This window comes from Abramis brama (assembly GCF_963993115.1).
Source record: "Abramis brama genome assembly, chromosome: 8".
Lineage (NCBI taxonomy): Eukaryota > Metazoa > Chordata > Actinopteri > Cypriniformes > Leuciscidae > Abramis > Abramis brama.
The window spans coordinates 27,387,269-27,459,357 of record NC_139970.1 but is presented as its reverse complement, the minus strand read 5'-3'; the positions used below and the strand labels follow the sequence as shown (position 1 = coordinate 27,459,357).

Sequence of the window (72,089 nt, the reverse complement as noted above, 5' to 3'; positions counted from 1 at the left end):
ACTGTATCACTTATCTGCTGAATGTAAGTATTTTTGTATATTTATGCCTGTTGGTACACCATCTTTATTCTCCTCCCACACTCCTATTTCCTTGTATTATCTTTGACCTCATGCTGAAATAAGAGTTTCTCTTTTCAAGTTTTATGAAATTAATTTTATATATGATGGTTAATGGGAACAGGGAGGGAAGTTGTGTTTTGTAAGGTTTCTCTGAGAAGGCCTTGCGCAGGTGCCACACTACCATTTTTTCATTTCATGACACTGTCCTCCAGGCCCGTAGCTAGAGGATTCGGTGCCCCCTGAAAAAATATTGATGTGAGCACCCACCACCCTTCACCAATATCATATACTGTACAATAGATGAGCATGGAGGCCCACATATAACAGAAGATGGTGATGTTGTTGTAAAACCTTTATTTTAAAAGTTAAATGTTTATATAAAAATGACAACTAATAAAAACTAACAAAAAGCAAGAAATTGTTAATAATAACCCCCCCCCCCCCATAAGTCTGTTATAATTCATAAATCAACAAGTAAACATTTAGAAATTGACAAGAATGCAGTCAAATTTAAAAAATAAAATAATTTATTGTCTTATTTTTTAATTATGATAATATGGGACTGGTAATATTATTAAATAAAGCTAATAAATGTATTAATGCAAGTGCAGTGTGTTGTATTCATGTTTTCTTGATGTAATAAATACATCATCAGCCGGCAGGTCAGGTGCATAATGCAATGTGTCGTGACTCATGTCAATTTTTTAACTCTTTTTACAATAGTGTAATAAGACAGGAATTTTGACCACGTAATCATTCGGTCGATTGTGGTGCGCACCGATAATGAAAAGTGACAGTACCCGACAGGCTGTAGACGGTAGGCTAGTTTTCTTATTCCCAGCTAAATAACAATACAACCTGTCTTTAAGAACGTCTTGATCGACTGGGATACAACAACTCTCCTGGCCTCCCTCTCCTTCTTTTCATGGCGTTTCTGGTACCCTGATTTATGTTACATTTTTCAGTCAGTCAGTCTCCTGCTCTTCCACCAAGTTCATCGTTAACTTCAGGCACTGCCGCCTCAACTCTGATTGGTCATGTTCAAGAGCTGGGGTGTGACTTACAATTTTATTGGGTCCATCTGATGTTTGTCACTGATTGAATAATTAATAAATACTTTAGATCGGAGTAAACCATTTTTAGGGAGGTAAGAGAAGCAGATATTTGGGGGGAAAAAATATTTAACCAAATTGCATGTTTTTGTGGTTTTCATTTAAAATCTCAGGTATACATAAGTATTAGAACTATCCATACAACAGGGGCCTATAGTATAACTGCTGGATTTTCCTATAATTGTCACCACCTTTCAACCCACTAGCGACGGCCCTGCTGTCCTCACACATGGCGGTTTATTTAATGGGACAAATAGGAGCATCAATGTTGGTTACGGCGAAGCCATGATGTAAATGGACCGGCGCATCGGGGGGTGACGGCTGAGCAACAACAACAAAACGTGAACCACTATTTAAAAGGTGGCACCCACATAATGCATGACCACCACAGCACCTTCGAAATAAAAGGGGTTTATTTATATGCTGTCAGTACAGTTAGCTTTACATCTTTTCAATGGCAAGTTTGGCAGCACAACGGCTCCAGACAAAGACACGGTGAGAGGCAGCTATGTGAACGCAAAAAATATTGTTCGAGCTCACTACAGCTGCCTTGCACACTTTTGGTGACGGGTTTCTACAGTAGGTTTGGCCAGCGCAAGCGGCGCAGTGTGGGAGAGTGCCTCTCGACCTCGCAGACTGAAAGGGCTTCCCAGGGACAAGCCACAAAGAGGTCCGTCCGTCAGAGGGGCCCACGCACGCCACCTCAAAGATCCGCAGCAGCTGTCACGCTGGAGTTCTCGCCAAGCAACAACAGTTCGCTGCTTTGAATAATTTCAGAGAGATTTGAATAAGCACATTTTCAAAAGGGGTTTTTGCCAGCTTCGGGTGACTGCGAGCAGAGCGAAATGAAAATGGGGTGACTGGAGTGAGAAATTGAAGCTCGAAGTGAAGTGAGAAGTTTAGAGGTGTGAGGAAATCCATCTCCTGGGTGTTGATGGAGAGATTCAAAATGAAGTAGCTAAAGTAATATCACGCCGTTTTAAAACTATTCACTGTTTATTGTTATGGCGATTACATATATATTTTCAGTGTTTCCTAACCTGTTTTGTCTCATGCTGCCCCATCTAGTCTCTCTCGAATTTCACTGAAATGGATAGTTCACCCAAAAATGAATCAATTACTCACTCTTGTGTTTTTCCAAACCCATAAGACTTTCGTTCATCTCCAGAACACAAATGAAGATATTTTTTTAATGAAATTTTAATTTTAATTGAAAGTCTATTCACACAAAACTCTTCATGTTTCAAAAACAAGCAACGGTCAATTCTGCTGTGACTTTTTAAAAACTATTTTTGTTTGGCGGAGCAAAAGCGCAAAAGTACAGGTCTGTTCACATCAAGGGCCATAACTATATTGTTTTATTAATCATTCTAATGATTACAGGGAAGTCCACACCACAGCTATGATAACATCACAGAGGAACAATAATTTTGGAATCACTTTCAGAATGATTTTTTTTCCAGCTGATAAGTGAGACAGCCAATCAGAAACCATCCTGCTTTAAACAGCTCGAGCATTTAAAGTGGCAGTACTCAATATTAACATCTTGTTTATTTAACTCTCTTTAAAATGTTTTTTTTTTTTTCCTTTCTTTTTTTAATCTATTATTACATTTGTTTAAAGTTTTAAACCGTTATTTGATTCAGAGAAAATCTCCTGCCCTGCTGGAAACGGTGAACTTTTCGCTTAGTAACACGTAACTGATATATTGTATATAAATATTATGATGTGCATTAAAAAAATAAATATTGCTAATCATCTTCATCATACTATGCATGTTCAGTGCAATGAGAAAATGCAAGTGATATCTGGTAACAGAAGGTTCTGGTTGATCTGAAGGGTTTCTGTACATCTCAAAATACCCTTGAGTCATCCTCATAAACCATATATCATACCATATATCACCACATTTACTGCAGACAGCTTCAGCAGCCAGGAACACAGGCCCCAAGCTCAAGTTTCATTTGCATCTCTGATCAGGATTTTATCTACAAATGATGTGCAGACGCCATCTCGTCTCCTGGTCTGCGTGTTTGATCTCAAGCGCAGTGAGAATCTGATATCAGAGGCTCTTGTAAAAAGAGACAGGCATCAAAAAGCCTGCCACAGAATAAGTGTTTACCCATGACATAAGGAGCTGTCAGTGTGTCGTCTTTGCTGTCGGTCCCCTTGGGATAAAGAGCTGTGCAGATTTTAGGACTTTATCTCTCTAGAAGGGATTATATGTGGTTACAGGGCAGAACTGAATCATTAAAGGGGACTTCCGGGTTCAAGAGAAGTTAAGTTCTGGCTTAACATGCCATAATGTTGATTCACAAAAGGCAAAATTGTGGTTACAGTAAGAAACTCACAATGGAAATACAATGGTAAAGAAAATCAACCTAAAATGACACCCTCGCTTTAGGTTATAAGTTATAACATCAGATTTTATAACTTGCAGAGCTCATGAGAACAGGCCTTGATTTCACAGCATCTGCTCCAAGATTCTGTTGTAATTGTCAATGCCAATGTTTCATTGTCTGAAGAGCTTACAGCAAAGTGCTTGTTTTTCTGCCAAGAAACAAAGCAAAACACCAATAAATCTGACAATTGAAATTTTTTTCCCTTTTTCGGGTCTGGTAACTGACTTTGCATTGATGTCCTCTGGCAAATCACATTATTCATAACTGTTGACTCATTATTCAAAATCATTACCACGCAGACAAGCAATTAAAATGCACCCCAAAGTTGTTTCCAATGTGTCATTTTCAGGGACAACTGGGCAGGCATACAGCATATTTCACACAAAGATTTCTATTGTTTCAGATCTGTCAGTACAGTTCTTGTATTTTGCGTTTTTTTGAATGTAGTATAAAAAAAATCTCAAAATAGGGCTGATCTCTGATGAGCTTTTTGCATTTTTTTTATAATTCTGTTTATCAGGGGGAAAATGAGCAAATATTAATCCAGTATCACCATTCTAGGTTTTAATGCATTCTTTTTTCTTTTCTTTTTTTTGTTGTTTAGATTGAATATTTTTTGGAATAGCCTATACTTTTTCTTTTTACTGAATGCTCTAAACTTAGGTCAAGAAGAGAACATTTCATCTGGTCTCTCATACTATCATAAATATAAGAAGGGAGGAAAAAATATTTTCCATGCTTTTTTGTTCTCTCGTGAAAGTATTGTTCCTCAGATAAACTTTGCGTTTTCTTGGAAAACTATTGCCTTCCTATATGAGAAGCTTTATGTTAATTTACAAAAGCACTGAAATATAGTTTTTCCTCTCACCTCACAAAAGTTTTTTGGGAGAACGCACAAGTTTTACAAGATAATGCAAAAAGTATTGAAATAAAATTTCTCCTCCCATCTATTTGTCCCATTATGGGCTTCATACTCTCTGATAGCACTTTATACGAGAGGTCAGTTCTTTCAACAGCTCAACATATCCTAACCCATGGTAGCATTGCAGGATAACGTTTTAATCAATATGATTTTTATCATGTTGGTGTGTTTTTCCACAGTGAATTCTTTCATTTAAATAAAACAGGTGTGAATTTGAGAAAACAGGCTGTGGTGAACCACTACAGGGAATTGAAACCCATCTGGCATCCCTTCAGACTTGACAATATCACTTTTCCAGAATGTGGCCATGGCTGACAGCAACAACTTAAATGAATCAACACAGAGGAGGCATATGCGATTTTCTAAGCTCCTCTCTCTGACATCTTGAACAATATCTTTTTCAACCTATGGCTGAAATGGTTGAGGCCTGTCAACCCCACCAGTCCCCCTTGGCACTTGCTCTCACATGAAGCACTTTGATACATTCAGAATGATTTAGATCAACTACCTTGGACAAAACCACTTCGGCAGGAAGGTACGAGGAGGGGAGGGGAACAGCAGGAACTTGAGAAATGGCTCTTTTATCAGCACTAAAGTGCTGGTTGATCGATGGGCCGAGATTAAAGAGACTCTGATGCTGGCCACGCTTGAGAGAGACATCAGGAGAGCCTGCCAGGACAAGTTTCTCAGAAGTGTGTTTATGCGAGTAAGCGTATAGCCGATTTGGTAACTGGGTTCAGCTGAGGACAGGAGTAGCATGGGGATTCAGGCCAGAACATTCCGCTGGAGAGACACGATCAGGTTGGCCCGAGGGAAAAGAATCTCCGTTTTGAGGATACAGTCCCAAAGTGCACATTTGTGCACTGCTTGGCATCTACTCAGCACTATTGGTGAACCAACAGGTTTTCTTACAGTTTATTTTCTTAGCTATCATTTATAGTCTCCAACATTTGTGCCTTGTCGCCATGAAATATATTTTTTTGTTTTTTGGCATTTAGTATGAATATGTAATGAATATGTTAGCCTTACTGTTAACTTATCTACTATATAAGCTAGTGTGCTCCAAAACAATGACAAAATTCACATTAAGAAGATATAAGCGTTCAAATCGTTGCTCACTTCTGCCAATATGGATCAACGATTTTGATGACATCATGCTGCACTTCAATTTCTCATCAGATTTTCTGTCCAATCAAATTCTCTCTGGAATCTGAAGCGTCCCGCCCCCTACATTACAAATAGACACTGAAGCTGCGGCTGAAATCGGCCTCTTGTTCACACATTTACTATTTTCTGCATGGTGAATGGCACATATTGCACTATATAGGGGATAGGGAATGAGTCTGACAGTGTAAATATGCTTTCCATTGGGGCGAATGAAGTCACGAATGAATTTCATGTTAGTCTGGTCCAGAGACACGATAGCACAGAGTGGATCATATGCGCGAGTCGGCCCATATGCTATTGGCTATGCTATTTTAAAGTGGAGGAGCTGTTCAATATGTCTTGCCCTGTCTTCCTTTTTCAGTGGAAATTACGTCAACACATTGAATAATGCTGAGCATTTCAAGGCACTTCAGTGGGCCTTAAAATGATGTGTGCATGGCAATTTCTCGTGTGGCATCTCAAGAAGCATTCTGCACAGCAATGTCAATGAGTTGAGCAATCTCTTTTTGCCCTTCAAGAATTAGGCATTTTCCCGTAAGTATATGACTGGAAATTCAGCAAAGAATGAATTCATCACAGGAATTCACCTACAGTATTCATGCTATGGACATAAATGTATTAAAAATGAATATATCTTGGCTAGCCATTCTCATGACTTGTCAATATATTTATTCATTTAAGAAAACCATTTTTGACTTTGTTTTACTTGAAATATCCTTGCATTTTCCATTGCTTTAAACAAACATAGTCCACTAACTCTGATGAAGCCAACATGCCCTTATGGCAATTCATAACTATATTATGTTTTGGCAAATTATTGGCATCAAACATTTCCGTACGAATCACATCGTACAGATTAATACGAAATTGTGATCATGTAAATTAATTACATTTTGTCTTGAGATCACGTTGTTAATTTTGTGCCCAGTGTAAAATGTACAGACCCAAGAGGAAGAGCATTGAAGGACAGCCATTTCCCAGCCATTCAGAAAAGGTTCTGTCCTCACAACAGATTACAATAACTGAGGGAGATCAAATGAAGTGGTTTTTTAATTGCAAGAGAGAGGCTATTAGTGAAGTGCCCACGCAGAACCAGCTCTGCATGGCCATCGCTACCACATTTCACTGCAAATTAATCTATATAAATAATTAAAACAGAAAAGGCAAGAAAGACGATAAAAAAACAGCAGGGAGATTCACTCACAGACAGTAGATATGATAATTACAGAAAAGGGCAGGATGAACTTTGGGGACAAGACGTGGAATGGGGTCAGAAAACTAAACAAAGATCAAGGTGAAGGAGGATAAACAAAATGTTCCTGAAGAGTTTACTCTGGTGTCATCCGCTATATGTGTCAGCTCTGACATATGTGGCATTTTCGAAAGTTTCCCTTTGTTTACTCTTTAAAGTGTGATAACAAAAAGTCCAAGTCCTCAATGGCTCGCTAAGTTACTTTTTTACTAATGTATTCTTTCTTTCTAATGTATCTTTTTTTCTGATGTTTTATATCTAAATGTGTAGTGTACAGACTGCAGCAGTACTGTATTGGGGGATGTGCAGTACCATCTGTGCTGTGCTTTTGAAGGTCATTAGCAGGTCCACATGGAATCTGTGCGCACAAAACTCTGCAGAATTGGAACATCCGTCTTTTACAAAGTTCTACCGCATGTTTGTGTGTTGAAATGCTTTCAGCTACCAATAAGAGTGTAGTACTCTCATCTCCATTCAACACATTTTACCACATTCGACAGAACTATGTGCAGTTTCCAAAAGACAATGCAGAAAGTGCAAAAAAATAAAAATAAAAAAAATGCCTGAGCCTGGTTATTAGCCATCACATGCTGGAGAAAGTATGTAATAGGGATGTAAATATACGTCTAAAATAAAATCCTTGCCTTTCTAAAAATGTTATGTACGCCACCGAATCACAAGATATTCACTAAAGAAACCTTGATGACCACATTTGAATCACGAGGTGCCATGACACTTTTATAATCCATAATGCTAGTCATTAGTGCTCACTATGAAGTTTAAAAAAGAAAGCACCAGCAATAAATGTATGAATATAATAATCTCATACTGGTCTCTACTGCTAATGTTTTCAAGCAACAACTAACTTCACACTTGAACTCTACAGATGCTTACCTAGATATTAATATATTTTCCATTTCAATACATCCTGTTTGATACAGACACCACATCCTTTACAGACACCACATCCTTACCTGTTACTACTTTCATTTTGTGTAGCAAATGTATAGGGTTGTCAATTTGACGATTTAATTTGGTACAATTAATGATATAATTTAATAATAATAATAGTTAAAAAAGGCATTTAATCATTTCAAACATTAACTGCAAATAAATTGATTATTACACGTATAAGTCACTTTGGATAAAATAGTCTGCTAAATAAATTAATATAAATGCAAATATTAATATAATCCCATGTTTTATTGACTTACAGATCGTGTACTGTTATATATGTCTTGTATATGTTTGAAATTTGTCCAATGTTCTTTCATCCTTCTCGAAGAGTTGAAATAGTGAAGATGAGGGCAGAACTCTTCAGTGTCTGAAGTGTTTAGCTGTGTTGGGTCTAGTGGATGTCAAGAGGCACAGCCAGGAACACTTTCTCAGGTCATGTAGTCACAATAGAGCCTTCAACCCCACAACCACCAGGTAAAGACAAACACAAAAGGAACCCCCTGCCTGTTTGTCCAGGTGTGGGGCGACACCACAGCAGGGGGGCAGCTCTCAACCTTTAAAGCGGGCTAGATGCAGGAAAGCTTTCCTTGAAAGTCATGCTGTCAAAACCATTTTGATTCCCAATGTGAACTGTTTGTGAGAGTTTTAAGGAAAACATCACTTTACAAAAGCTACCGTTTACATGCTGTGATAACTGTTATATATATTACTAATATAATGATTAAATGCTATATATATTATTATAATTTGGGGGACAATTATATATAGTTTTATAGATAGATGGATAGGCAGCAGTGCCGTGAAGATACTGTCACATACATAGATAATCAATTATGCCTCGGCTCTTATGAAACAAATGTTTCAGTCCTTAACTGTTTGTCAGTAGTGGTCAAGATAACAATAAAGTGAAGATGTCCAGTGGAACAGCATGTCTAGTGAGAGACGCATTCATGCTGTGAGGAATTTATCACTATGGCTCCATCAGTCTCTGCCCAGCCAAGCTGCCAGTCTTTGGATGAAACCCCACTTGGCACCGGCCACTAGCTTTTCATTTCAGCCACGGACAAACCGAACCATCAGGGAATGAAACACAAAGCAGTTAAAAAAATAAATAAAATAAATGGTACAAACATAATCTGTGGGGTCTCTTCTCTGCTCCCTACACATTCAGAAGAGGACCTCTTTAGAAGTTTACTTGATGAAAGTTGTCAAACACGTTTTTGGAGTTCAAATAAATTGATTAAGTAAAAAATTCATGGAATAATATATTTTATTCATATTTATTCAAATATTAAAACAATTTATTGTATAGCCTAAATGTACATATTTATAATATATTTAAATTAATATATTTTGTCATACTTGAAATTTAGTGATAATAATAAAAAACTTTAGAGCTTTTAAAGCAGCTTCTCAAAGTGCTGTACACAAGATAATCAAATGATAAATTAAAAGAAAATAAATGTCGATAAAAACCCAGGCAATAAAATAAAAGAGAAAATGTCAACAAGCAAACATTAGTCTAAAAAAGTGTCTTAAGTTGAGCTTTGAAAATACCATAAGTCTGAGCTTCCCTAAGTTCAGGAGCAAGAGAGATCAAATGGAGTATAGGAAGAAAAAGCCCTGTCATAAGCGGGTTTGAGGAACAGCCAACAAAGAGTGCAGTCAATGATTTGGAATATAAGCAATTATTAACTCAGATAAAAAATGTTGGGCCAAGACATGCAATGCTTTACATGTCAGCATCATGATTTTGAAATCAACACAGAACCAGAGCCAGTGCAAGGACTCCAAAATAGTAATGCAACTACATGTCCTGGTCCCAGTCAGGATCCTGGCTGCCGAGTTTTGTACTTGTTGCAGCTGTTGGTAGTTTAATATGAAAATAATTGTGAGTTGTTTAAATTATAAAATGTGTATATAAAGCTGTGCTTAACTAGCATTGTTCTGCTATAATTTTAGTGGAAGAAATCAAATTATTTCAATAGGAATCCACGCGATCGGGAATTTTGTGCGCTGGTGAAAGATTTCCCCACACAGATTTTGCAACGGGTTTAAGTTGGTCTCAAAAACTTGCACCCTAGTCCAACAGAAAACTGCTTGGTTTGAACATGACTTCTGTGTGTGTTGCTTCAATAGACAATGGATCTTTTTTCCACCAAAATGTTGCTATTATGACTGTACCTTAACTTTTGTCGACCTGGGCTGCGTTTACGAAAAGCATTGTAAGCCGAACCATTGCCACCAATGGTCTCTACGATCAACTTAGCTCACAATGCTTTTGGAAAATGCAGCCCTGATCTGGACTGAACATATATTCTTCCTGTGATTCTCAATTATGACAGCCGAATACCTTGTGACAACAACTTTGCAGGGCACTATTGGGGTGAATGGAAGGTACCAGTACAGTTTAATGTATTTTTATTGATACAAAGAAGAAATTATGGGGAGAAGAAGGTGGAAAGAGCATGTGCCCTAACCAGTAAGCCATGGGTCTCTATGACGCAATGTGAGCTCTGACACCAAAAACCGAGAGGCAGTATGTAATGTGAGAGTATGTTTTAGTGTGAAATCAAACTGGGGGGCGTGCTGGCTCTTATTTCACCATATGTTGTGACTATTTTCCTACCTTTTCACGAGCAGTTTTATTCTCAAGGGGAAAGTCATTTATTCCTCCTCTTGTGTCTGTGGCCCAGAGGCACTGATTCCATCTAAGGAACTGAAAAATAATTAAGAGCTCTTTCTGCTCATTATGTGTTTGCTGTAAGGCACTAGCTTGGCCGTCTGTCGGAAGCTAGTTATTTTAGTTGATAAAGTTTTAAATATGGATATTTTTCTTACAAACGCAACACTATCCCTTTAAAGCTAATTAGGCATGTGTCATTTTGGCCTGGGTCACTCAGGTAATCTCCAGTCACCTTTAGTCTCACAGTCAACCTTAAGCCTCTACAGATAAACAAATCTGTTTCATGCACATGTTAATCTCTACTATAGCACTATGCAATAATAACAGTAATAACAATAAATGTTGGTCAATTAGCTCTGCCATTGCCTTGAGTTTGCTGTGTATCTCTGTATGTTTATATCATAACATTAAGAAGAGAGCCACTGCTTTGAAATGTTGAAATATATGATCGTCTAATTGGTGGTGCGGTAAAACTGCAGTAATGCAATAAATCATTTTCTTAATCAGTATTTTGTCCTGTTTTCTAGTAAACATCTTTCAAATAAAATAAACAAACTTGAAGGGCAAAATATATTCAAGACAAAGACTTGTTTACTGAGAATATAGGGATAGTTCACTCAAAAATTACTCACTTATTTACTCACTCACCCTAATGTTGTTCCCAACCTGTATGACTTTCTTTCTTCTGTGGAAAATAAAAGAAGATATTTTGAAGAATATTTCAACAGTTTTTGCCCATAAAATGAAAGAATCCGAAAAACAATTAACAAGAGACAAGAAAAAATAAATAAAAGAGAAACAAGAGATGAGATAAAACTGAGATAAAAACTAAGTGGCCATTCACACAGAACTGTTTTACATTCCACTGGTCTGCTTTTCATTGTTTTTCTATGTAAACATGCTAGACGGACGCGTTTGACAGTTGCGCTCATGTCTCTTGCATTATCTCGCACATGACACGGCATTCTAAAAAACCCTGTTCTGTGTATCAATGGCCTGAAATGATAAGTCTAAAGGTTCTTCAATGCAAGTTCATCTCCCTAAGATGCATGCATTTTTAAAGGTTACTGTATAATACAGAGGTGGGGACAGAATATAGCCTATGCTCTGAGAGACTCTGTTGTGCACAGTGCATTCACCACAGTATGTTATGCATGGTTAAACCCACATCACCATGGATATCTCAAGCATACATCCAGTATTTTTCCCAGAATACATTTCAGGACTGTTTTCAGATCTTAGCTATTATTGTAGAACGTCGGTCAGTGGAATAGCTGTAATTTAGCATTTGAGACTTGATTACAGCTTTCAGAGATAAATGATAGGGCATCGTTAAGGCTGCCATAAAATAATTAAATCAAAGAAAATGAAAGGGAAGTGGAAGATGATGCCTTGATTTGCTGTTATGGTGAATGAATAGGGGTATTCTTGTCACGTGTCAAGGCTCAGCATTAATGTGCTTTAAGAGAACAGGATGTAATGTGATTTGCCAGTGCTTAGACTGTGCGCTTAGCCACGAGCAGCAAGAGGTAATATAAGACGCAAGAATGTGGCTTAGTTTTTGAGAGCTCATTTTCCAGGCAGGGGTTATGTTTGCATCAAATACGCAATCATCTGATTTAATCTTTGACACACTAATTCATTGATTTAGCCTGATGTTAGTACAAATACAAAGACCCAGGGCCACTGTGATTGGGGCCTGACCGTAGGTTATGCATACTTATTGGGCATGCAGCAGTGGCAGATAAAGCACCAAGGAAAATGTTAATTAGCCACACAGAAGAGCCACATGTCCATCGGCCCAAGGACGACCGGTCCGACGGGTATGACAAGCACTGACAGATGCGCTGCCATCTCACACGCTCCCTTTGAAATATATCAGGATAATCCCCGGCACGTTTAGAACTTTGATTAAAAGTTAATGAACTCACAGGAAGAGATATGTTTGGCATCTGCAGAATTCCTGCAGTCAACCTGCGAGGCAGAATATTCTTTGTGGTCCAGTAGAGAGCATGTGTGCATGATGTCACTGAGACACTGTGCTGACAACATGTCAGTCCAAGTATGTGTTAAATATCCATTTGAGCATTGTGCGGTGCGTGTGATTGACTTAGCAAAGAGATTCCTGTGGGTCACAAGGTCGATAAAATGGGTAATTTCAATGGGTTATTGTAATGACCTTCCATGGGAGCGCACGGCTACTGTAGATAAATTCAGATTTTCTAGCTCTTAATTACGTTGAGCTGGAAAGGAGATAAACACTTAACAGCCTCTCACAGTCAAGTTGACAGTCCCTCAAAGGCCACAATAGAGTAATTCCATTCTAGACCAAACGTTCAAAATCATTTGCTGCACAATATGGACCAATGAGGTTTCCTGGTAATGACAATGGCAAGGAATATTTGTAATTGCTTGACAACACTGCTCTGACCTTGAGCAATAGAGAAATAATTCCTGTTGATCAGCACAGAGCAGGTGACGGCCTACCTGTGGCGAAATGGAAGAAAAGATGCTCTGTAATGTACATGCTGTCAATTTCCTTTTCACACCTGTTTTACATTACTGTGAAAGGACATGTCAGAAATATAAACCCCAAAAATTATGTTAAACTACTACTAATAATAATCCTCTTATGACCAAGTAAGGAAAATTTAAGGAATAAACTGAAGTAAAAACAACATGTCAATATGTTCTCTAAATGTAAATGTCTAGGGAGAAACACAATGAGTTGTATTAACAACACTTCAAAGTTTGGAAAATACAACTTCCAATAGATCTCTATTACGTCTAATTCATTTTACAAAAATAATACTACTAATAATAATAATAATCGCTCTGCTCCCAGTCATTAGAATATGGAAATATAGCCTTTACTGTCCCTCTGATCACAGGAAAATATGAAATATGAAGTCTTGATTTCTGTTAAAATTATCAAAATGAAGTGTTTTATGATAAAAAAAAATAACAACAAATATCTGTCAAATGGGATCAGAAAAATCTAATTAAATTCAAAGTAAAGTTTTCATAACTCATTGACAGATATCTGTTCTTGTTTTAAGCATAAACTCACTTAAAGGGATAGTTCACCCAAAAATGAAAATTCTGTCATCATTTACTCTTCCTCAAGTTGTTCCAAACCTGTATGACTTTCTTTCTTCTGCTGAACACAAAAGAAGATATTTTAAAGAAGGTTGGTAATTAAACAGTTGCTGGTCCCCATTGACTTCCATAGTATTTTTTGTTCCTACTATGGAAGTCAATGGGGTCCATCAGTCGTTTGGTTACCGACTTTCTTCAAAATATCTTCTTTTGTGTTCAGCAGAAGAAAGAAAGTCATACAGGTTTGGAACAACTTGAGGAAGAGTAAATGATGACAGCATTTTCATTTTTGGGTGAACTATCCCTTTAACTGTGTTCAAAAAAAAACAAAAAAAAAAAAAAAAAAAACTTGATTTAAAGATGCTTAGATATTTGTATTAGAAAATAGGACAAAAATACTGAGGAAGATGTTCATTTTTTAAATAAAGACTTTTAAAGACATTAAGACCCACAGAAACCCTGTTGTTATTATTATTATTATTATTAATAAATTATTTTTTGTATTTTTTGTCAAACGTATAATATATTATTTTTGTCATGTCCTTTCACAATAATGTTAAAACAGCTGTGAACACTATCTATCTATCTATCTATCTATCTATCTATCTATCTATCTATCTATCTATCTATCTATGGAACTGCATTGGTTCATTTTAAAAGGGAAAGAGGAGGTGTGGAGGTTTGTAGAAAAGAGCGTTCTTCAGCATTCTCTCGGGTTTGAAATATCAGGAGAGGGAGACAAAGTGCGGTGGGCACTGTCATTGATCATATGTCTTTGACCTTAACACTAGCTTAGTTTGAATATTTCCAAAGTCACCTCAGGTTGGTGGAAAATTGACATTTCTCTTGTGAAATAATGCTCCAGAGTGCTATTTTCACATTTAGTTCCAAAGCTTTCAGTTCTTTCACTGCATACACTGAATCAAGAAACAGAAAGACTTCAACAAAGGTTCAGATCACTGCAGCAATGGGAAAAAAATGCTTATGGTTAAATAGGGCATCAGGATTATGTGTGAATATTTGTGGATCAGATTACATAGGCTGCATTGGGCCAGGTTGGGAGTTGCTATTATGTTACAATGAGAGCAGCACACAAATCACTAAGAACAGTCCTCTGTGGAGACCTTGTGTAGATTTATGATGCTTTTCGTTTAAAAATTGTCTGGTTACCTATCGTATGCTACTAGATTTGTTATAATACATTTAAATGTCTGATTAAATTTTTTTTTGCATTAGATTCAATTAAATTAATTAAATTAAAATACACAAAGCTGCTTCACACAATGGTCACTCCTGACCATGACAACACACATTTATGTACAAAAGCATATTAAAAACAACAACTGGTTAGCACAGAGGTGTAAAAATTAGTATTACAGCTCATATGAAGATGAATCTGCTTTATAATGCAAGATAAAGTATAAGTGCACCTCAACCTCTGTTATGAATTTAGACGTTCTAGTCAACATGTGACTGTGAATAAAATCATTGGGATTACATTTATGAAGCAAAAGAAAATTAATGATATTTTATTTAAAGGCAACTATGCCATTAGGGCGAAACATCCACAAGCGTTGTTCTTTCATCAACAACGACAAATGATTTATCATCAACCATGCAGACATTTAATGGTTTTTATTAAGAGTAAAACAATAAATGACTCATTACACCTCTCTATGTATTTCTGTGATTGTTTCCCTTTCATATGATTCTTGTGCAAATAAATGAATGTGTGCTGATATCTTAGTCTTAGCTATAAAAAGCTTTTAAACATCATCACTGTTATTGGACATGTCAATAGCGGAAATCACACCATGGGGTAAGTTGTCATAAGGGAACATGGCATCAAACAGCCTATCTGCTTGTTAAGTTGTGACATATCGAAAACCGTTTCGGTGTACAAGCCTCTACTCTGTTTCAAGTGAGAATACTATCTTAAAAAAACTGTGTAAGAGCAGTATTCATTTAGAACAAATTTAAAACAAGAAGCAGTCTCCAGACTCACAGTGTCTGAACACCAATATTTAAGAGATTCAGAAAAGATTAATCACTGTCTGGCCAACTGAGATTTTGCAATGGAGATAAAGTATTTTTCAGTACTGCACACTATAAGTGTATATACCACGTTTGTTGTTAGAGCATTTGAACACAGAAACAGGGATGCCAAACTTAACTAGATTATAATTTTTTGTTTTTGCAAAATTTAAATAGTATAACAATTATGGGTAACACTTTAAAATAATGTTAATAGGTAACTATGCAGGAAGTAATGCAAGACAAATGAGTAGTACTATATTAACACTTCAGCTATAACTAGTATGAAAACAAGATTAACTAATCAGTAAGAATGAAATAGGGCTGAGATAGTTCCTTATTAGGTAATTAATAATTACTTAATGAGACTGGCCTCATTAAGAACTAATAACTATGAAAAATTATAAAGAATTACCAATTAATTACTAATCACAACATTAACGTGTCTGAGACATAAAATGCTTCCCTAATTACTCAAGTGTTATAGTTACTCTTCAAGAACTAGTGATCTGGAGTCTGAACCATAATTTTAAAGTGAAAAAAATAATGGTCCACATCACTAATTCCTGCAAAGTGACTAGATAATACTTGAGTAATTGTGATGCATTTTATGACCACGTTCAGAGTTTAAAAAAAAGACAATCCGGTCTGGTCCAGATCACTAGTAGTTCTTGAAGAGTCACTAAGTAACACTTTTATGACCACATTTAGAGTAAAAAAGACACAAAAAGAAAGACTGCATGTCAACGAACTCTCAGAGTATAAGTATACTGTTAGGGTAGGGTTAGGGTTAGTAGAATAATTTGCATGTACTTGCAAAGTTACTTAGAGACTGTACTTAGAGATCCTTAAAATATCCTTATTTTGATGGTCCCCCAACAGACATTCTACTGACTATAATTACTTGTAGTTGACCTGTTGCAAAGTTACTTATCGTTAGTAGAATGTCTAAAGTGGATTATAGAAATAAAGTGTTACCATAGTAAATGTGCATGCATTTAGCCTTAGGTGCTTTTTCTACTGCCTTTTCAGTGGGAGTGATTTGGAGGCATTGCTCTGCTTGAAATATCAGTTGCTTTGCTTTAACAACAACATTTTTAGATATATTTTATGGTGGGTTCCTTCTATGCATAGAGAAAACACTCTTCTGTAATTGGACTTTAGACTCAAAACCTTAGGCTGCCTATAATGTTATTATGATATAAAAATGGTGACAACTTCCCCATGTGAGAACTAGCCTCGGTCTTCCCAATGTCTACCATAGTGCAACATAAAATGAAAACAGACAATTCTGCATTTGAATTCGCCTTTTCATAAATTAGAGGGTGTTACATCACATGTACGATAGTATCCTACACTACTATTAACATACAGTGAATATTTACTGCCTACCTTCGTCACTCTACTGCCACATACAAACCCCTCATAGAGAGGGCTGGGTTTGTGTGAACCCAGCACTATGGTTGGTTTCAATTATTTACATATGCGATTCTGATTGGGTAAAAAGCTTGTCAATGGCTAAGGTGCTGAGCCTACGTAAAAAATGGGCGGGGAAAGGCAGTGGAAGACAGAAAAAAACAAAAACAATCCGCCCGGGCGTCCATCTTGAATACAGTAAGCCAACGGTGACTGACAGCAACGGAGAGTGAAATCGCGATAAATTGAGTTCCGACCGCTCTAAAAAGTCAACCGACTGCGATCACCGGGAAAATACATATTGAAGGATTACATTTAGTGACGTTATCTGTCAATTCCGTCTCATTTTTGGCGTCATATTCCCGACGGGGCTGATGAAGTTATTTCGGAGGCTGTACATGCTAAGCTTTATTCAGCCGTCGACATGTCTTAGTTTAAAACGAGTGTTTGTTTTAACTACCCACCTTAGCAGATCTCGAAAAGCTTTGTGAGGTTGGTAATTGCAGGTTTGAGTCATTAACACCCGAATGGAATGTGGATATAGCGCGTTTGGCCATATTTAAGTCCTTCACTGTCAACTTGAGCTCGCGCGTGCGCTGAATCGTGCGCGTGACCCCGTTTATCTATGATCAGTTGTACTACATATATTATACATAAATATTTTTTTTTAAATAAGCAAAGTAAGCGTGATGTGGAAATACCGTTTAGGGATGTTAATTCCGTTTTTATCCCCGTAAATGTGCATGCATTTAGTGAACTGCCATAGACTTTTCAGGTGGGTGTGATTTAGAGGCATTGCTCTGCTTGAAATATTAGTTCCTTTGCATTAATAACAATATTTTATACATATTTTATGGCGGGTTCTATGCATAGGTCGTCCAGTTCTGTTCATTGGAAATGGGAGCTGGCCCATTTACTGAAAGATCTTATTGAACGGGCTCGTTTATTCTGAGCGCTCGACAGGGCAACATTGTATAGCAGTAACGTTAGATAGTATTCGTACGCGTTGGAATTTCCTCGTTATTGATATGGGTTTTCAGGAAAACTGCATGGACAGTCATAGATCACTTTATTTCGAAAAGCTCGTCTGCTTCAAATGAACTGTCACTAGTGGACACTTTGATGCCGTTTCCCAATCGCTGAATCTGAGGACTATAATCTGCCATTGGATTTGTGCACTGCCATATATCACTGACTCGGTTACATGGATGTGTTTCACTGACTGCTGATCAGTAGTTCGAGGGGAAACTTGAATGCAGAGACTCTTGGATTTTGTAGGACAAGACAGAAGATTGAAAAATGGGACCTGCAACAAAGCTGGCGTTTGGAGTGTTCCTCATCTCCTGCTCCTCAGGTGGGTATTAATATGTTGTAACAACTCTAAAATGCAATATGCATGTACAGAGGGTTCGTTTGTATCATGCCATGTTTGTCTCTCTCTCTCTCTCTGTGTGTGTGTGTGTGTGTGTATGTATGTGCCACCGGAGGCTGTTTCTCGTGTTACTCCGCATTGAGATCGAATTCACTGGTTTCTCGTAAAATAGCTACATAACACCATCTGAATATAATCTGAGCATGCACTATACAGGAGCAGCGTTTACTGCCAGGATTGTGCAGCTTATTTTCTCAGTGACTGGTCTGACAAGTTTCCAACATGAACTGTTAAGTAAAGTTTAGAAAACAAAACACTAGTGGTGTATTGAACTAGTGTGTGTTCATATAATATTGACCGATAACATTGTGCTGGCTGCTGCTCATGCATGCATGCATGCATGTTTTATATGTTGCATGTAAACCCCCTCTACTGGTAGCTCTTATTTTTTAATTATTCATGGATGAGGACCGTTCAATTTATGTATATTAGTACATGAGAGGTTTAAAAAGGAATAAAATCATTTGATGAGGCCGGCTAGGCCAAAGGTCATATTTGCATGTGAGAACATTAGATAAGATATGGCTGAAGTTACATGAGCATATTTAATGTGCACCTTTATGGTTATATTTATTCAGAAATAATATATTTAAGGAATAGCAAGGCATACGGGGGATGTTTCTATACAGACTCTGTGTTCATGGTTTGAATTTTGGTTTTATTGAAAAAAGAGGCACAATCTGTGCCTGTACTCTGTGTTCCCACTACATCCCTCATCCTGGATCGCACTTGCCCACACAGCACTGCACTCTTTTGGCTACAGAGACAATTAATCAATACAATGTTATATTTGAGCGCATCGCTTCGGTATTTATATCAGTCTAAAGGCAGAAATATTCATGAGCATCTGGGTAACATAAGAAACTGTATCTTAGGGGTTACATTGCACATGCTCTCTTAGAGGAATCGGTGTAAACTAATGGGATGAGCATATAAACCATGATTATAGACCTGCTTGTAGTGATATGAGGAACCTTTCACTTGATTGTTGTTTGAATCGTGTTTATGGATTTGTGTTGTATACTTGTGTTACACAACTGAATGCCCATTAGAGTTACTTCAGGATGTTACTGGATGTTTTGTCTGTATTTGGACCATTCTTGCTACTGTTCAGATACCAATTGAAAAGTTAGATTTGGTGTGCTGCATGTAAGTTTTCACAAAAGTTTTGCCAAGACACGAGTTAATGCCTGCTGAGAGAATCAAGTCTAAGCGCTTGCCCAGTTGAATGTAAATTATGCCTTAAAAGCCACAACTGGCAACATCTGACCAAAAGCACACAGAAAAACTGGAAGCTTAAAGAGTTATTTGTGACTTTATTTAATGAAGATTCTATAGATTTATCAATGCAGAATGACAGAAACAGTGTTTTTCTAATATAGATATATTTTACATAGTAGGTGCAATGCTGTATTTGTTATTGTTTTCAAATAGATTGTTTTATGTCCGTTTGACAGGATAACATGAATTGTATGATTTTATTTATTTATTTTCAATTCATGAGTACTTTTATGAGCGATCAGATTAAACTATGTGCTCTGGTTGAAATCAAAGCATTAGAGTAAAAAGCTTACGCTTGTAGCTTGAATTGATGCATTACAAATCCACTCATGGTTATGGCATGGTTACATTTTGTAGACAGTAGTAGTAGCTGTTAGCAAACACACTTAATGCATCCATGCCCGTACATGTCAGAAGTATAAAATCACTGGTACCTGTTACCTTAAAGTTGTAGTAAACCTGCAACCTAAAAGTTGCAATAAGACACATTTGTTGTTGTTGTTGTTACTAACAAACAGTTTAACTTTGTGAGTGGTGGTCACAGTGCCTCAGATCTGATGGATGATAACTAGGGCTGCCCCATAATAGTCGACTAAACGTTAGTTGATGAGAAGAGGCTTAGTCGACCATGATTTTATTAGTTGGTTAGTTAGTAACTAGCAGTCACGCAGTCCGTGAGGGACAGATCGTTGACTGCGGGTCCTTGTGGTAATGTACAGAATAAATAGCCTGCGCAATCACATGCATTTTGTCCTGATAACAGCGGAAACAACTTAGAAGTCATTTTTGGTCATACAGATAAGAGTATACATCATTCGAAACTATTCTTATTTGTGTGAACTCACAATAACAACAAAACTTTGCTCATGGAAAATAAAGAAAACAAACAGGATGCGCTTTCTGCCGTCTCGATCTCTGTGAACTGGAGCGCGTCACAAAAATGAACCGAAACTCAGCTTATAGGCTATTTGCCTCACAAACATTAGGTATCTATAGAAAGCTTGAAATGTCTACTTTTAAATGAACCAATTCAAATGAAAATATAAAAATGTAATTATGTAATCTGTATGAAAGGTGCATTTTTCTCTAAAGGCACTAAAAAGTGGAGATGGCGAGTCGGCATCTTTGCAACCGACACTGACTCAGAAAACACTAGTTTATCAAATAATTAAAATGTTTCCTCGCTATTTTTTTCCAACACATTTATAATCATTACTTTTGCCGATGCTTTCGGCAAGCTATGCGTTCGCTTGAGCGTGGAATAGGCATATATTGCACCTATTAAAGGTTAAGTATTCCCCCCAGTATATTTAAGTAATTGAACGTATGCGTGGAATTAGTCGACTAATGGCCTAAATGAAAAATCTTTAGATGGGGGCAGCCCTAATGATAACATACTTTAAGTGTGAAGTAATGCACTTTATTTTATGATATAATGTTGACCACATCGCCTACTTCTTAGTTGAACTTCCAAACTTTATTTAGTGGCTTCTGTTTCCTATCTGTTTTTCTTGTAAATATTTACTAGTTTAATATTTACTATAAGTAAATGCCATGGTCAGCTGTTTTTCATGGGACCTTTGATGGAATTGAGTGTCTTGCAAGTTTAACATTTAAAGCAAACAAAAACGTTTGTGTGCCTTCCAGAATGCATCCTTATTTGACAGTGTGCATTAAAATGACACGCTTATGCACAGAGTTATGTACGCTTGTGAATGTGTTACTGTACTACATACTGACTGGAGTGCAGAATAGAAGTAATGGTGGTTGCTCTTCCATTGTCTTATTCACTGAAATCTGTCAGCACAGCTGTTGTGGGTAAGAGGGGTTACATTTATTTCTCTTGTATAACACCCGGACAGCTTAGCTGGGGTCATTGTACAGTGACACAACTTCTAAAACAAATCCCCAAAACAAAGATCTTTCAGTGTTGTGGATAACATTCATTTACTCCAGAAATCCTCTTTTTTACAGCCACAACAGGGTTGCTGATGGGCAAATTGATAAATGTGCTTTTGGATTATACAGTGGCTAGTTTTTGTTGCGAGACGGAAAAAAAAGAAAAGATTTTCACTCAAAAAGTATGTTCACCATCATCTTACTTGCTTAGTTCTTTTTTGTACGTATGTGGTGTCTGTGAACGTACTTGTAGGCTACAAGGCTATTCTTGTTTGTGTAGGTGCAGAAGAAAATAGTCATAAACTGTTGGATGGTCTCTTCCTTTTATAAAGATTTTCTTGCAGTTTTTGGAATAATGTGTTAACTTGATTTGCTCTGTCTTTATACATGGTCATTTGGATTTCATACGCAAGTTAAAAGAAAAATTTCAGAGCCTGGAAGTGCTGGACTGCGGTTACTACGCAAATAGCATAGGAGATCTGACACAGAAGAGACGAAATTGTTGAATAAATACATTTTTGTTAATTTGATTATTTTGGGGGGTTTTTGCGCACAAAAAGTATTCTCGTCACTGTGGACGCAGATGCTAATGGTTAGTATGACAGTGCCGCTTAATACGAGCCTGCTAATTTTTTTAGGACTCTCAACCGCATTCAGCGACAGTATCAAAAATGGCGATGTCCATAACAATAGGAAGTTTTATCTAGGGGTGGGAATCTCTAGGCACCTCACGATTCGAAAATGAAGTAAATGAATACAAACTTCAGCATATTCTGAATCTCTAACATAAAATAATAGACTTCTGTCCAACATCCTCCTGTTATGTGCAATGAGCAATATAATACTTCAGACAAAAAAAAAAGACAAAAAAAAGACAAAAAGTTTGCTTTAGCAAAATCACAAAACAGCTTTCATACAAAAAAATATAGAATGATGTACTAGCAACTCTCATACAAAAATAATGCTTGTGGACTTGGACGAATATTCTGAATAATTAGTATACAAAGCTGCTCTTATACACAAATAAATAATAAAGAGTCTAAGACTTATGATTTGAAATTGTTGCTGTATACCACAATCATAAACAGCTTATACAAAAAAAGTGAATGAACATCTGCAGAGAGCACAGTCAAAATGTAAATTTTTGTGACTGGCATTGCACTGATACACACTGTGGAGGGCAGTTCAATAAACCTACGTATAACGTACATCTGTTTACAGCATATTGATGTGAAAACTAAACAATACAGAAAGCAGCTCTCATACAAAAATACAAAATAGTCCACGATGAAATTATGCCAATTTTCCATACGTTAGCTTTTAACGAAGAGGGTGCCGTTCGGATTTTGCGCTCAGCCATTAAGCCATTGCGCTCTGTTATGTGTTCGATTTTTGAGGTTTGTGAATCGATTCAGAATCGTCCACGTCTGCATTGCGATGCATCTAATAATCAATTCCCCCCCCCCACCCCCCACCCCCCACCCCTAGTTTTATCACAATTGACAGCGTGTTATTAAATAAACAAATCCAATCGAGGTGTGAGTTCATCCATCAGATATTTTAAAAGCAAGACAGAGACGACAGAGACAAGGAACCCAAACTCCCATCACCTTTTTATTTCCATGCTGCTTCCACGTGACACACCGCAGCCACAATAGACCTTATTCAGAGCAGCGCCATGACGGGTATGAAAGCGAGGCTGTGAGAGATCGACTTGCCGTGTTTTCAATGGCATCCGCTGTAAATAGCTGTATAGAGCTCCCTGGTTACTTATAATTTTTCACGGCTCGTGTTGTCTGGAGTTTTTTTTTTTTTTTACTGATACTTCATGGAAAGGTATTTTTGCAGTGTTTCATTAATAGAACAATCCACATTAACTAACAAACACATTAAATAACAGTACAACCCACTGAAGAGATGTCTATCCCTCACAGCCTCGCTTTCATTCACATTAAAAATCAAAGATGGCGCTTATATGAATAAGGTCTGTAGTGCTGTATGACAGATGTTTAGCTTTTATATCGTTTTTCCTTTTTATATTCAAAATATTCACAAACTTGTTAAGGTTCTCTGACATATTCAGATTCTCAAATATGTGTGAATGTGTTTTGTCGTTTAAACACCATTATAATGATCATGTTTGTTGATCTATAACATGCGATGGCTGCCGCAATGTTAGTTTGCGCCACAGTTCAGAGAATAGGACTCACAACCGCATTCAAAGAAAGTATAAATAGTATCAAAAATGGCGATGTCCATAACAATGGGAAGTTTTATCACAATTGACAGCGTGTTATTAAATGAACTAGTCCAATCGAGGCGTGAGTTCATCCATCAGATATTTTAAACAAACCAACAAGGACTTTAAATGCTTAGTAACTTAGGGGTGGGGCGGAGAAACTCGATTCACATATTAATTGCGATTCTATCTTCTAACGATTCGAATCGATTCATACATTTCAAAAATCGATATAAATGTCTGTTAATAACGGGATATTGATGGAACAAAAAATAGTGCAGCACCCAGACAGTTTAGAGAGCGCATTGCAACAGGGGACAAATTAAGCTTATTTGACAACAACAGTTTCATATCACTATTTTAATGAATAGAATAGCCTTAAAGGTGCAGTATGTAAGATTGACAGCTAGCGTTTTGAAATGGGTACTGCAGTTCAAATTCAAAATATTGGAGAGGGTGTTTTCCCCACCCCCTCCTCCTTAGACTCCACGCTCACGCAGGTTGCCAGATTCAGGACAAGAAACAGGAGCGAGCACAATTGAAATTGGAAGGTGAGGAAATAGAATCTGTGATCTCTGACGTAGTTTGTTTGCTGACTTCCATGACTGCAGTACGCTGTGTTTTCCGCCAACTGGCAACGGTGTCGAAATACTATTGGGTGAATTGGCAGTGAGCGAGATCACACAGACCGAAACTAAAACAGACATTCCGACACAGAACGCACATTTCAAAGTAAAATAACTGCCTGTAGCATTAATTTTCAGAGAAACAAGTATATGAACTTAGCATGTTTCCTAAACATATGAAAACATATTATGGTACTTTTATGCTTTAGTACAGTCAAAAACGTACACACAGCACCTTTAAATATTTATACACAAGATGCACGTTCACTGTGGACGCGCAAGTGGGTGACGTTTTAAGAAACAATACCTGCTTGTAAAAGCGAATTAACATATCCCGTATCTGATGCTAAATCACTAAATATTGAGAATGCAACAGCACGTATTATATTTTTCTAACTTCAAACAATCAGCCACTGATCAGAACCAGCTGATATTCACATATTTTAATGATGCAAAGATGCGCACATGCTCACGCCATGAGAGCAACGGCGGCGTCTCAGTCTTCAGGGGGCTTGAGTAAATTAATAATGCGGTTACAAAGATGTGTACAATTTAGGGAATTTTTACACAATACTGTTTTCAACTGAAAACTTTTTATGCATTTTGGCCGTTCATTTACACAACAACCGCGTTTTGGGTTCTTTTGAAAAAAGAGTGCAAGGTTTACCGTCTCTGTGTAAACGACAAAAATGTGAATTTGTGAAAACGGTGACGTCATGCACATGCGTATTACGTATTTACAGGGTGCATCTTGACAAAGTGACATCGCCAACTACTGACCTAACATGCATAATACAGCCTTTTTAATCATTTTCGCAGATCCGTGTGAACGGGAATAGTTTTGACAACATTGACATCTGTTTGTAGTACATTGATGTCGTGTAAACATGTAATTTAAACTACCTTATTAAATAGCTACACTGACAGTAGCTGCTGTTCAGTTTGCATACTGCTGCTCTCCTTCTACTCGCTTCACTCACAACTCTTCCCTCTCTTCATTAAAGCTTCAGGTGAAGGGTTGCCAGATATCACAAAAAAGCAAAACAAACCCCTTAACTCAAAATAATAAACAGACATGGCAAAAACTGTACCAGAGGGGGGAAAAAATCCAATAATACCAATATCCTATAATACCAATATCCTAAAAAATGAAAAGGCAGGAAATCATTTATTTATAGCATAAATAATGCATTAAATAATTCATAATTTATTATGAATTAAATAGTTCAATATAAAATATTTAGATATTATAAATTGATTGATGAAGTAAAACAATAACATGAGATTGAAAAATAAAATAAATTAAAGTTGAATTACACAATTACAATTGGGGGCACAGGTTTTGTTATATATAAGGAGGAGGACTTCAGGGAAAATAAATTAAATAAGATTCAAAAACAAGTTTCTAAAATCTAAAATCAAATCTATGCATATATCCAATCAAAATTAGATTCAAAATCGAGAATCGATTCAGCGCGGGTTTGTCGAGAATGTGGTCGAGATGAAAATGTGCAGGTGTCAGTTTGGTTAGAGAATGGAATTGTCACGCTCGTAAAAAACAAAACGCTATATGAACGCATTAGGTCTGTGAATTGTATGTGTTTTAGTGCTTTTATTGTATATGATCTGTTATCAATTATGATCTTCACCAAATTGGTTTCTAAATCAAAAATGAGAAACTTTAGTTCTACCTGTGGTTTTCCACCAAAATAAAAGCCCTACGTTTTGAAACATTTGAATCACATACTGTAATTTTACTGCTGTTCTATACAATTATTCTTAATAATAATAATAATAATATACTTATTCTTATTATTAAATATGTGATCTCTTATTTTACAGTGCAATATGAGATGGTTCAGCTTTTTTTTTGTTCTTTTCCTTTTTCTTTGCCTCGTTCTTATTTGCTCAAATATCCTGGTTTACTGTGGGCACACTGTACATCATGTGTGCACTCTTGTAGCATTAGGAAGAAAACATGCAAAATAAGCAGTTGTTACAACTTCTGCCTTACTGTGCTTGACCTTAGTCTTCCGTAGTTGGTTTATCTCAGTAAAGTATCTTTACCCAGATGTAATCAGTGTTCTCGGCTGCACCATGTTTCTTTAATGCCAGTCGGATGGATGTTTTCATCCCAGTATCAAATGCCTGTATGAACCCATGTGCTGTGCAGTTTGTCGCACTGTTATAAAACAATTCTCATTCACCCTGTTAAGTCTAATATTCAAACAGATGGACTACAAAAGAAGAATGGACTTTCCGTAGAGAGTTTAAAAATGGAAAGTCTTTCGTTTAAAGTTATTCTTATTGATCCATGCAATCTTGATGATACAAACACATTATAATTTGATTCTTCCCTCTTTTTTTTTTTTTTGCCTAAAGCGCTAATGTGTGATTGATAGCTTGACCTTGTGTTGCTTTGCAGTGTATTTTGATCCTCGCCAACTGGACTTCCATGACATAGGCAGGTTGCAGCCACTGTTGCCCAAGATGCAGATGCCTCTGTGAATAATTTACAACCACGGTTGACCACTGCTGACGGAAGGGCTATTTGAAATCAAATGTGCTGCCTTTGTCCTCTAACAGTCTGCTTTGACCCGTGCCATAGTTTTCTTGTTTTTTTTGTTGACAGACAGTAAAATCATGAGCGAGTAAATATATATCAACCCATCAGTTTCTCACTGTAACAGCAGGCATGTTTAGGGCTTTTAGCGTTAAAAATCTGCTTGGCCTAAATATTCTGTATATGAATGGTTTTTCAAAGGATAGCAGATTAAACCTGTCATCTCTCAATGCGTTTGCAACCTCTGAACAAGATTTACAAGTGTTTTCAAAAATTTCTGTTCATGAATTTCACTGTTTGAACTTTCAGTGCGACACAATGTCTAGTTGCTTCCTGACAGCTAGGCACAGAAACAAAGGCTGATCCAGTTTGTTTTTGAGTGTGATCGTTCATGTCATGTCATGAGCTTTCAGACAGTCCTTTGGTGGTGGAGGGGAATCAAAGCAGATTAAAGGGATTTGCAGCAAAAAGTATGTTAAACATGATTGACAGCTGATTGACTTGAATTCAAAAAATTTATATTGGCAGATTAGTGGTGTCTGGATCTATTCGCTTATTAAAAAAAAAAATAATAAAGTTACCATGTAATGATGAAAAATTTTCAAAAGTTTCAAAAGCCTGAAATTCTTGACAAAATAGTTAAGCTGTTTATATATATATATATATATATATATATATAAACTGTATATAAACGTTTACACTGTAAACGTTTTTAACATTTACAGCATAAAGAAATTACAGTAACAGGTTACTGTTTTTAGAGTGAATGTGTGTGTTCCTGCATTTGTTAACACTTAGTTTATTTTTATTTATTATATTTATTGTTATCTTTAATGATTAATGACTGATATGATTTAAACTGTTCTTTTGCTTTATAGCTCTTTTGTACATAGCATAGATATAGATATATGGGCCTATTTACTATGTTTTCATAGCAATCAGTTGGCAAATTTGTTTGAAGGTTAGCTTTGCCCAGGACGTGGAATAGTGGGGGGGGGGGTTTGTCAATAAAAAAGGAAAATTGGGCTTTTTAATCCGATTAATCAAAGAAATAAACGGCCAACTAAGCGATTATACGGCTGTCACTTTTGTGAAAAAATCCTGTTCGATTTTCCATGTCTAAAGACGTTTACATTTTCAACGCCAAATATAGGCCAATCCACGGACAACTAACAGGCATTAGGACGAACGTAAAGAGGGCGCTTGAGACGCACAAGTCAGCAATATTTCTGATGATTTATTGGCGTGAAGTTTCATGCACAATGACAAGCAGGAGTGCAACATTCTCAAAAAACAATAAGCAGAGTGGACTGCCATAACATCAATGAAAAACATTACTGCAGGCTTCAACATGGCTGTGTTTACGATTAGAAACGTCAAACAAATTTTGCCTACGTCAGCGATTGTAGCCCATGAAAAGAGGTTGAAAATAAAACTTAAAATTCACTGAAGGACTAGCCTACATTGAACGTGAAGTTCGTGTAGGATAAACACGCAGGGCTGCTTCATTCTCCAAATCAGACAGTGGACTATAAACATCTGTTGCAGTCTACAACAGGGCTGCATTTATGATTTAGGCTATTCAAAAATCTAAATTATTTTACGTTAACTGTTCAAAAATGAATGTGATATGGGTACTCACGATTGCACAGTTTGCATACCACATTGTCCTCCTTCATAGTTTGATCTACAGTCCAAAACCCGAAGTGCTTCCATATCGAACTCCTCAAGTTATAGGGGTTATCACTCGTCTCTCATGTCGCACAGATTGATCGCCGTTGTCCTCCATTTGTTTGGCAAAACACCAGCAGCAGTCGATTGAAACTATAGGCACATAAAATTGGTGGGAATTTTCTTTTTAGCTTTCGCAACGCCTACTGCACTTTCGGAATTCTTCATTTTCTTTTTCTGCTTGTTTGTGAGTTTTGTTACATCTATCTTTTTTATTTGTTTAATTCGTTTAAAATGAATAGTGTACATGGTTAAAATCGATTCCCTATTTTTGTTTTCGAAACTTGTGTTGGTTGGTCCGATCGATTGTGCAATCAATTTTTGAACATAAAGTGACAGCCCTAATCGATTATCAAAATAATCGTTAGTTGCAGCTCTTATATGTGTATATATTTATAAAGAAGTATTAAAGCTATTTAGTTTTAAAAATGTTATAATCCTAACAGTCATTTCTACTGTGTAGCTCCTGAAGGTATCTTGAGTAACATGTTTGTAATGTAGGCTAGTATGCAAATGACCTGAACTGGAAGCTATGCAACCTGTTTTACAGAATACAGAACTCAAATTGTTTTGTTGTTTGTTTGTTTTTTTGTGACAAATATATATAAGGAAATATCACTGAGAAGAACCTTGTAGACTTTCTTGACTGTTTTTCAAAGTCTATTCGTTTCTTAATGTCAAATAGCCTAATTTGACCTTTTTAATTGTATGTCCCCCATTCATGATTCAGAAATTTTGAAACTTTGTACATAATGGATTTATAAACAGGTAAGATTTAAAAACATTAATCTCAATTCAATGTCCCCGTAATTATGTGGTAAAAAAAAAATCGGTGTAATAAGTGTATAATGAATAGAAATTATTATCCCTTAAATGTCACTCTTAATAGTCTTGTTTGAACTTGTTCGTTCGTCTTTGGCTAAGCCACTTGCTGCGAACTTTTCTTTACGGAAGCTTCACGTTTATTTCAAGTGATTGATATAAAATAGTTCAACTTAAAACAACATTTTATGCCCAATTATTTCCCAGACGTAGTTTTGGTATTGAGGTCAAAGTTAACTTGCCTTGCGTTCGCTATACAACAGTCGGTGATGGTCACACAAGACGACTCGGCAGATCTGAAGTTTCCCCCTATTGCAGCGACTTTTTCTTGTGCATGTTCTGCTGACAGGGTGACCATCCTCGATTAAGTGTCCCTCAGGACTTTTGTTAAAGCCAAAATATGACCACACCTTAGAATTGGTTCTTTTAAAAGGCTGAAAAATCTCCCGAGCACGTTCACTGCCTTCCGCAATTCCTTCTTGAATAAAAAAAATAACATTGCGCGCTGCGCCTGCATCAGACTGTTGCTGGCTGAACAGGATCTAAAATCGCGATAATCAAACACGGTTTTAATGATAATTAAATTTTAAACGATATTACTAACCGTCAGTACATTTTATCGTGGTTTATAGTGAAACCGGTAATCGTCCCATCCCTAATATATATATATATATATATATATATATATATATATATATATATATATATATAAAATATTAAATGAGTGTACATTCAATCTTTTTATGCCCAGGAACTAAATATGACTCACTATTTTCTTTTTTTAAAATGCAGATAAAATCATTTTGGGTCTGATGACTAGCTTGTTGAATCTGGGAGGAGTTTAGTTTTAAAATGTGCAACAATTCCTCAAATATTTGCTTCATTCTATTAGTATCCGGGTTTGAACATTTCTTGGAAGCAACTTTAGAGACATGAATGGCAGGAAGTGTGTTTGTAATGGTAAAAGTACAAGGTCTCACACTGCCGAGAGGGCTTTTGTCTGAGCTTCTCAATAGTAGCACAGCCTAATATGCCCAATTACGCAGCACGTTCTTTAAAGCACATTTATTGTTGTTCTGTTTATTTGAGAGGGTTTATAACTAAGGTTCAGCATTTATATACAACATTGCATATTTATTTATGCATTATATTCATACATTTATATTCAGCTTAGTTCTAAAAAGGTTTGGTGGACTGTTGAAAACTGGTTTACAGTGGACACAGACTAATTCAGTGTTTACAGAGGCAGTGCAAGTTTTTGAATATCTCAGCCAAATGATTATTTGAATGTGGTCAGAACAGCACAAATAAAGTGTTTGGAATCAGATTTCCTAGCTCACATTAGTAGATGGTTTAAAGTTCAGATATTTCTAGAGATGGCAAAATTATTGGTTGTTTATTTGATCTATTACGGCCCAGACTGACCTTACACAAACATTTCTGTAGCCATTTGAAATTAGATGCAACCACTCCATTTTAATCAATCCAAACAAAAATGCTACATGTAGTGTGAGCAGTTGATTTTTTATTTAATTTCAAGATTGAAAGCAAAAACAACATGGTCTGACTTTAGCTTTAGCTTTTAATTTATGCTACACAAAACAACTGCACAAAGCAAAAACAGCAGACGGACTGAATGAAAATGCAAATTCACTCTCTGCCAGTTTGGTGGCGCTTATGGAACAGCAGCAATATAGCGTTTCTTAGGTTACCGCTGTACACAAAGCATTAAACACTACCGCTGTAAACACTAATACGCATTTATGCGGAGGGAAGAGGAAAAGAAAATTCCATCAACTTTTCTGAAAGCAGTCAGTTCCCTTCAAAGATACATTCATATAAACCCACACCCCCAGTTCAATATTTATATTTGTCTTCCAATATTTCAAGCATCGCGAACAGTGAGTTTGCTGTGCCTGGTACAGTATTTGCTCTGTCTTCCCTCTACAATGAGAGTAAATAGGTGACTTACGAATGTCTAATATAGCCACTGGCTAGTAAATTGTTAGATTTCATTTGCCGGTGTTTGAGTTAGAGGCTAAGTTTAGCACAGATATATTTTCACTCGCATTCATCTTGAACATTCTGACTGAGCGCTTAAGAGAGTTTTGCTCTCTGTCTTTAAAGCGGACTATTGCAATTTATCTCAATGGCAGCACATTTGACGCACCATAAACTGTAGTGTGAAGGCGCTTGGGCCCTGTTTACTCTTGTCATGAAGCTGCATCTTAAGTAATTGGATAGCTATCTGATTGCAATTCAATTGTCCTAGACCACATAAAAGCACTTCTGTGTGTTTACATGGATGATTTTATGTGTTTTAAACCAATAAATCTGATTACTCAACTCACTTTTTAATGGCAAATGTAATGAGGCCCCTTGGTGTCCGATGTAGTACATGAGTACATCTAGACGCTATGCGTCTTTTCCTGCACACAGGTATGGTAGTTGAGTACTGATGTCTGCATCGTTAGTCAGTCTTATAGATCACATTTAGAAAAACAAATAGAAAATAACTGACAGAAAATAGAAAATGAAAATAGAAAACCACCCCTTACAATCCGAATTAAATTTTCATCAGATTTGGCCAATTCATTCCGATTGACGTGGTTCCGGTGACTTTTTTTTATTCAAACTGTGCTACTTGTCTGATTACAAGCGGATTATTAGGGTCCATCCATGTAAACCCAGTTAGTGTCTGATAGGAAAGTCGGTGTGCAGTCTCGCTCTCAGTGTGATTAATTTGTCACAGCACAACAAGTTTAAAACAGAAAAGTTTTTATGTACAATACAGTAATGTTTCACATTCTGCACTTCTAGGTCACTTGTCATATAATCAAATTTGTGACTTTTTGATCATGTGAACATTTGTATGGATGGTCAGATGTTGTTCTTCCATTGAAAGACAATATGCTCTTTGCATCTTCCCAAATCATTTTTCAGTTCAATTTCAAATTTTTATGCTGGTTATATAATAAATTTGTAATAAGGTACAAACATTATTTGGTCACACTTTAGATTAGGGTCCAATTCTCACTATTAACTAACTATTAACTATGACTTTTGCCTCAAACTGCTAATTACTGCTTATTAATAGTTATAAATAGTTAATAGTTAAAAGCACATAAACAGTACCTGAGATTATCATTGCCACACTTTGTGTTTGTTGTTCCAGCCGCGACGTCGCAGAAAAATAGAAACTGTTTCTAAAATAGAATCGTTGCGTGTCGCCGTCGCGGCTGGTTAGGACAAAAACTCTGATTAACATGGAAAAGATACCTTTTATCACACGTCGCGTGTAGTTAGGACACGGTGTAAGGATGTAGAATATGGTCATGTTACAGAATAAGGCATTAATATGTGCTTTATAAGTACTAATAAGCAGCTAGTTAATAGTGAGAACTGGACCATAAACTAAAGTGTTAACCCATAAAAAAATTTCAATATTGGTCTCAGATATTACATCCCTATAGCATATACATTACAAATGTTCATGAGTAAAAATGTACATGAATGCATTGGTATGTATAATGCATAATCTCTATCTGTCCATGGCTCCATGCTAAGAGTTTAAAAATGTCAGAGATGGAAAATGCAAACATGCCATCAGCAGCCCACTTCTTCTACTAGTCAAAACCTTTCAAAAGACGTTGCAGCTTGTTTTTAATGTACAGGCAAAGTGTTGGTCATCAAGTTTATTTTGTGTAGGAAACCACCATACGTGATCCATTATTAACATCATGGCATGTGGTCTTTTCACTCATACCGTTGGCTGTCATTCATTGGGTGTTTTTAAGCTTCTTCCACCAGCTCCATATATTTACAGTGCACTCTGCCATTTTACCTCGTGTAACCCTGCTGACTCAGAGGAGTCTGTGTATCCCAGCGTCTCATATTAAAAACCGAGAGCAGCTCAGCGGAGGGGCAAGGGCTGTTGTCAGGAAGAGCAGTCGTAGAATATAGGTCAAAGATTTATTGAGCCATCTACTTGTTAGTGGACAGGGCAGGTGAGTAATTCCCTTATGTTTGCCACTTGTAATTAGTTTTTAATTTATTCTAGATGTTTCTTAACAGATGCTCAAGGCATTGAAGCAATTTGTGGTGCTCCTTTTGTCATTTAAGATGAGTAGGCTAAATGTGATTCGTCCTCTGTTGATCATTGTGCGTCTTGTGCACCATCGTTCTTCTCTGCCTTGATGTGGATGTGACAGTAATTCCAGAAGATTTCCTCCTAATCCCAATAATGGTAACTTGTGTCTCTGGAACAAATCCTGAGGATTTATCCCCACTGAATGGCAATTAGCAGATTAATTCCCACCACAAAAAAAGTACTCCTATGTTTCCTCCAGGATATTGTTTTTGTTGTGTGATAAACTGTAACAATACCATTTTTTTTCCAACAAATTATTACATTTCATTAAAACAAAACTATACATTGTCATATAAACACACAGTGAGCTTTCTGTGATTTTGCATGTATTCACATAGATACGCTACTGTTCAAAATAATGTTTGAGGAGGGTAAGATTTTTTTCATGTTTTTGAAAGAAATCACCAAGGCTGGATTTACTTGACCAAAAATACAGTAAAAACAGTAATATTGTGAAATTGTATTACACCTAAAAAGAAATGTTTTCTAATGTAATTTATTCTTGTGATGGCAAAGCTGAATTTTAAGCATCAATATCTTCAGTGTCTCACATCTCACATGATCCTTTTGAAATCATTCTAATATGCTGATTTGGTGCTCAAGAAACATTTATTATTATTAGCTAACGATAACGGTAAATCACAATATAGTTGTTTTTGCTTTTTAAAAGGGTTTGATGATATCAACATTTTTGTTACCATTGAAATTTCATAAAAAACTTCAAGGACTAGAAATAAGTAATAAACTGTATAAAGTAATCAAATGTATTAAAAAACTGCATATTCTTCACCGTGTAAATTAAATATACATTTATTCTTATTAAAGTTACAAAATGATTCAGTCGAGCAGTGAGAGTATTTTTTCTCTTTTTTGTTGTTTGATTAACATTAATAACGACAGCGGGTAAATTTGGATGCTGTCACTTTAAAACCGACTGCACTGATCCAATATACTTGTGCGTTTTCTTAAGTGAACTGTTTACGTTCACTTAAGACATAAATGGCTGTGTTTACTTGCAAAGACATGATCACTTTGATACATAAGTATGTATTTAACCGTTCAAGCCTAATTAGTCGGCAAAAAGCACTCAGTTCAGTTCTCACGCGCTTAATGAGCAGCGGCTTCATGTGCGCACGCCTTACAGTCAGCGCTGAGAAACAGTCTCTGCGTGCTGCACATATAGCAAAATGAGTGGTCTTTCGCTGCTAATTGAGCTTCAGTGGTTTAAAATCACTTGTTTTCACATGCAAACGATAAGCTTTCGTGACCGTGTAGCACAGCAACGTCGGCGGAACAGCGATAGAGACGATAGTCGAAAACATCTACCGGTTGACAAATTTCTACAGGTTAATCGTGTCTGCTGGTATACCGCCCACCCCTACTTGTATGTAGTTGTGAAATGCACTTAATGATTAATTGTTTTTACTGTAAGAAGTGGTAGCCAATGTATTTTTGGAGCATACTAAAGTGCAGTTTGTGACATTTGAAGAATGTTCCTGTGATCACTTTATTGCTGTGTTTTTATGCACAGTGTGTTCCATTCAAATGTATCCAGCAAGGTGCTGCCACTAAACCTGTGCTACCAGTCCTCAAATACTTGGCCCAAAGCATAAACTGTTCCTTGTGGTACAATATGTGAACATCAGCTCAAGCCAAATGTCTGGATCACCAATGTTCCCATAGATGCAAGATTGCCGCCAAACTAGTGCTTCTAACACTTGACTTTCTGTTACGCTCCGTCTAAATGTTTTTGAGCGCAAGAACGCATCTTATGTAAACGTCCAGACAGAGACTTAGTCGTGCGAGCTGGCACAACCTGCGCGAGATCCCAGGTGTCTTTGATCAGGATTAGCAAGTAAAGAATTAGATTAGAATCTCAATCCACTATTTGCTCTTTATTTTGTTCATGAAATCCTCTGGATTTTTGTCTTGTGTGTTAAGTGATGGCGATGACATGGGTTGTGTTTTGGATAATTTCTTAACACTCATCACATCACTGCCATATTCAAGCACGATCTGAGTTGCGGTTGTTTTAGGAAAAAGTAAACGCCACATCCTGTTTCAAAGTGGCCCTTCTGTGTTAATCACACTCACTACGTTACATTTGCTTTTGTTTTTTTGGTTAACCACAATGTTTTGCTTTAACACAGTGTTTCGCTTTCTTTTTTTAACCATATGGTAACTCATGAGTAGCTTCTGAAAAAAATAAAAAATCTTTTTTGGGTTATTTTAAAACAGTTGTGTGTCGGTTATTTTCCTCCAATGCCTGTCATCTTTAATTGATTTTCAGCTGCTAATCAGTGACGGGACTGATGGTTGGGGTTTGAGCTTTACACTTTGGGTTGTGGTTAAAGTCTTCTGAGAGATCAGTACAGCAGGTGTCTGTTTCCACTGCAGGCAGTCCATGTCTTAACCAGCTTCCCCTGTGGGTTTTTTTCCAGGTGCCATTCTCGGCCGCTCAGAGACACAAGAGTGTGTCTTTTACAACTACAGCCCCAGCTTGGAGAACCGAGGAAACCGCAGCGGTATTGAGTCTTGCGTGGGAGAAAAGGACAAGAGGCTTCATTGCTTCGCGACTTGGCGAAATGTGTCAGGATCAGTTGAAATAGTAAAGCAAGGCTGCTGGCTTGATGATGTCAACTGCTATGACAGGTAATCATTTTGAGACAAATTTAAAAGAAAGAGACAATGACTTGTGCTTCAGTAAGTGAATCTTGTATGATTATTCAGTGCTCGCTCTGAATGATTTGTTAAAATGATTCGAACTGATAACCCAGCAGTTTGTGAGGCTTTTTGACTGGTAGCCTCCGTCAATATTGATCAGCATTATTTTAAGTGTCATGTTCAGTGCTAACTGTAGTCATATGTCACAGCCTTCCCCTCTGAATAACGATTGTTTTGATTTAACTTATTGAGGCGTGGTCAAACCCTCGAGCACTGCCCTTGCGATCAGCACTCATTTCTGCCTATATCATAGTTTCCAAAACTGTAACTGTAGTAGAGATGTTTTTGCTCCTCACATGCAGTTTTTCACTTGTTTTGCATCAGCATTTGTACAATTATTGTCATTTTGCGATCGCTTAATGGTGCGCGTGCGTCGCAAGACAGTAACCGAATCACTTTTCTGACTAAATGCCTCTGGAATGTCATCCTTTTATTTTTTCATTTCCACCTGTGTGTGTATCTTAAGGATTATTGGTGTGCTGCTAAGCTTTGTTTATCTTCTTTAAGCCAACCTGAGAGCTCCGCTTTGATGTGGGCTGCCAGATTTTAAAAAGTATCTCTTTGGCTCAGGCATTTTTCCGCCCATGTGCATTTATTCGTTTGTTTGCTCTCTAACCCGAGCGAAATCCAAATAAACCTTGCAGCACGCATGTCTCAATAATCCCCAAATGTGATGCAGTCTTTATTTAATTGCCAAAAATTAGGGGAAAAAAGTGCTGCCACTCTTTTTTTATAATCAAATGAATTACATTAAATGTATTTAATTAATCAAATGAATTGTATGTAATCAGTATGTACTGTTGTGCACCTTTCTGTTATTTGGTGAAAAATGTGTTGTGTTTAGAAATTTCAGTATTTGAGTAGTTAAAAAAAAATTGAACCTCAGTTGTGGACAAACAGCTCTGCTTGTTCTTTATCTTACAGCACCGAGTGTGTGGAGAAGAAGGAGGACCCAGATGTGTTCTTCTGCTGCTGTGAGGGTAACATGTGTAACGAGAAGTTCTTCTACAACCCAGACACGCAGACAGTTCAGAGTAAGGCTCCCTTCAGCGACACAAACAGCAAAGTCTTTAAGGGTATTGGAAGTTCTTCAGTTATACCTCTTCCTTTGATGTAATTGTGCTGTCGTTGTGAAACTCTCCTTTCTGTCTTTGTCTCATCATAGCCTATATTCCCTCATAACCTCATCATCAAAATCATCAGATTACCTCAAAGCACCTCTCAGGCATTTTTCATGACCATTCATGTCAAAAGTCATAACAGGCTCGCTGTGCTTTTCATATACTCTTACAATCCATTTTAGTTTTTTTTTGTTTTTTTTTCATGTTTCATATCCTGAATTATGAGGTATGTTTGTAGCCCTGTTTTAGCACCACAATCCAATGCATACCTGCCTTGTAACAACTGTGTTTTTGTTGCGTTATAATGAACACTTACTCTGATAGTCTGTACATCAGTGTTTTGTGCTTCATGTTATTTATGAACATAAAAAAATTTGCATATTAGAAAGACAACTTTGTGAATAGTATAATATATAAACATCCACTTTCTTTTTTTCGCCAGAAAATCATAACATATAACTTTTATGATGTTTATATTAAATCAACTGGTTGTCTTGAAGGTGCTGTTTTTTTAGTGTGCCTAATTTTATTTTCGACTTGTTCAGAGTGTTGTCAGTGGTGTGAATGTTCATTATTAGTTCCTGTTGGAAACATATGGTGCAACTGAAGATTTTTTCTGTGTGTTTTTTGGCATGTATTTTTAATATCCTATGTGTCTGTGTTTAATATCCAGTAGCTGTGTTTACATGGACCCTAATAATCTGATTGTAATCGGACTACTAGCACAGTCAGAAAAAAAACTGCGCATGTGCATTGATGTAGAAATGGCATAATGACATATGACGCAAGGAACGAGCTGCTGATGTTGAATAGTGTCATAAATGACTGTCGTGTCATTCTAAAATTCACATTCCACTCATCGTCTGTGAAGTGGAGCAGGACAACGTCCCACCAGTCCTTGTTTAGGTCTCTCATCCACAGACGCCTTGTTTTGGGTGCGGGAATTGGCGTTTTACTGCTTTTTTAATAAAAGCAACAAGCCACAACGGTTCATGTGCTCGTTGTCTCCTAATTAGGACCCGAAATCAAAGAAAAAAAGAAATTTAGGAGAATATGCGCAAACAGCGGTAAACTGTATATTCGTGCAGTGTGCGCATGCCAAATAAATCAATTCCGATTTGAAGCTTGTGACATATAAACACGCACATCAACCCCATCACTTTATTTAGAGTTCATGTAAACACTACGTTCGGATTCATTAATCGTAATTCAAAAGTTGTCCATGTAAACGTAGCTAGTGACACTGATGAGGTGCAGTTTCTGTGAGATTTTTGGGTTTGATAGTTTCTCGTGAGTTTGTAATTTTGTACAGTTCCAGTGAATCCATTGTGCCCTCCTTGTGAATGTAGAAAATATAGTTTTAACATTTGATTTTTGAAATAATCTAATTACAGAAGTGCTTTTAAGCTACAGATATTAGGGACTTTTATAATGTTGGTTATGTTTATTCATTTGTTCAGATAATTCTCTATTTCTTTGATCAGAAGGTATGCTTTGATATGCTTATTGACCTAGCCACCAGAACTCCACTGACAAAAGCTCTGTTAATTGCTGCATGTGTTGGCTCTTATACACATCTGCATTTCTTGTGACTACTGCACAGCTTTATGGCTGTGGATTATTCCGCTTTTGAATGAAGAGCTTGTTGTCTGTCTCATATGTCACCTTATTGATGCAGCTCATCTGGCTTTTTCATTTTTCATAACCTTTGCTTTGCTTTAGTGGAGTTGAAGTTCTTTTCAGAGCTGCAGGTTCCTCTGTAAAATTTTAATTGATCGTTGTGATGTTGCTGCTACCGGAGGCTTTTATAAATTCAGGTTATTTTTGACATCAGAAACGAAAAAAAGAAAAAAAACTTAGCATGCTTGTGTGAACAAGCTAAGACCTACATTGAATGGAGCTGTGGCAGCGGCTTTTTTTCTTTTTCTTTTTTTTAAAATAAATAATAATGAAGTAGCTCTAAAACTTAATTCAAAATCTGTATTTTAGAGGCAGAAAGATTGCATTGGTCTTGAACTGATCGATTTATATCGATATTATTATTATTATTATTATTATTATTATTATTAATAGGGCTGGGTAAAAAATATCGATTTCTCGATTTTAATCGATTCTCATTTTTACGAAACGATATCGATTCTTAAATCCCAAGAATCGATTAGTCATCCTGTTTTCAGTTGATGAATGAATGGAACATTGTTGCGCGCATCCCATCCAATAAATCACAATAATCTTTGTGCTTTGTTATTATTGATATGAAACGAAGTCTCAGATTTCAAATTACGTCCATTTTCTTACGAAATTCAAAAACATAATTACCGTTTTGGCGCTGTGGCGTGAGATCGCTCTGGCTCAGCTCAAGAGCAGCAGCAGCGCAGAGCGCACATTCCTTCTCTTCCGCCTTAATAATATCAGTTACAGCGTGAAATAAACATGAATGAGCATCTGAAAGTGTGTTAAAAGATAGAGTACAACTTATCGAAGTCCGTATCATGTCACATGGAATCGCTCAATCAGTGTTTCAACCGTGGAAAGACGTTAGTAAACAAATGTCATGTAACGTCACATTTACCTCAGAAAAAAATATCCAGTGACCATAAAATCGTTAGTCAGCTAGAAAAATTAACTCTAGAGAGGAGCATTTTGTTAAATATATGCACCATATTACATATTCATTATAATTTTTTATGTTCTTCAATATTTAATGCATGTTTGAATAAATCTGGAAAGTTTTTTATGACAGCCACCATTTAAATTTTTATATAATTTCATATAACTTTATTATTATAAAAAATAAATAAAAGTGTATTTTAAGTGTTTGTATACAAATCAGTTAATTTTTACCTTCAATATTATAGTAGGCTAATGAAGCCTATAGGCTACAACTGACTCCCATAGTTTACAATAATAGTTAAGAGATTTGTTTTCCTTGAGAAAATGTGCAATGTATTGTACCTGATATCCAAAATAATCGATATTGAATCGAATTGAATCGTAATCGAAATCGAATCAAATTGTAAGCTTGTGAATCGAAATCGAATCGAATTGTGAAATTTGTGTCAATACCCAGCCCTAATTATTAATACTTCTACCAGAAAAAGTTTGGGGTCGGTAAGATTTTTTTATGTTTTTGAAAGAAGTCTCTTAAGCTCACCAATGCTGCAGTTGTTTAATTGAAATACAGTAAAAACAGTAATATTCTGAATAATTACAATTCAATTACAAAAACTTTATTCTCTATTTTAAAATGTAATTTGTTCCTGTGAAGGCAAAGTTGAATTTTCAACATCATTACTCTAGTCTTCAGTGTCACATGATCCTTCAGTAATCATTCTAATATGCTGATTTGTTTATTTTTCCTTTTAAATTTTTGTTTTTGTTTTTTTGGGACATAACATTTTTGTTCAGGACTTAACAGCATTTATTTGGAATATATTTTTTTGTCACATTATAAATAACTTTACTGTCCCTTTTGATCCATTTAATGCATTCTTTGTTGTGCATAAAGTGTTACAACTACATGTCAACACAGGTGTTAGTTAATTACAGAGAATCATTGCTGTGATGTGTGCTTTAGGTTTGTGAGAATTTCATCAGTCTAATTGCCTAGCTATTGATAATTTCAAAATGTGTTGTTAAAGATACACATTAACAACAGGTTTTTTTTTTTTTGTAAAAAAAAGAAAAGAAAAGAAAAGCAACATTCATATGTTACAAAAATAGTACTTGTTACTGTTAGCATAGACCAAATTGTAAGTCTAAAACAGCTGTGTTGTGGGATGTAATGTGTGTTTGGGAAGTTGAAACAGAGTGACCTATAATGTGCATTAATACAATCACAATCAATTTGACAGCATCACATTGGAACACAAATTGGTGCTAAATACAACTTGAAAAATTGTTATATTAAGTTCTTTGGAAATGTATGAAAGAAATAGCACTACTTTAATTTTACACTTTTGTGTTTCACATGGTAACTTGACTAAGCTTAACATTACAGAGTTTTAGCCTGTGTAGCTCTTCATCCACTGCAGTAGATCCTCAGAAATACATGAATTGAACAACCTGAACAACCATCTATTGAGTGATTCTGTAATAAAGACATCAGAGCTTTCGTTGCACCAGTTTGCTTTGCTGTCTTTGGGCTTTTAACAGCATAGCGTGCTCTCAGAGATGACTGTGTCTTTTAGATTACCGGCGCTGATCTGGTCGCTTTATCTCTTCTGAGTAAACACTGACATCAACATCCTCTTAACTAAATGAGGGATGGAGGCATGTCAGCGAGCCACTGCTCTCGGCTCCCTGCAGGAGGGCTGTTGTACGTTTCAGCAATCGTGATTTATCATCTACCCGCGGCCGCTTTAAAAGATTCCCGATTTAGTTGTATACAGCACTGGTTGAGCTCCGCCTGATGAGTTTTGACACAACAACTGTCTGTATCAGTGCAAATGTGGTGGGTAGAAGAGTCTTCAGTACTTCAGTAGCAGAGGAGGTGGGTTTGGGGGGGGGGGGGGGGGGGTCTCACTCGTGCTTATGTAATGGGTCTATTTCCAGCACTGACTCACTCCATATGGAATGATCTTGATATGAAATGCAAAAACCCACAAGGACGCGGAGAGTTGCACAAAGCACACTGGAGTTTCTCAGAACTCGCTTTCTGCGAGCATGGTGCTGTGTGCTTTTCATGACCTTGTGACTGGGTACTTTTTTGCCCCGCGGCTGCATGTGGCCATTCTGCCCGCTGAATGGGGGAAGGGTGAAGTAGAGTCGGATGAGAGTGGGTTTGTTGGGGGTGGATGTGTTTTTTCCTCCGCTTGTGGATTAATCCAGAGTCCTTAACCCACTTCCAAGTCCATAGCCGGCACGAGAGGGAAGAAATGGCACCACGAATGGGATCTCTGCTGGACCAAAGCTAACACAGGTTCAGCCGAAGTTCGACCGGGTGGGTTGTGCACATGGTCCCGCAGTCAACCCAGGCGAATGGGAAATGCTCTGCCATAACACAAGGATGAGGGATCACTGCATCTCTGGCAAACAGCCACGGCCCAGTCCGATATCTGGCACCAGATGCATAGAAACCAAAGACCACCGTGTACTCTTAAGTACACACGCTATTCTCCCTCAAGCGCACACTCGTGCAGTTCTGTTGAACTGCTTTTAATGGGAATGTGCATTTGCATAGATGCATGTGCATTGGAAATAAAACTGTTTGCACAAGGCAGAATCTGTCAGTAGCCTTCAGGGAATCTAACCAACCTTGAATTACAAGGCTGGCGTGTAAGAATTGTAATTAGCAAGTTCAAAAGGTGCGGGACTTAAGATAAGTATGCAGTGAGAGATTCTCAACGCACACTGCGAATCTCGCTAATGCAACGTACAGAAGGTGTATGTTAGACTTCACATCTGTCTTGTGTTCGTGTGCTGTTCCTCTTGAGGGAATTAGAATCTGAGATTCTGCTAAGTAATGCTGATGTCATCCCTTTTCACATTCGTATCTCTTATTAAACCAATAATAATGAAGTGTGGCATTCAGCTGTTTCCAAAGAGCATATATGTTTAAAAAGGAGGGAAATGCTGATATTTCTTTGTTTATTTTATTTACTTATTTTTATTATTCCTCTGTATTTATCTATTTTATGTCAGCCCTTTCAGTGGGAGCAGTTCACTAAATTAAAAAAACGCTAATTTGATAATAATAATAGTAAAAGCTTAGAATGTGGACTCTCTATATGCATACATGAGATCCGACTCTTTGCTTCTTTTTTTTTACAGACAAATTAGAAATGTTTACTTTCATAATTTATGAAATATGATCATGATGATCATAACTGGTATCTGTAAAAATATAATGACCTGTATCAAATCAGTATATTGTAACAGTCTTAACTAGTAGAATACAACAAGCATATTTGTTTCTCATAAGTATTTGTGGCAACTAGGGATGCTCTGATCGATCGGCTGCAGATCGGTATCGGCCGATAATCACATTCTATGATTTGATCGGGAGTCACTAAAATAGGCCGATCCCACCAACTGATTGGAAATTGGTGATATTAGCGGCGCAGTCATCACCAGTTATTACGTGGTCTCAAGAAACAATGCATTTTTAAGCCTTGTGATTTAAGAACAAGTGATTTGAAACCGCTCGCACGCAGTAGCAGCTGCTGCTCATACAGCGTATGAGTACTTATCTTACTGGGCTTGAACAGTCAAATATGTCCGAGTATCAGAAAAGCTCTCATTTATAAAGATAATCCTGCCTTACCTACTTAAGTAGGACGTAGGAAGAAATTACTCAAATACTCAGCAATTGCTGAATAATATTCCTGATCATTTTTGTATCCGTCTACTCATTTTGTTAATTTAGGAGTTTGCAGTGTTTCTGTTTGTTTTTGTCCTCAGTCAGACATTGGGCAATGTTTAATTACACCTTATGGGTTGTAATTATGTTCAGTTTGACGAAGTCTTGTAGGCTCTTTAATAAGCCAGAGTATCCTCATATGGATAGTGTTTTGCATAAACCCTGTTTTTAATGGCCTAGTAAAATGCTCATTGTAAAATTAATATTTGTTGTGCTTATTTATTTTATTCTCAATTAATACAACAATCTATAGCATTGCTGTAAATAATGTCTGTGGTATTACTTATTTTGAAAAAAACACTGACATTCAGCAGAGAGCTTAATTATTACTTATATAAAGCTTGAATGATCGGGATCTGTATCGGTCGATCGTGATGACAAAAAAAAAAACGGTAATCGGTATCGGCTGCAAAAATCGTGATCGGAGGATCCCTAGTGGTCACACTTTATTTTACTGTGTCCTTGTTACATGTAGTTACTATAGTGATAATAACTGTAATTTTTGCATAAGCAAATGCATCTAACCCTAAACCAAACATAATCCTAACCCTAACCTTATAGTAAGTATATGTTGTTAATTAATATTACTCAGTAATTCAATGTTTAATTACACTGTAACAAGGTCACCTTAAAATAAAGTGTAACTGTATTTGTATGTATGGAGGCCTTTACACAAGCACATTGAATCAAACACAGGGGTCTTGAGAATTTTTTGTTTCATATTTTTCCTTATTTTTGTAATTTTGTGATTGATTTGTAAGTCACAATGGCTAAATGACAGAATGTGTGAATATATTCTTTTCATTTTCTAGTTAGTAATATTTTGGTCACAGATTACACTATTTTTCAAAAGTTTGGGGTCAGTAAGTTCATATTTTTTTATTTATTTTTCTAAGTATACTTTTTCAGCAAGGACAAGGATTAAATTGATCAAAGGTGACTGTAAAGACTTTTGAACCTCTTTTGACTTTTTATTCATCAACTAATCCTGAATTTGTTTTGTTTTGTATCATGGTCATCCATAAAAATAATAAGCTGCACAACTGTTTTCAACATTGATAATAAGAAATGTTTCGTGAGCACCAAATCAGCATATTAGAATGATTTCTAAAAGATCATGTGACTGAAGACTGGAGTAATGGCTGCAGATTCAGCTTTGCCATCTCAGGAATTAATTACATTTTAAAATATAATAAAATAGAAAATGGATATTTTAAACTCTAATAATATTTCACAACATTACTGTTTTTACTGTTTTTGGATCAAATAAATGCAGTCTTGGTGAGCATAAGAGACTTCTTTGAAAAACATTGTTTTTTCAAGACCCTAAACTTTGAATGGTAGAGTACATTAAAAGTACATAAAAAGTATTGATTGGTACTGATGCCTCTCGTTCTTTTTATCTCCCCAGCAACATCCAACCCCTTCACCCAAAAGCCACCACTGTTCAGCACCCTCCTGTACTCCATCGTGCCCATCATGGGCATCGCTGCCATTGTCCTGCTCTCCTTCTGGATGTATCGGCAACACAAGCTGGCGTATCCACCTGTTCTGGTGCCTACCCAGGTAACCTGATACTTTTCGTATATAATGCATGTATTTTGATTCACTTTTAGTGTGTGTGTGTGTGTGTGTGTGTGAGTTTCGGTGTATCAGGACATCTTCATATCACTAGAAACTGTGCTTTGGGGAGCTGTTATTTCCCCTGGGCAGAACCTCCTGTTGACATGAATGACAGTGAATTCAGGGATCTAATGTGCTCAATGTCACACTAGCTCAAGCTCAAACACACTGTCAGCCGAAATCAAACGAGATCTGTCAGGACACTGTTGTGTTTCGATGCCCTCTTCTCTTACAATAAACAAAAGATAACAAAAATGACATAACACAAGACACAAGCAATCAGGTGACCTTTACCCCCTGTGTGTGACTAGTGTTAAGATTCACATCTACTTCTGAACTACACAATAGAGCTTTATAGATTCAGCCAGTGAAGTGAAAATCTGAACTACTGGGCCAGTGGGAAAAAATCCTCACTGTTGAGCATTGTAAGACATCTTTGGCAGGTCAGAATGCAGATGCATTTACAAGCGTGTGCTGGGATGATATATGGGACCGTATGGTAGCACAAAAGGTTATCTTTGAGTCAGGTGAGCATTTGGAATTCCCCGATTGAGTTTCAGTGTTATGTAGGTCAGATCAGATAAACAGATAAACCATCCCCACAGCACTGCTGATATCAAATATCATAATCAGCCCAAACTTGTTTTTAAATTGTTGGAAGCTTTATTAGTTCTTAATGCAGCAGGCAGAAGTCTTCAGGGACTATTACAACACTTAGTCAATATAAAACTGTGTTTGCAACTTCCATAATGGTATATTCTTACCGTAACCTTTCTGTAGCTACTAAAATTGTTGGAATTTAATTCTGATTGTGAAAAGCAGTCTGTATATGACAGGTGGTTGGGAACGTGTTTGAAAATAAGGCTTGGTGATGTCAGCTGAAAAAGAAAATCGTTTTGGAGGTGAAGAAAGTTTTATTTCGTATTTATTTATTTACACTTCCGTTTAAAGGTTTAAGGTCAGTAATTTTATTTTATTTTATTTTTTGAAAGAAAGAAAGGACATATTAAACATTTGACATTGTTACAAAGGATTTCTATTTTAATTAAATGCTGTTCTTTTAAACGTTCTATTCATCAACAAAACCTGAAAATATTGAGCATATTAGAATGATTTCTGAAGGATCATGTGACACTGAGGAATAGTTGCTGAAAATTCAACTTTGCCATCACAGCTTATAATAAAATGTTGATCAAACAAAGGAATAAATTACATTTTAAATGAAATTAAATAGATAACAGGTATTTTACTTTTAAATATTATTTCACAATATTTAAATTGTAACTTATGTTTGATGAAATAAATGCAGCCTTTGTGAGTAAATAAATCTTACTCCACATTTTTGAATGGTAGTATATTAATTTACTTTTTGTTTTGATCGATCATTTCCTCCAGAATTGTGTCTAAAGCCTCAAAGCTGTCACTCTACTGCGTCACAAACATTGTGAGATTGCCAGAAATGATTTTGTAATGGAAAGTGTGACATTTTGCAAAATGCCACAAAGAGATCTGCTTGTTTTGTATTGCTTAGAAATGTAGTTTCTTTGAAAATCTGTTTAATTGAATTACGCATTTGAGTGCAGAAAAAGGCTTTAAAGTTCTCTTTATTCTTCAGTGATGAAACCATTACCTTCCAAAAGCTTGCTCAGTTTCTGTTGATAAATAACATTATGCTTTATTTTGATATTGATGCATTATATTAGAGTTCTCAACGGGTCGGGTCGGCCCGACAAACCCGACGGGACCCGCGGGTTCGGGTCGAAAATATAATCAAATGACTCGGGTCGGGTCGGACCTCGGGCTTAATCTTTTCCGCTCAGTGAAAAAAAAATAAAAAATTATTAATCATCGCTGCTGTTCACCGCAAAGAAAGTCTGGCTGCTGCGTGCAACGTGCATTATGGAGAGGGGCGGGGGCAGACCTGACGCCGCTGCGTGCACGCCTTTAGCCTGGAGAGAAGAAGATGGAGTTGGTGAAAAGTAAACTTGCCGCAGGTGAATTCACCGTCGCTACTACAGCCTATTTAGATATTTTAAAGTTTATTGTTTCAGTTGTTTGTATTGTTCGTATTATTAAAAGGCGTGAACATTAAAAGTTGGTTTGAATTCCCGTCTGCTGGTCATGATAATACGTGTATGAGAAGAAGAAAAAAATCCGACACGCGTCGGGCCGTGGGCCGGGTTCGGGCAGATAATTATGTTGATGTGTCGGGTTAGATCGGGTCCGGGCTTTAAAAGCCACGGGCCGGGTCGGGTCGGGTTGTAATTTTCAGGCCCGTTAAGAACTCTACATTATATTGCTGCTACAACCTCCCTTTCTAGTTAGGATGCACCGATTAGAATTCTTGCTGCCGATACTGATGACGACTACCGATTTCTTGTCATCTTGATCGGCCGATACTGATCTCGATATTTATTTTACAGTGAACATTTTAATAGGCCTTTAAAAACAGAGCTTACGCAAAACACTATCGATATTAGGATACTTTGGCTTATTAAAGAGCCTACAAGACTTTTAACTGAACAATTGCAGGCTGTTACGCCAGTAGGTGATGCCAAGGGACTGTCTCTATGAGTGAGTCATTAAACCGTTCATTCAACTAATACACTTAAAATTGGCGATTCATTATTAATGAATTATTAACGATTCATTCAAATTAATTTAACTTTGAGCGCCACTTTACAAGGCTCAATCGACGAGCAACGTGGTTAACGCTGAAGTTAAGGTTGCACTTCACAGAGATCAATGGCATTGAACAGCGCTGACGCCAGTCATGGGAAATCCAATTACATTGGACATTGAAAGGATACTACGACAAAGATAGATTCATCTTCTGACAACCAATGGCAAATTGATTTTTTTCACGAAAGACCTGAAGATTGACAGATGCAGGTAATCATACACACTCAGATTCCTTGTCGCTGTCTGGTGTGTGTGTGTGTGTGTGTGTGTGTGTGTGTGTGTGTGTGTGTCCTAAGACCCACCTCTGACACTGAGAGCAGATGACAGAGGCAGCGAATCAGGTTTGTTGTATTAAATCCTTAAACAACTGTTCCTCCACGTGATATTTCTTTAGAACATGACAGGCTACTGCAGCGCTAAAGTTTGACGTCATCGCTTGTTTTACAACATCAAATTGGGCTCGGTTTGTAAGATCGGCCAGATTTAGTGACTACGGATCGAGTCGTGGAATGCGATTATCAGCCAATACCGATCTGCAGCCGATCGATCGGAGCATCCCTCCTTTTTGGAGTTTATACGAAGCTTTGAGCTTAACTTTCACAATGTTTTAAATATGTAAATATAAGTAACACGAGATTTGCCTGACTTTGACTATATATGTTTGGTTAAAGACTACTCTCTTGTCTCCCTATAACTTGGTCAGTTCATTTACTCACTGATATTATCTCTATAAACATCTACACTGAAACTCCTAAATGCACTGTAAATCTGTAAAACCATAAAAAGATGGTAGCCTGATGGTGGTTGCTGTATTACATTGACATGGGATGTAATGCATGCTAAATAAAAATCATTTTGATGCCCTAATCAGTTGTCATCAACATTGTTTTGAATAGCTCTGATTAAAACATTCCTCCATCAATTCTCAGGCCATTTTAAAGCATGTAGTTAAAAATAATGTCTTTATTTGAAACATTTGGCCCCCAGCCTCCAGTTTAGAGTCTTGTACCATTTAGAAGGCAGAGAGACGCTTATTTAACAGTTTTCTTACAAGGGCCCAAGACCCAACATGCCCCTCAAGAGAGAGAGAGCACAGAGTGCTTTAACCGCATTAAGTGCTTGGCTTCATGGTGAGGAAGGGAATTTCTTGTTTCAGGAAAGAACGGAGATTCAGGCAACTGCACGCGTTTTGCAGTATTTAAGGCCATGAGGTCAGCTCCTGCATTCATGTGCAATGCATTGCCTTGGTTCTATTTCTTTATATTCTGGTTTTAGCTCTTGTGCATTATTAGCTTTTCATTATTATTTAGCTCTTCATCTAAATCGCCATTTGTAGATTTTTTTCGTAGCTTTTTAAAAATTATTATTTGGCATGGATAGGGAGGATGTGCTCACTGTTGCATTATGGCTCTGAAAACGCCATATTCTCTATAATTTTCTATTTAAGTTTCACAAAAAGTCCTGCACAAAAATGTGTGCTAAGTGTTGGTTGTTTTGAGAAGAGTATGGTACAATATTAAGTCTCTGAGAATGCAGGGAGATCTGTTGTACTCCCTGAACAACGATTCATGTCCCATTTTCTTTAAACTCTATCTTTGGTGTTTTCTTTTTTGAGATTCTGAAATTTTCCTAGTTTTCTGTTTTATTTGGAGAAATCTCTCAGTATCTTGTGGAAGTCTGGCAGTTGCTGTAACATGCAGATTTTGCCTCAGGTGCGAGCAGCAACTGTTGAGTGGTGTCCTTGGGCAGAAGGTTCATTCTTTCCAGTTATGTATTTACATAAAGTTCAAATTGCACACAAGCCAGAAATTCTCCTACATAAGGCAAGATTTTTAATCAGAATATCTACTTGAGGCCCACGCCTAAACCAGTATATTCCTTTTTCATCTTAAAGATGAAATATGTGCTTTTTGCAACACAAGCTGCACCAAACAGAATTGCAAAAATACAAAATCCCAAAATCATTGGTTCAGTCAGTGTTGCTATGTTGGTCAACCTCTGAAAGGCTTACTTTTAGTTTCTGCACATTAAAGTAGCGAAAGAAAGTAGTTTATTTTTTTATTTTTTTATTTATTTTTTTTACAAATTTTTATGGATTTTAGACTATAACAAAATCCTGTTCCTATCTTTTGGCTTGACATAAATCTAAAATATTTTGGACAGACAAAACTGGGTTAACCTGTAGAAATATATTGTGTTGGCCAGCAAGTCAATTTTCCTACTAAAATAGTGAAACAGATTTACCCGTCTTCCAGAAACCATGAAATTCCCCATCTCGTCTTTCCATCTCATATACGTTAAACTAAAACTAACGCTTGATTTCCTCTTTCCTTCCTCAACTAGCACGCCTTTCATATAATGATAGAGGTAAGAGAAGCCTGATTCATTCATCTTTTTTTTTTTCAAGATTATGTTGGAACCTCATTTATTTTAAACCTTTTTTTCATTGCTATCAAAAGCACCCCTTTGTTTTCGTTAGTACATTTTGCTATAATATCCCACTGATTTTATTTTGCGTTTATCCCTGCACATTGCCTCATCAATCTGTGATGTTCTGAATTTCAGTGCACGGATAACAAAAACGAAATCCCCTCTGGTTCAGGGGATTCAGGCAGAGATCCCTTGATTTAGGTGCATGGTAAAACGGCAATACTGAGATTGATGAATGCACGTCTCCAAGCATGCAGCAAATGTATGCAAAGATGAATGTTATGAATGTGGGAATGGGGAACAGCTTAAAGTGTTTTTATTGTACTTAACATATGAAACATTTGCTGTCATATTGAAAGATTCATAGCAAACTGTCATATTGCATCAGCGTCACTCCTTGGATATTCTCTCTTTCAGCAAGAATAGCACAAATTGCACATGAAAAATCTGTGGTTTGATCAGTTTAATGGATGTGAAGCTGCGGGCCTGTGCAACACACATTTGCCAATCTGTGTGGTAGTTTTTGCCAGAGAGGCAAAACTCTTAAAAACTGGAATGAACCAAGATTATTCTCTAATGAGCCCTGAGATTTATTTACATTTGTATGAATGTGCTTCATGACAGATGTTCGTCCATGAGCTAAATAAATCCTAAACGGCAAAATATAAAAAATGCCTTGCTAGTTTTATAAGGGTCATGTTATGTAAAACATAAGCATAAACCCCCTCCCAGCTAGAAATGCAGCAGTATAGTGATTATTTAGATTATATTGATTATATTATGTTTTCTCAGCAATCATTTTCTATGTCATCCTAATGGCAAAAGCAGTCTGTTTTATTCCTAGGGCCAGAAAGTTTAAAATGGTATGCAAAAACTGAATTATGACCAGAATATTTAACTTGTGGTCCAGGAAAACTTGATTAACATTATAAGTGGACCTTGGGTCCTGCAAAAGTATTAGATATTGCCCTTTTAAAACTTTTTTAATCACTTTGTATTCCCAGAAGGTGCTTAAACAGTAATGTTGGGCAGTCCAAGAACAAGTAAATAACTACCGGTAGTCATTCAGTGTGTGTGGAGCCAAAGATTGTTGCTCAATTGATGACAGATTTAGTCCATCCTGAAGATTTATTACAAAACATCACATTGATGCTTTTATCCATCCCTGTGAACTTACAAGATGCACTCTGGCACTTAGAAATCTATTTAGTTCTGTAAGGATTTTGCTTTGCATTACATTGTATATGTGCTGCCTACGCTTCCATTTGTTACAGCGAAGCGCTGTGTATTGCTTTGGTCTAAATGTGTCTTCCAAATAAACAACTGTATGTAAATAATTCACAAGAGATCAAAAGTCCCCAAATGCATTTGCTTTGTTCAAAAAGTTTAGTCTTGGTAAACAGTCATGGACCTTATGGGGAGGCTTTTTTTGTTATAGAAATCTAATTATTTCTTCCATACAGAAAATTTACAGTAGACTTAATAACAACGCTTAAAGCTTTGAGTGCAATGAAAACATTATTTGCATCAGATTAATTTAATATATTATAACTATTCAGACATGCATCGACAAAAATTATAGGGTGCTTAAGAAATAAGAATTCGGGACATCTTTGGTATGAATGCTTCACCCGTACAACAAATGTCTGTTGGTCTTTTTCCACTGGTCTCTTTATTTTCAGACTTTGAACAACAAACAACTCCAGTAACCTGCTCACTGAAATACTATATCTGCCACAGGCATCTGGGTAGATAGATAGCCCTCTTAAATTACCTGTGTTGTTCTTTCTTTTACTCTATTTTGGAAAAGGAATGCTTTAAAAATGTCAGCCTTTGCCTCCATCCACGTCTGCCGCCCCAGGGGCAGACTCTTCCCATAAGACCTATTGTCATCATGTTTATAAGTGGTGTCTGTTTAGTGACTGACATTTGGGCAAATGGAAAAGTAAACATGACCCTGACCTGTGTGGGTGTGTGAGGTCAGGGTTACGTCCCCCTCAGGAGCTCAGTCCCTCCCTTACCTCCATCCTCCCTCATTACTTGTCAGCTCTCTCGGTTTGTGTAAAAGCAAAGCATTGCTGGTTCCTGACCGTTTTTTGTTTTCTTCTCTGCATGATGGATGTTCTGTTCTTTAACCTCGTCTCCTCCCACCCACAGTCATGTGATGTAGTGTTCTTCGGCATTTGTTTCCTTGAGGACTTGGAAAAAAGTTAGTTAACAACCCAGATCCATATGCTAAGGAGTCTCGGTTCAGAACAATCGGCTCTCTCTCTCTCTCTCTCTCTCTCTCTCTCTCTCTCTCTCTCTCTCTCTCTCTCTCTCTCTCTCTCTCTCTCTCTCTCTCTCTCTCTCTCTCTGTCTCTCTCTCTGTCTCTCTGTCTCTCTGTCTCTCTGTTCAGTTGGTGGAAATGTAGGCCACATATAAAAACATGCCTGTTCTCCATTTGTCCTACTTTTGCCTGAACTCCAAACCACATTTCAGCAGGTGCTCTCTGGACAGCCTTTCTTCATCCTACCTACTTATTGAGCATTTGTTTCTAAGGGAGGCCAAATAAAGCTGGGGTTTTTTTCCCTATTCAAGCACTTAAGACTAACATTAGCCGTGTTTCCACTGACGGTCCACTGTCACTTCTGGGGCTTGATCGGCCCCCGTTGGGCCAATGGCCAGGGTTTTTTGGCCCGCCGAATACCTTGGTCCAAAGGGGGCCAGTTTGGGCTTGAGGAGTGGTCATGGACAGGGGCGGAGTTTGCCTAAGTCAGGAGACGGCAGTATGGTATATTTCATATACCAGCCAACATCAGCATTAAAGAATTTTAAAATCATTTTAGCTCAAAACTCACTTTCAGACAGCAGCGAGTGTTTGAAATAACTTCTGTTTGTGATCCGATGTGGATTCTGATCACCGTGTAAGGCAGAAATAATTATATGCGATGCAAAAGACTATGCACACTAATAATTACCATAGTAAACATGGTAAATACAACAGCTTGAAGAAATCAAGACATATCATATAGGCGATCACAATCGTGTATTTTTTTTAATCTGTCAGTTCGTCTCGTCTCTTTATACCAGACTCTCTGATCCATATTTAGCTCCGTATATGTCATAACATAAAGCAACTCCTTTTTTTCAGGAGCTTCCTCTGTTTCTCTGACTGAAAATATAACTGTATATGTATATGTGGGACTGTCACTGGAGAGAGTGCTAAAGCTCCTCAGGTCGTATTTTTGGTGGAAAATTTGCAGTAATGATCATTCTTTCTGAATGTGATGTAAATGTACTGTCCTGTGACTACAAATAAACAGAAAGAGACGCGACTGAGTAAGTACGTGTGTCCTCTTTCTTTTGTGATAACGGTAAATACCACTTTATTTCTGTGTGACTAATGTGCAATCTTGGATAATTAATTCCTTATGATCAATGTACCACTTATTATTGTAAAACTGTGGTAAAACATCAATGCTTGGGTTTTAAATCTTTAAGTAAACAACAAATGCCAAAAAATGCCAACAAACGGTCGCTTTTATCATGTTCATTTTGCAATCTCGCTAGTTTCCAGTGATTTCTTTCTGATTCGTTTTCTGATCCAACGTCCATTTGTTGGTGAAATGATGAGTTTGTTCTTCCAGAGAGGCGTGTTATGAGCAGGTCTTAGTGAAGCGCAATAATTATTGCACAAAAAAAAAAAACGCTTTTATATATATATGTATATCTTACAGTAAAATTATATTTATGTCAGTGAAAATTTATATTATTTAATCAGTTATGTTTTGTTAATTTTTGTAAATGTATTGTCTTTATATTTATATTTTGAAAAATATTTTATTTATTTTCAGTGTGAAATTTGTTGAGAATTAGGTGAGCAGTATGGCAGGCTCAGCCAGCACAGCGGCAGGGTTTGGGTTCGTGCCTACAGATGCCATCTATATTGCTTTCCTACACTGATTCACTTGAATAACTGGGATTAGCTTATTTGATAAGCGGGAAACAGCCTATTGTGTTTTGCTGACAAAGGATAATTGGTCAGAAAAGGTCATGTCGGGTGTAGACAGAGCACACTCATGCATTTAGATGAACTGCTAAATGGTCTCTTCCTGCATAAGGCATATTCAGAAAGGTTCAATCCTTCTAGGTGTAATGGCATGCCAGTGCATTTCACAGCACCCACAAACTAGGTCAGCTGATTATCACATCTGTGGTCCACTTACAGAAGCTGTGGATTATGTTTAACAAGCTCTGAACTTCAACTCCCATAAGCCCCTTCTGTCAAAGATTTATGCAGCTCAGCTGCATGACATGGGTCCACCTTTACCCCACCACATCACCACCGTCAGCTAGTATTATTTGCATGTGTTATTTCATATAAGGTATCTGGCACAATAGTAGAGGTGGAAATCTTTTGGAATCTCACGATTCGATTAAAAATGTATTGATGATTACTGGCTTTAGAACTCTAAAATTCATGCAGTTTCTCTTCTGAACTGTAGCTTGTGTTATTCACTTCTCTTACACAAACATTAAAAGGTTCAGGGTTGGTAAGATTGTATCTATTTTTTAAAGAAATTAATACTTTTATTCAGGAAGGACACAGTATATTGATCAACGGTTTAACTTTTACCATAAGAGGAATGAATTGTATTTTAAAACATTTTCAAAATATTACCTATTTTTTACAGTATGTATAAAAAATTTGAGTTTTGATGAGCATAAGAGACTACTTTCAAAAACATTTAAAAAAATATAACCAACCCCAAACGTTCGGATGGTAATGTATGTAAAACATGACCTGAAACCATAGAACTAACAAAATGAGAGTTTTCTGCGTACTTGATTTTAATCCAAGAAATCAATCTGGATGTTTTGATCCTATATTTGTCAAACAGATTTTCAGGGTTTAATGAAGACAAATTATTTGCATGTGCTTGTGTACCCATTCCCTTGCGTTTTCATGTACATACAATTGAAAATAAAATCTAGCATAAACCGACCCTGAACTCCTTTAAAGTGGGGATCACAATTCACCTGTGGAACCAGTAATCAACAAAACGGAGATGATGTTTTAGATAAGAGTCATGGGTTAATTTCAGGGTCTGAATTCCGGACAGTGTCCATCTGTAAAGGTCATTTTGAATGGCCCTTCCCTGTACACACATCTTATTGAAATGACCTTGGTGGTTAATGATGTCACTCTAATAACCCCGCATAGGGCGTTTAGAAATCAGCACAGCCAGTGTGTTATTTAGAGAGTCGCTGTGAAACGTGCTGTTTGAGGATGGTCACCATAGTGATGAAGTCTACAGGAGTTATCACACCTACAGATGGTCTGTTTAACCAACCCTATAGCTTATACTTCCTTATTTGTTGTCTTTATAGGACCCTGGACCCATGCCGCCGTCTCCCACCCTGGTTCAGAAGCCACTGCAGTTGTTGGAAATCAAAGCTAGAGGGCGCTTTGGCTGTGTGTGGAAGGCTCAGCTGCTTAATGACTATGTGGCAGTGAAGATATTCCCCATTCAGGTACCACGTGGACCCAAGGCTAGGGAATCAGCTTCTAAAGCTGATGAGTTAATCTAACCTGCTTAACCAATTACACAGCCAAACGTGGAGCTGAGCCATGTGTCAGCCTGTGAAGCACACAAACATTACATTGTTACAAAGCATTTCTATTTCAAATAAATGCAGATTTTAAATTTCTGTTCATCAAATAATCTGAGAAAAATTGGGCATATTAGAATGATTTCTGAAGGATGTTACACTGAAGAAAGGACTGCTGAGAATTCACAGGAATAATTTACATTTTTACAATAAATTCCAATAGAAAAGTGTTAAATATACATTCATTAAATCACAAAACATAAATTATATAAAGATAAATATGTATTTCTTGAAATGAAATGAAAATTCCTTAGTGGAAACACATCTAACAGGAGCTGTCTCTCTCTTAGAGTTACAGCTTAGAGTTTGGTGTTTGGTGAAATCATGTTTCCTCCATGTAATAATTTGCTCTGGTAAATGACTGCTTACTTAAATAATCTGAGTTGATTGTGAATGTCAGCTAAGACTCGATGTGTCAATTGTTTTAATGGTCAGTTAGCAGCCCTACTGATGTCGACTGACCAGTGGATCAGTGTTTAGGGGTTTGCCCATCATGCTAGTATGCTGTAATAACTGTGTACTTTGTGTCTTTCTCAGGACAAGCTGTCTTGGCAGAATGAGTATGACATTTACAATCTCCCTGGCATGAGGCATGAAAACGTTCTGCATTTCATCGGGGCCGAGAAGAGAGGAAGCAACCTGGACATTGAATTGTGGCTCATCACAGCTTACCATGAAAAGGTCTGGAACTGAATGGGGGCTGGACAGCATTGGCTTGCACTTAAAAGGAGGAACATTTCTAGATCCATATTTTAGTTTCTCAATGTTTACAAATCTTTCTGCCATCTTTATCAGCAGGGATTATGTTATATTCTTTTCTTTTTTTTGCAGTGTTGCTAATGAATTTTTTTTTTAAAGTCTTTTATTTATTTGATATATACATTTTTATTAAGACTTTGAACTTTAGACTAAAGACTTGAGGTTTGCTCATTGAAATTACCAATCCCAGTAGCTGAACACTCAAATAAACATGACAAAAAAAAGTGATAAATGAGAAAGAGAATTAATACATCACATCGCATGGCTATTTTTTGAACGCCATTGATGTAGTAAATGTGCTGTCTATAAAACATTTTGTTATGAAGGTCTTCTGCTTGAGATGTTCTTAAGGGGCAGAACGAATGAAGTGACAAAAGATTCATTACAAAAGAAACGTTTTTCATGTCATGTTGATGCCCGGTAGGATCCAATTATACAAAAGAAATCATTTTTATAAAAAGATGATTCAATATTTTTGAGTCAATATGTGCTACAATAGTGCTCAAAGAGTTTTTCACTTTTTTTTTCACAGTTTTTTTACTTTATCAGCAGTCAGTCTTTGTGTTATTGCTGAGTTTATACTTTTTATTGCGAGTTAAAAGGTTTTAGTTGTTTATACTGCAGGCTGAAGCACAGCCATGATTGATCCACGAGTCTCTGCTGTCTGTGTGCAGGGCTCCCTGACAGACTACCTGAAGGCCAACGTAGTGACGTGGAACGAGCTGTGTCACATCGCTCAGACCATGGCTCGAGGACTGGCTTACTTGCACTCTGACTTCCCAGGACACAGAGATGGCCACAAACCGGCCATCGCACACAGGTTAGAAATATACAAACCTAAAATATATATGCATTGTGGTTCTTAGATATATTGAACGGTGGACATTTGGTCTAAATCTTGTCTCACATGTTGTTTCAAACCTGTATGTCTTAGTGTCACAAAATAGTGTTGTTTTAGACCCCATTGATCCCCTTTCATTGTATAGACAGAAACTGCTGAAGCAGTCTTAAAAATATATTTGTTTGTGATCATTCTGAGCAATTTTTACATATTTAAACTTGTATTAAACATGCACAGGGATATTAAGAGCAAGAACGTTCTGCTGAAGACAAACCTTACGGCTTGTATAGCTGATTTTGGTCTGGCTCTGAAGTTTGAGGCAGGAAAGTCAGCTGGGGACACGCATGGACAGGTAAGTGTTGGAGCTGGTGCTGATTGAAGTGCCGCCCCTGTGCGAGGGTTGGCTGTGTGAAGTGTGTTTAAATATGAATATGATTCTGTGGAGGTGTATCAGAGGCTGCATCTCAGCTGTCCACATAATAGACATAATAGACCAAAATGTCAGTAGTCGATATCGAATGAACAGTGAAATTTCATTATCAATACCACAACAAAAACATATGCTATTGAGCACACTCTTGTATGTTAAAAGTTAAATTTTAATATAAATGTTAATATAAATAATAACAAATTCAGTTATAACCATGGCATTTAGCAGGAGTGTTTCTCGATGAAGTAAACACATCTTGAAGTTTTTCCAAGAAATTATTCAAGTAAACAGGTGGTAATAAAATCATGAACAAATAAAACAATTAAAAACAATAGAAAATGGATAAAAATTAATTAAACAATGCTTGAGGTTTTTCAGTCTGAAGTATTCAGGTAAACATTCAGTAATTGAATAAAATAAAATAAAGTAATCCAATTAAAAAAATAATTTAATTTAAAGGCACACTGTGAAACTTTTCAACCTTCATAATGTATTTCCAAGACCCTTGTGATGGTACATCGACTTACAATAGGTTGAATGACACGTCTGCCATAGCCTGACGAGGTCTGTATCGCTTTTACTGGCACTATGTAACTTCGGGGTTCGGGTAGTAACCCAAGCACAAAAAGAACTACAAAATTCGACTGCTTTACGGCATACGTCACTTCCCCCACCACTTCGTCAACTTTGGACGTGAGAGGCCAACCAGCGTTTGTTTTCGGCTTTTGTGCGTATGTTTTTGTCATGGGGCTGTTTACTAGGGCTGGAGTAAACGATTATTTATTAAACGATTAGTCGGGCGATTATTTTATCGATTAGTCGACTAATCTAACGACTAATTTGAATTAATTATCCTGTCTGTTATTCGCATATGTCTGTCGAACCGTTACTCCGATGGATTTCAAACTCGACAGCTGTCTGGGCACGAGTAAGTGCAGTGCCAAGTTTGACGTTGTTTGGATGAGAAATGCAAAAGATATTGTTAAATATATCAGTAAAAGAAGCACTTAGAAGGTTGTGGTTTAAAAAAAACATTAAAAAACCATTCTGACATAAACACACTGTCAGCTACAATGTTTAGGCCTACTTCTGAATAATATAGTATAAACGTGATAAATCCATTTTGATTAATTTGAGTAAAAAATGTGTTTTCTTTACCAAGAAAGTGGCAAGATGAAAACCACTATTTTCTGTTTCAAACTTTCACATAGCATCTTTAGGTTATAATAACATAAAAAATTCAAATCCAGATTTTGATTTTCAAAGATTTATTATAAAAACAGATTATTTTCCCCAAAAAATGCAATAAATTCATGACACGTTTTTTTTTAAATGCAATTAATCCATTGAATCAATATAAAAGTTATTTTTAATATTGAAACTGTTGAAAATACACAACAAAGTTGATCCACATGACAGCCTCTGAACTCGGTCAATACTAATCTTATATACAGGCACGTAAGTTAAGTTACTGGACTAAACATAGGCTACATTCAATCAGCCATCGCTAAGAAATACCTTCTGAATTTTTTTGACGGCGATCAGCTGTAAAATGGCTTGGTCCTGCTCGGTTTTCGTTGACTTTGAGTAAAAGAATTGAAAGTTTTTTAAAAGATCCCCTGGGGTTCACGTGTCAGCATTCGACATAAGTTTGACGCTGTCGTCCAAGTCGGCATTTCTCTTCCTCCCGCGTGCCTCATCTTGTTAATCTCCTCACGTAAATGATTAGATTTCGATGGCTTACGTTTCTTCCCTACGGCAGAATCCACCACAGGTTCATCAATGCCGTCAAATGTATTCATTTTTTTGTTTGTTTGTTGATCAAAAAGTGCAAAGTAGATAAGGAAAACTAGGATGCCGGGTGTATTCAAAGCGCCACCGTTACTGTTTACAATGCGTGGAATGGTGCGCTGTGATTGGTTGAGCGGATTTATCACATTCTGCAGAGAAAGGAGACTGGCGTTTGTCGCGGTTTGGAAAGAAAGGGAGAAAACATGACAGAATAACATGGCGGGCGGTGTGTGTGTGGCGAGCTGTACCTCTGGGAATGGTAAAAAAAAAAAAAAAAAAAATAAATAAAGAAGCGTCGACGCAAAAAATATGACGTCGATGTAGCGTCGACGTCATCGACGCACCGCTACAGCACTACTGTTTACACCTGGCCACTTCATGCGTTTTCTCAGATGGGATAGCTATCCGATCGTGAAAAGACCAGGTGTAAATGCCCTCCGAAACGCATTCAAGACGGATTTGAATCCGATCGCTCAAACCACTTCAGGAGGAGGTCTGTGCCGCATTCCAGACGAAACTGGACAAGTGTAAATGCATCTGGTTGTTGAAACCACATGTAAATTGTACTCCTCTCAAAAATGCTAAAAATAAAAACGTGTGAGAGCGTGTTATAGGCTATATGTTATAGACGGATATGACGACGCTACTGGAACACACATCACCGCAGATGAGCAACTGAGCATGTATTTACGACAGTGCAAGTATTCCATAGCGACTCTAGGGGTCGCTGTTTGACAAAAACACAATTCCTTCACAGTGTGCCTTTAATAATTAAAAGATATTCACTAGTAGTGTTTATTAGGCTGTCTGGACCATCCATATTGAAACCATGACTGAATTGACTGCAGTGCTGGCAGAAAGATTGTAGAAGGACTTGCATCAATACTGTTTTTTTATTGTAATGACTTGCCGGTACCAAAGTACAGTTAGTTCCCCTCTAAATATACATAATTTTATTATAGGTATGTTTAAGCATCTAGATCATTAAAACATTCTCATATACTTTAATGTAAAATTTGCTCTGGCAGCTGCATCCTAGCCCATAATTCCCTTACGCTGTACTCATCAAGGCAGACTATATGCATTTACATGTACCATTTTTACTGTTGTGCTAATCAGAAGGTGGTCTCTCTGTGCGCTCCAGGTGGGAACCAGGCGTTACATGGCCCCGGAGGTGTTGGAGGGGGCCATCAACTTCCAGCGAGACTCTTTCCTCAGGATAGACATGTATGCGGTCGGGCTGGTGATGTGGGAGCTGGCGGCCCGCTGCACTGCATCTGATGGTACGAATGCATGAGCTGCTGTTCCTCTAAGACCGTTTTGACATCACACTCTACAGTTGTATCAGTTATTATACCACAGTCTTTCTGAATACTCGATTCTTATTGGCAGGAAAGTGTGCATTCAAACCATGTAATGCTAACCATGTAATGTAATTCTAGTCAGTTTAATCACATTCTGTATTAATATGCTGCCTTCATTGAAGCATGCAAACACGCATCACTCGCACACAGAGATTGGAGATCGCGCAGCACACACACAGAAACATTCAGGTGCACAGAATTTTGTTGTCAATACTGCCCTGTGACTTTTATTAATAAATTAGTTTTGCTACTGAATTGCTGCATTATATTTATCAGCAACAAGGTGGTATGGTAACATTGCTGTTTTAGAAGTAATTAAACTCAAAGCTTCACTATTAGTAGAAAGACGTTGCACAGACGCACAGCCTTTTTCTCTTGCTCCCTCTCAATAATTCTTTCAAATAAATGTTATATCCAAGTCTGTGCAAAACACTAGATTTAACGAGTCATAACTGATGAAAATAACCTTAATTTTTATACTTCCAGTCAGGTGATTCTTTTCCTCCATTAAAATCTTGTAATGCACACCTAGCTGTGTATTATCCCTTACTTATATAGTAGAAATTTCATCGATATTATAGTTGTAACAGTCTGGCAGCACTCCCTGATCACACACACACACATTTTCTGTATGTTTTACTGCCACTCGAGCTCCTGAATAAGCCTGTCATTTTAAGTGCAGTATGCTCGCCATTATTGATTATTGCTGTCTGGTCTAATGGAACAGTATTGATCAGGTGTGGACGGTGAAGCAGACAGGGACTGTTGTGACAGTGGTAGTCATGTATGACGACCTCATTGAGTTCAGTGCATGATGGGATTGAATGGATGATAGAGTGTGATGGAGGCAGATCAGGTGGTTAAACGTCATTCTGTTCAACTTCCTCTTCTCCAAAGCTTCTCTTCCCTTGTTTTTTTTGCGTTTCTGTGGATAACACTAAAGAATGTTGATTTAATATTATAATACTTTCTTCTCACCTGAGTGAATACCTGTGTCAGCTAAGCTATCCCTTTTCTAAAATTTTTGTGTATACAGAAAACTTATTATGTAGGAGAGACATATTAAGCCTTGTTTCCCAAATAAATAATTGCCTTTAATGTTGTAAATCTAGTTAAGTCAAATCAAGTCTAAGCAAATAATAATAAAATAATATATAATGTATAAACCTGGAAAAAACCTTTTTCAATTATATTTGAATTTATTTGTGTGGCACTTTTTGTGATATATACTGTTCAAAGGCTTCTTTACCGAGAATGTTGCACTACAACCCTCGGTTAGAAAGATAGAGTCGACAGTGTTGAGAAACTATCTAGAAATATACAACACAAATTCAAACAATTTTTAAATGAATGTACATTGCAGGGAAAGGAGAGCTGAACACATTTTCCCCAAAAATCTATATTTCCTTCAAACTGCATTTCAAAATAGTTAAAGGGGACCTATTATGCAAAATTCACTTTCACATGGTGTTTGAACATAAATGTATGTCGGTAGTGTGGTAAATGGTCCACCCACTCCTTTATTTAAATCCCCATAAATCATAAACGGTGTCTCTGAATAAGCCGTTTGTAGATTCTAACAGTGACTTCACATATGCTTAGGCCCCGCCCACTATTGCTGACGGACTCTGCTCTATTAGCATAGACCCCGCCCTCAGTGAGATATCCACCGATTTCTGTGTTTACATAAATTTCCGCCCAAAATGAAAGGAATGAGAAGAAAGTTGGTAAATGTCAGTTCAATTCGGTTGAATGAATTACTCCCTCAACTCACTTATTAAGACAGTGACTTGCCGCCACCTATTGGCGGTTTTAGTTTCATATTTAAAGTAGCTACCCTTTAATTAAAACGTTAAAATTGGAAATAATTTCATATTTAAATACTGAATAAAAAAACTAAACTCATAGCTTTATTTATGCAATTGTAAATGGAGACGTGAAAGAGAACTTATTTTAATACTCGCGTGACGCGAGTCTGCTTGTGCTACGGATGTGTGCGCTCAGAAAACCATATATCAGATGTTTAGACTGAAATGGCTTAAAAATGCATGCAGTTAATAAACATTCATGATGATGAAGAACTGCAATGCCACGTGAGCGTGACCGCAATAGAGATGATAATAATCAAAACCAAACAGATGTTTTAGGTTCATATACCTAAAAAAAAAATCACTTTTTGTTTTTGTCTTGCAAATTTTCTGTGTACCCCTTGTAGCTCCCTGAACCAAGTTTGAAAACACCCTCAAGTGATTGGACTTCCTGATCTGAGCAGATGTTTGTTCATTTTTTCTGAAGGTCCAGTTGACGAGTACATGCTTCCGTTTGAGGAGGAGGTGGGCCAACATCCCTCTCTAGAGGACATGCAGGATGTTGTGGTCCACAAAAAGCTTCGGCCCACTCTCAGGGAGTGCTGGCAGAAACATCCGGTACATAACGTCAATCCTAAAACCTCACCAAAAATCTTCATTGAGTGAATATTAGGCTTGATATAAAATGCGTTCATTTGTCTCACAGGGTCTGGCCATGCTGTGTGAGACTATAGAGGAGTGTTGGGACCACGAGGCCGAGGCGCGTCTCTCCGCGGGATGTGTCGAGGAACGTGTGGTCCAAATGCAGCGGCAGACCAGCATCTCTGCCCCAGAGGAAATAGTCACCGTGGTAACCATGGTGACCAACGTGGACTATCCCCCTAAGGAGTCCAGTCTATGACTAGAGGATATCAGCATGTGAATTGCGGGCTGACCAAACAGAGAACACGCGTCGGGAATGGTGGTGGACAGCTGTTCTGACAGCCGGCTTCAGACATGCTGGATGATTGTCCTGTACTTTCGGCCGGAGCAAATGCAGACTAGACTATACATTTTGCGCCGAATCTGGGTTTAATACAGGTACACCTGGAGCCAGCTATGTTAATGTATGTGTGTGTATATATAAACCAGTACCACGGGGCGCTCCGGCAAGGACGGAAGATTATAAGCCGGCATCAAAAACGTTGTTGTCGTTTCTCTGCTTGGAGAAGAAACTTTCCCGTTCAAGGAGTAAACGAGACTCCGCCGCACGGCGCTAGTGTCATTTCAGTATAAAAAAGGGCAACGTCCATGTAAAAAAACACATTTAATGTGTTCATATGAATGACTATTGTAATGCCAATAAGAAACAGCTTTTTGAATGTGTAGTGTGACGCTGCTGTACAGATATCAACAGAAAGGGTGACGATACAACCCAAATCAACACGTGTTTTCTCTGAAAGCTTTCAGAGTTTCTGTCAGATAACCACCAACCTCTCGACAAGGTATACCTCAGTTTCTCATCCTAATAATACGTTTGTTTTGTAACACTATATGATATTAAAAAAAGAGGCTTTTCGATGACCTCCATTTGGCACGGAAGCTTTTTAAATACGGGGAAAAGTTTTTTTATATGACAGATTATGCCAAGAAACGATGGCCATTCATAAACCAGTGTTCTGCCTTCTTTCTTTTAGTCGTTCTCTGTGTTGCCCTGCTGTTTAAAATGTGATACTTTTTTTTTGTTTGTTTGTTTTTTTAGCATTGTGACCGTTTTGACCTTTATCGAGACCTGTTGAGAAGAAAAAAATCCCTGAAAATATGAATTTTGTGAAAATAATACAGCACTTACCAATATAGGTTTGCGGTGTCCTCACAACATTGACGTATGTGCATGCCTCGTGTTCTCTTTTCTTTTTTTCTTTTTTTTTTTCTTTTTTTTTCAAACCTTTGTTATCACGTGGAGCTTGTGCATGAGATCCCGTTAGCAGTCATGGAAACCCCTTCATTATTCGTTAATCTGAAGTATTTCCTGTCTTCAGGGCATCACTCATTTCCATTTTCATTTGGAATCCTCCGATCCTGGTTTTCTATGATCACTGTCTGTCACCTCAAACTGGTTTCAGATCAGCAGCCAGGCGACCTTCTACACACTTCTACAAGAACTGTATCTCAGTATGTCTCAGGAAGCGTTTCCCTTTGCTTTGAGCCCTTTGGTGCCATTATGGTTACCCTTGTTGTATTATGTATGCAAGGGCCCTTGATATATAACACCTTATTAGTGTGGTCATATTATGTGCAATAACATCCTAAGCAGGGACTGTTTCACAGCTCACAGGCCACTTCCAGTGTGGTAAAAATATAAGCGCCTAGCTGATTGCTTAAACCATAATGTACATCATGAACTGAAGTTGACGTCAAGCTTACGACATGCTATGCATATGTTATGATGCCCGATTGTCTGAGAGTATTAAGATAATAATATGCTGTAACGGGGACCGAACACATGCAGTAACTCTCTGCCGACTGGCTGACAGTCTTTCAAATGAACAGCTTCTCTGCTGCTGCTCTTAGGCTTTGTTCACACTGCACTTAAATCCATTTTGATTTTCAAATCCAATTTTTAGGATCAACTGTCATTTTGCAAGAAATCTGATCCATTTGTTCAGACAGTGGAGTCAATATGCATCCCAGATGATGGAAAATCTGAAACCTGAAATCTGTTCACAATTTCAAACCACATATGGCTCTGATTTGAATCAGGCTTGTAAAAATCGTATTTTTTTGTGGGGTTGTTTTTCCCGTTCAGACTACAAACTGAAGTGATTTGAGTCGGACACAAATTCAGATTTCTGCTGTCTGAACAAAACCTGAAATATGTTTCAGTGGCTCAGTGATTTTGTTCATTTTGCTTTTGATATCAATCACGTCAAATCCTGAATGGTGAAAAAATGAATTGAGATCTGATCTGACCATTCGGACATGTGGATGTGGTTTGAATCCGGTTCGTAAACATTGCGTTTCGTGTTTGTTTGTTTGCTTGTTTCACCCATTCACACTACGAATATCTAAACGGATTCGAGTACGATACAAAATCGGATTTCTGTTGCTTGTCTGAACAAATTCTGAAATGTTGGTTCATTACCTTTCGTGATACCCCATGTGATGCATTTGACAATGTTCAGGTTCATACAACCGTATGCAATCAAGCCCTTTCAGTGAAAGCTTTCTATCTCTCTCTACTGTAGCATTCTCAGCCAGCTCATTCTGTTGTACTTCATCTGACCGCTGTCAGAATGGTAAAGTAATAAGGGCCCACGCCATCTTTCGAAGGCCTTCCGTTGGACTTTGTAGGTGCAAAATTGAAGGCCAGGTGGTTATAAGCCCAAACTAAAGCTCTTTGCAGGTTAGGGTTAGGAGGACGAGTGCTCTTGGTCTAAGAGCACCTCCTGTGAGGTTCTTGCCATTTGACTTTTTGACTGTAAACACTACAAAAGATTCACTAAGCCTGGGTGACTGCTGCTGGCTTGTAGAGTGTTTTCACCAGGTGCTGTTCTGTACCCTTGTCTGTTTTTGGTGTTTTATTTGGGGAATCTGGGAAGAAGGTTGAATAAGATGAAAAGCCAAACTTTAAAAAAAAAAGCCCCCTGTTTAGTAGAAGACTCAATTTAAAATGCACCGTATGTACAAATGAATGTTGTTCAAGATTGTGAAAAGAGCATGAGGTTTTTTTTATGTCACAAAGAAAGAAATCCTTTATTGATATTATTATTATTATTATTATTATTAAATATTTTAATGTTAATTTTGTACATCTGTATCTTAGTTTTATTAATTTATATCATGGCCCAACTGTCATTCTTCTTTTCTGGATAAATGAGAAGTGATGCTTTCTCTTTTTTTAAAACTGGTCAGATAAAACACTACAAAAGAATCAATCCTTTACCTCAGACTTCCACTCACAGCGTTCAAAAGATTGAACAAACAGTGTAGCACGACTGACAACATGGTGCAGCGTTGCAAAAATTGCTCCTGGGATTCGACCAGCAGCTTCTCTTTGTCTTTTCTCTCAGACACACTTCAGTGACAATGTTTCTTCTCATTGAGTGAATGTCTCCACTTTACCAAAACTCTCTAATTTAGGTGCGAGCAGCTGTATTACTGTTGTGCTGGACATGCCATTTTTGTCCACATTACTCTTGAGTATTTACCGCATTCAGGGCCTGATCAGACGTAATTGTTACATAATGTACAGATTAAATTTTATGCTACTACTCCCCTCAAATAAAGTATAGTGACTGCTCTCAAATGTGTACTGTGTCTCAATTACTCAACTGATCTGAAAATAGTAATGCGTATTTCAGTCTGTTTTAAAGACAGAAGTGAAGATTTCCACTGATAAATGTTAAAAAATCTGGAAAAAAATATATATTTTTCTTTTTGTTACTGATTGTAATATTGGCAATTTGACATTTTCTCAAAGCTAAGGCCAGTACTGTCCAGCCTGATGTGTATTTGATGAATAGCTGTTGTGTGTGATCACACCACTAGATGTCAGCATTTCACCTCATTGTACACTTTTTGATTGTAATATTTTACTGATGCTACTCGATTGAAAAAGTTTGGGGTTAGTAAGATTTCAGATTTTTTTTTTTTTTTTTTATCTTCAGCAAATATGCATCAGATTGATAAAAAAATAACAAGACAATGTTACAAAATATTTCTTTTTCAAATAAATGCTATTCTTTTCAACTTTCTATTAATAACAATCACAATAAATGTATCACGTTTTCCACAATATTAAGCAGCACAACTTCTGAAGAAGATTTCTGAAGGATCATGTGACACGGAAGACTGGAGTAATGATGCTGTAAATTCAGCTTTGCCATCACAGGAATAAATTATTTTTTAAAATACGTTGAAATATAAAACATTTATTTCACAATATGACTTTTTACTATATTTTAGATCAAATAAATTCAGCTGCATAAAAGCCTATTAAAAAATAAAATCCAAAAGTTAGGAATACAACAGCTTCTCATTAACATTAGCACATAATCTAGATTTGTTCATTATTATTATTATTATGTATCCTTATTATATAAAATATTTTTCTAGTGTTTCTAAAATTGCTGTCATTGTCTCTTGTCCCAGACTCACCTGGAAAGGGATTGAAGCTCCAGCTGGAGAGTTCTGCAGTCCAGTGACTGAACGCCCACCATAGAGGTTATATATAAATTCAAGTGGACTGCTTGCCCGGCATCTCATCTCACTGTTTCTCTTTGAGCTGTTGAACTGAATCACCTGGTCAGGCTGCTGTATGTCCTTGAATAACAGTGTGGGAGTCAACAAATCACATTCTCCCAGAATGCTGCTGTGTGCTTTAACATAACAAAAAGGAGAAAGCGTTCATAATGCATGCAGTAGGCCAGAGAAGCATTCATATCTGAAGCTCTGAAAACTATAACCACTATAACCAGGATGCCCTCTTGAGATCACATGACCTATCGAATACTGCTTTTACTCAATACCTATAATTGAGCATGGATAATCATTGCTAAATTTTAGTTTAATATTTGCCAAAGCAAAAGTAGACTAATTATTTTATTTTATAGTTTACGTTTATAGTTTTTTTTAATCTAATATTTATGTTGTGCTTTATTTCAGTTGACAAACTTTTTTTTTTTTTATAGTTTAGTTTTAGTTAATGAAAACCAAAACTGACCAGTAACTGAAAACGATTGTGTTATTCCAGATTCGACGTCTGTTCTGTAAATAAATAAGATTTTGAAGCTGATCATGTGACTGCTGTTATAGATTTTCTGGCTGAATATGTTCCTCTATTGTAAAGTCACTTTGGATAAAAAGAGTCCGCTAAATGCAAAAAGTTAAATTTCATAGTTTAGAAATTGAGTAACAAAACATTGAGTTACTGTTTTATCATTTCACAGTGTGCTACAGCCATATCACCCTGTAGCCCAAAACTGGTTGCCCACTGAAGCTAAGCAGGGTTGAGGCTGGCCAGTACCTGGAGACCTCATTAGAAAACCAGGTTGCTGCTGGAAGAGGTGGGGTTAGGGTTAGGGTTAGGGTTAGGGTTAGGTCTGTGTGGGTCCTAACGCCCCAGTATAGTGATGGGGACACTATACTGTCATAGGCACCTTCCTTTGGATGAGACGTTAAACCAAGGTCCTGACTCTCTGTGGTCATTAAAAATCCCATGGCACCTCTCGTAAAGAGTAGGGGTGTAACCCCGGTGTCCAAAATTCCCTCCATTTGCCCTTATCAATCATGGCCTCCTAATAAACTCCATCCACTCCCTGAATTGGCTCCATCACTCTCTCTCCTCTCCACCTATAACTGGTGTGTGTTGAGCGCACTGGCGCCGTTGTACTGTGGCTGCCGTCACAATATCCAAGTGGATGCTGCACACTAGTGGTGGTTGAGGAGAGACCCCGATATGATTGTAAACAGCTTTGGGTGTACAGTAGTACATAGTAAAGTGCTATATAAATGCCTAATTCATTCATTAGCAACATGTTTCACACACATTCTTAAGTGTTTGGGGTATGTGGTGTGTTTTGAATTTGACCAATTTGTCCAATATCCATGCAAAAGCAACTCCTTAGAGTCAGTCAAACTGCCCCGTGAGACCGAGTGGTTGATAATAACCTGATCAGAGAGAGCCATTATCCCTGGAGGAGAAAATTAACTTCTACATTGAGCTCCTCTTGGGAAAAACATGTCTCTAGAATCATTTGGCAGCTCCACAAACACAGATGTCACAATGCCAATGCATATGCCTCCATGCACATCTGCCATTTGCCTCTCCATCATCTCCAGAACTCACAAGAGGAGGTTTCTCACAATGCATCTGAGCATTTTAACCAGTTTAAAAATATGCAACGAGATGCAAATGAAATGTATTCAAATTTGTTTTCAGTGATTAAAATCAAGCTGAAATAAAATATAACTAGATGAAAAAATAAAACTTAAAAAAACTTAACTGAAAATGAATTAATGATAATATAATATATAATATAATATATAATATTATAATATATAATATAATCATTCATTAATTTTCAGTTACGTTTTTTTTAAGAAATGTGTTTTGTTTATAGTCCAGATCAACTTTTGTTGATTTGACCATTTTAATAATAGCGGTACAGCAGTTTTACATTTAAAACTTTCTGTTCAAAATTTGTCTTAGGCAGAACAGAACACTGTGTGAAAAGCCAAATGCTACTTCAACCACAAAATGTATCTATTGCAATTCAACTGTCCAAACCACAACTTGAGATCTGGAAATGTGCTTAAAGACCTATTGGTAGTAATGTGCATAAATTCATACAATAACAGAATACAACAAACACATGCCGTGATCACAAAAATACATTATTTACATTTTTATTTGGACAGATGCTTTTGTCTTGTATTAAATTTGGATCAAGTATTTGACTTGTTTCTGTACTGATAATCATTAAACTATAGCTGATTTTTGTCTTTTGACAGGTATTCTACTTGACCACCATTTAACAAAATCAGTCCACAACTGAATATGTATATACAGAGGTATCCAGTTTTTATGAGGGGAAATTTTATATCCAGTCCAGAAGACATGTGTTTGAGTGATAAATGTGATTTCTTTTTCACAACTGTCTCTACTCTCCACAGGCAAAAAGGAAAATTATAACTCTTGACTCTTAAAGAGTTTCAGTACAAATGAAAAAATAAAAGACATTATGCACTATATAGAAGTGTGACTTTCTTCTTTCTTACTTTCTATAGAAGTTCTCTCTTTACACTTTCAGACTGAAATGTCAATATCACGTGCCTAAGAAGAAGTTGCCTAAAAAACATTCCACAGTGACTGTACATTCACACATGAGCTGACTTGAAACTGGTTCTATAATCCCTGTGACCCACATGGGGCCACGTCACAATTTCACAAGGGCCCCTGGGCTCACTATTCCACCTCAGTGAATACATGTAGCTCATTATATATAATTCAGGAGGTCTTAAGGTCATTTTCATGCCATGTACATTTACTGAAGTGATACCGAAAAATCTACTGACTGAAACTTCCACTTCTTTTTCTAGAGGAATCTTATAGTGTTCATACAGGCAGGCTCCCAAAAATAAAGAGGGAGCCCACCTCAGACTGTCAGCAGTATCCTAAACACCTACATGTACAACACTTAGAGACACTTGGCCACACTCCTGTCTGTCACCATTATTGGCAATGTGGAATGTCACATCCAGAACTCCCAGGACTTGCAGTACCTAAAGTACAGGACCCTGAGGGGAAAGAAGAGTGTTATGGTACAGTAATGAGGAATGTCAAAGCCATCACAGCACAGAGGGGATGGGACACCTCTGGGCAAGACTAAAAGATGAGGTTCACACATGCAGGCCAGGGCCATATTCAAGTCAAAGTTTTCAAACGGGATGGTTTGTGAGAGGAAAGAGACCATTTGTGAAAAGTGGAATAGCCATCTTTGAAGCATGTGACGCCAGTTGCCGGCTACTTACCTCTCATCCTTATCGCAGCAATTTCACACCAATTCACACTCGTGATCTCAATCCCTTCAATGTCTCCAACAATTAACGAGTCTTGTTGTGACATCATTGTTTTGAGGAGAAGTGCAGGGGAATCACCACTATCAA

At 37.1% G+C, this 72,089-nt stretch overlaps 1 protein-coding gene across 4 annotated transcripts; it reads left to right on the top strand.

The window, feature by feature from the left end:
• The first annotated feature begins 15,282 nt into the window (after positions 1–15,282).
• Positions 15,283–69,212, top strand: acvr2aa (activin A receptor type 2Aa). 4 transcript variants are annotated; one of them, XM_084122822.1, is made up of 11 exons: positions 15,283–18,461; positions 36,292–36,502; positions 37,499–37,608; positions 45,468–45,622; positions 56,166–56,309; positions 56,985–57,128; positions 57,881–58,026; positions 58,285–58,399; positions 61,413–61,551; positions 63,928–64,058; positions 64,147–67,728. In XM_084122822.1, exons 1-11 carry the CDS (start codon positions 18,407–18,409, stop codon positions 64,339–64,341), a joined length of 1,545 nt encoding a protein of 514 aa, XP_083978948.1. In that variant the 5' UTR covers positions 15,283–18,406; the 3' UTR covers positions 64,342–67,728. The 4 variants fall into 4 exon arrangements, with proteins under 4 accessions (XP_083978948.1, XP_083978947.1, XP_083978950.1 ...); XM_084122821.1 differs by having other exon boundaries at positions 37,499–37,650; XM_084122824.1 differs by lacking the exons at positions 63,928–64,058; positions 64,147–67,728 and adding an exon at positions 68,574–69,212.
• Positions 69,213–72,089: the final 2,877 nt, after the last annotated feature.

What these genes read in the sequence shown, in the direction of transcription:
- acvr2aa (XM_084122821.1), top strand. Translation starts at nt 18,407, where the DNA reads ATGGGACCTGCAACAAAGCTGGCGTTTGGAGTGTTCCTCATCTCCTGC. An exon ending in TCACAGCTTACCATGAAAAG is followed by an intron (nt 57,129 to 57,880) that starts GTCTGGAACTGA and finishes GTCTGTGTGCAG; the next exon opens with GGCTCCCTGACAGACTACCT. An exon ending in CCGCTGCACTGCATCTGATG is followed by an intron (nt 61,552 to 63,927) that starts GTACGAATGCAT and finishes TTTTTTCTGAAG; the next exon opens with GTCCAGTTGACGAGTACATG.